This window comes from Anastrepha obliqua, chromosome 2, assembly GCF_027943255.1.
Source record: "Anastrepha obliqua isolate idAnaObli1 chromosome 2, idAnaObli1_1.0, whole genome shotgun sequence".
Lineage (NCBI taxonomy): Eukaryota > Metazoa > Arthropoda > Insecta > Diptera > Tephritidae > Anastrepha > Anastrepha obliqua.
The window spans coordinates 74,380,173-74,452,261 of NC_072893.1; the positions used below are offsets into that span (position 1 = coordinate 74,380,173).

General features: G+C 37.6%; 1 protein-coding gene across 1 annotated transcript; it reads left to right on the forward strand.

Annotated features, from left to right (window-relative positions):
* Positions 1–476: 476 nt before the first annotated feature.
* Positions 477–32,295, forward strand: LOC129237243 (dynein axonemal heavy chain 2). Its single transcript, XM_054871836.1, has 16 exons — positions 477–595; positions 674–1,384; positions 1,450–2,209; positions 4,634–5,723; positions 8,465–8,635; positions 8,754–9,264; positions 12,348–12,732; positions 12,865–13,308; positions 16,300–19,479; positions 24,240–24,438; positions 24,520–27,041; positions 28,455–29,815; positions 29,885–29,989; positions 30,042–30,984; positions 31,045–31,535; positions 31,602–32,295. The coding sequence occupies exons 1-16, from the start codon at positions 499–501 to the stop codon at positions 32,147–32,149; spliced, it is 13,518 nt and encodes a 4,505-aa protein (XP_054727811.1). The 5' UTR covers positions 477–498; the 3' UTR covers positions 32,150–32,295.
* The last annotated feature ends 39,794 nt before the right edge of the window (positions 32,296–72,089 follow it).

The following is a 72,089-nucleotide window of genomic DNA, read 5'->3' on the forward strand; positions in this document are numbered from 1 at the left end:
AGATTTCGGAACATTTAAAAAATAAAAATACACCAAAGAAGAACCAAATACATTTTTAAAAACAGAAAAACTTACGATAAAACATTGATAACAGTTTTTAAACTATGGCAAGCAGTTTATAAAATTTAGTTATGAATTCAAAAATAAAACATATTTTCAAATAAAGTTGAATAGATGAAAATAATTATTTTGGGTTTTGTTTAGAAATTCAAAATCAAAACAAAAACTATATCAGCTGTGTGTGTTGCTCCTGGAAACAGAATTTACAATGTTTATTTACCATATATTGTTTACAAACAAATTACCCCCAAATAGCGCTGCTAAGCAACCTGAATAAACAAACTCTCCTTTCGATTTGACAATAGCAACATAACTTTGCTTTAACAACAAAATCATGGCCTCATGGAAACTGTTGCATATCTGCCAGATAACTTTCAAAAATTTTCACATATCTAAATGAACTTTTGAGGCGAACAGACGTTACTTACAATCAACAAAATGTCCACGAAAGACAAATCTGCGAATAAGGATATGGACAAAGGTGCCGCAGGAGATGCACTTAGCATGTCCAGTAGTTCCTCGATGGATGAACAAGGTATTTTGCAATTTATTTGCGGAACGTTCACCAATTTTATTTTTTTCACACGCCATCCAATTATTTTATTCTATACAGAGGCTGCCGAGAAAAAGAAAAAGGACCTACTGCCAACTGCGCCCGTCATCCCAGTGCCAGAATATAGCGAAGAGGACCTGAATAAGCTCGTCATGTATGTGAAACGCATGACAATGCTGTTCGGTTTGGATCATCGCGACTGGACTGAAGAAACGCTCAATGGCATCAAACGTTGGTTTATGGAGGTGAATAACCCGCTAATGACGATCTTCTACGATCGCAATGTAATTAGTGTGTGTTTGGGATTTCCGCTGGTACCGGTGGCCGATATTAATTACTATGTGCGCAAGCCTAACCAAATCTTCACTGTAGATGGTTTCCACGATGAGATTTATTTTGGTTCCTTGCAAGAGGACGTTGACGGCTGTTTGTTGAAGATTATGCAATATGTATATCAGCCAATATTTCGGAATTATAAAGACTGGAACGACAATATTAAGAGTCGCTTTTGTAGAGCAATGGATAAATTTCTCTGCTACCTCACCAGCTTGCATTACAAAATGGCGGGTTTGACAGTTTTGTATGTGCCTTATGTGGTGAAGCAAGTCTCACGTCCCGGCGTGCAACATGATCGCGAGTTCGTCAAAAATCTGGAATCGATTGTGGTTTATTGGACGACACAGATACGTACATTATTGAATGATAAGACACTTGTGGCTCAGCATGATTTCGTAGTGCCACCGGAGGAGTACGAGTTTTGGCTGTATCGATGTGAGCAAATGAAAACGTTTTACACTCATTTGTATATATAATTTTTTTATATTTTTTATCTGCAGTTGAAGTACTTCAAGGTTTGGACAATCAGCTACAACACGAAGACGTACAACAAATCATTCAAGTGCTACGTATTTCTCATTCTGTTTATATTAAACAAGTGGATGAGCTTATTCAAGAGTGCCACAATGAAATGGAAGAAGCTAAATCAAATATTAAATATCTCTATTTGCTCATAGAGCCTTGCTCACTTATTGACAAAGCCGAATCACCTGCTGCCGTACCGGCACTAATACCACGCATTGTAAATATCATTCGTTATATTTGGTTGAACTCTGAATTTTACCAGCGTCGCGATCTCATTACTGGCCTTTTTCGGAATCTCAGCAATCAGATTGTTAAGTTTTGTCTCGATCAAGTCAATGTTGATCTGGTGTTGCAAGGCAATTCACGTTTTGGCATACGTATGGCAAATATGGCAATCGATTGTTGTCTGTCATATAAAGCCATTTATGAGTTAATGTCCAAGAAGCATGCTGCGCGAGAACCTGCAATTGGTTGGGATTTAGAAAACGCTATGATCTTCAATCATGTCGACGCCTTTATTGAACGTCTCAATGATCTAATTGACATCTGTGAATCGATGATTGTGTTTGGACGTTTGGATGAAACCGAGGCAATACCAAAACCAACGTTTGGCGGAACGAACGGCGAGGAGTTTGAAAGAACTGCGGAAGGTGTTGAGAAGCAGTTTAAGATATTACTGGATGCTTTGGAACACGATTCCAAAGAGCTAATATTGAATGTCAACAAAAATGAGTGGTAAGTGAAAACCGAACTCATATGAGATAAAAATGTATTTACACCACACCATAGACGAAGGTTGAGATAGGTAGGTATATGAAAGTGGTCAAAGCTGGGAAAAGCAGCACATATATATATATATATATATATATATGTATAATTGGCGGGTACACCCTGTTTAGGTGTTTGGCCGTGCTCCTCCTCTTATTTGTGGTGTGCGTCTTGATGTTATTCCACAAATGGAGGGGCCTACAGTTTCAAGCCGATTCCGAACGGCAGATATTTTTATGAGGAGATTTTTCATGGCAGAAACACACTTGGAGGTTTGCCATTGCCTACCGAGGGGCCACCGCTATTAGAAAAATGCTTTACTTAATTTTGGTGTTTCACCGAGATTCGAACCAACGTTCTCTCGATGAATTCCGAATTATAATCACCTAGGACAAAAATAAAGATCTACATATATTCAGATCATAGTGAGAGATAGATTAATTTTTCCTTCGTTCTGTTCTTTCTGAATTAAGCTGAGTGCCTGATGAATCTAATCAAGCATTTTAAAGAGACACGGTGGGCAGAAAAGGTGTCTCCACCATACTATACATCTTACATAGTAAATGAGGAATAGTTTATTTTCAACAATGTTCTATTAGGGTGGCATATATATACATAATTGGCGCGTACCCCCTTTTTGGGTGTTTGGCCGAGCTCCTCCTCCTATTTGTGAGCGTGTGTCTCGATGTTGTTCCACAAATAGAGTTATGCCGTTATTAGGAAAAACCTTTCCATCATTCATGTGTTTCATGCCCATAGTGGGTTTCCAAACCGGGGACCTACCAAATGGTAGTGACGTACAAACCTATTCGGTTACGATGATCGCCGGCTTTTGTACATTACCTTTTAGTTATATTACATAAAAGATGAAAAATAGTTTTCTTTAAACATTCCATATTAGCACCGCAACAACAGAGTATTTAACCTTCTCAGAAAGTACACGCTTCGTGAACAATTTCGGTTTACAAGTCGCACATTGATTCCATCACTCATCAGCTTGTCTATATAGAATTCTCTAAGAAACAGTTTACCAATGAATTATTTTCCAGAAACATAAACTTGGATAACCAAGAACCTTATATGCTTATCTGGCTGACAGTTTTTTAAAATCTACTGCATAAATGGTGTGGAGCATGTTCTGTTTAGCCATCTTGAGTGGTCCCGCGCAAGCTTAGAACTAATCTTAAATATAAATAAGTCTAAAGAGGGGAGCTCCAAATAAAGCTAAGGAATAAAACATTTGCTTCTATTGGCCCTGTTCAGAGATGCTCTACAACCTCGTTTACATTATACTAGAATATAGTGCAGTAATCAAGCAATAGGAATGAGAGACTTCGGGATGGAATTTACGAGAAGATACCATATCCTATACAATTATCAAGTTTCGATCTGTTTGTATGAAGAGCTACGCTATCAGATGAAGTGTTTAAATTCCCCTCTACATTTCGCTGATTGGCATTCTTATGTAGCTTTCTGGAAACGAGATAAGAGTACGATGAGCTATGCTGCTCTGAAGAAAGCCAAACTTTTTGAATAGGCAAGAGTGCTCGGAAGTTTCAGGTTTCCAAGGCAAAGTCTCTCTCAAAGAGAGGTACACGGGCTGTGTCGGGCCTATCGTCAAAAAAAATTTACAAAATAACATTAAAAGCCTCCCTTCACTTATCATATAATCTCCAATCACACAAACCTTTGCACTTTGGTGAATAAATAACGTACACTGTCTTACTACTTGAGACATAAAGTTATTCCATACACGAGAATACACCTTACCACTGATGTATAGATCTAGTGGCAGATATCAGGATTGGGACCCCTTTTAGATACATATAACAAAAGAGGAATTTTTGTATGTTAAAGTGCAATGGACAACAACCCAGATCATTGTGTCGTCCTCAGAAGTTTCAGAGCAATGTATCTGATAGACAAAAATATTACTTCGAAACCTAGTCTGAGCAGAAGATTTCATAACGAACGGTTCACAAAATTCCTTAAAAACATTTAATGCGATACTAAGGCATAAATAACTGACGCGTATACTTCTGTTATGTGTTTGACCGAGCTCCTCCTTCTGCGGCTTAGGGTTGTTTCACAAATAGAGGGGCCTACGGTTTTAAGCCTACTCCGAACGGCAAATGGTTTTTTTATGAGAAGCTTTTTCATGGCAGAAATACACTTGGAGGTTGGTTTGCCATTGCCTACCGAGGGGCGACCGCTATTAGAAAAAACTTTTTCTTTGTGATATTCATGCACGGAGATTCGAACCTACGCACTTCCGAATGGTAGTCATACAACAACCCATTCGGCTACGGCGACCGCCTTGCATTTCCTTATTCTTTTATTTTTATTAAATACAATTCTCAACACATTAATGTTTTTCTCACTTCCTGACAGGTATGAAGAGGTCTTAAAATATCGCCGCACTGTATTAAGCTTTGAAGAGACCATACAACGCCTCATGTCGAATGTTTTTCAACGCATCTGCAATATCGAGGAGGGTCTCGAGGTACTGAATGTAACACTCTTTTACTCCTATCGCGCCAGTATACGCAAAACTTACCTTCGTCAAGTGAGTGATGTCTGGCTAATGTTCGACAAAGAAATGTCAGACACAACGAAAATGTTAATAGAACGTATAAAGGTGCACGAATCTTGGATCCCATATTATGTTTCCCGTGCCATTGGCTATCGCGTTAATCTCGAGCGTCTTCAATGGCTACGCGATCGACTCAACACTTCTGACTGGCTGCCGGTGGTGCCCGAGGCAAAAATTGTGCTCGAAAAATTTGAAAATCTCAAAAAGGACTTTACGAAAGAAATCCGAAAAGCATTCGATGAATGGGTAACAAATTGCAGTAGTAGCACCCTAGAAAATCGTTTGGAACGTACGCTGCTCGTGCGCAGCAAGGTAAAACGTGGCCTACTCGAATGTAATATGGATCGTACGGTGTTGAGCATATGTGAACAAGCGCGACATTTCGAGAAGCTTGGCTTTCAAATACCAGCGCTAATTCGTAAGGTTTACGATCGCTACAACACATTACAATTTGTCTATAATAGTGTCGTTACGGTGTGTTTGGACTACAATCGCATACTGGCCGCTCTTTCGGAAGAGGAGAGAAATCTATTTCGTGCACTGATATATGCATGCGATCGGAAAATATCACCCGGCCTATTTAAGCTCACGTGGAGTGGTGAATTGAGTGATGCTTATATAGCAGACTGTGCAAAGCATACGAAGAAACTACAGGACTCATTGGACATTTACAAACGTGCCAATCGCCAAATTGCGAAGACATGTGAGAAAATCTGCGACACACCCTTGATGAAGATAGCTTTAAGCGGAGCTCTGGAATTGCCAGTATTCGAGTTAACACTGCAGTCTGCTATTCGTAGAGCGACGAACGCTATTATGGACCACTACGATACAATTGTGGATCTACTCTTTGCCGTATTCACTGAGTTTCAACCGGTTTTAGATGAGGTGAGTACATGTTTTTTTTTTTTTCAAATAAATCCTCGAGTTTTCTAAATATTTATATACTAGCTTTAACCCGCGGCCCCGCTCGCGTAGAAGTAGTTTTGAGGGATTTAGGATATGTATAGTATATAAAAGAATTACAAACAATAATTTCATAGAAAATAATTTTTTGTTAATAACCATAATATTACAATACCCGGCGTCCGTTGCTATGCCTCGTTGAATAAAATCAAAACAACCAATCAGAAAAATATCAAGCAAAATTATTTTTATTAATTTTCTATCTCAAACCGTTTTTGAACTTTGCACTTGGGTCATAGTTGAACAGCTTATGCGGATTATGAAGTCTAGAGTGTGCTATAAATAGTGGGAAATAGGAAAAACTAAGATTTTTTAGATTAAATTTAAGCAAATATTCGATTATTAGTGACGAATGAGAGTGGTGGCGCGGCCTGGGGGCTGTGACAAGGTAGTTCCATCATAAAAACATGCCTATAACCTTCATTGGGTGAAAATATGAATGTATAAAAATTTTTACGTCATTTGGTGTTGTCGTTTCGTAGTGATGCGCGGACAACGTACAGACATTCACCTTTATAGTATAGATTGGGTTGGAGAATAAGTTCATAGCGTTTTTATATTTTCTTTCATTTTACGATGATTTGTTTGCTGTTTGACAAAGGGTAAGTATTAATTCGAAAGAACTCTTTCTGCCTTACAAAACTATATTAATTATATGTTTGAGATATTAAATTTTTTGTTAGCTTTAAGGGTTAGAAATGAAATGCCCAAGAGGCAAACATCAACACTTTTGACTTCTTTGCTTTTCATCGAGGTCAAAATTTGCGACCGTTACATTTGCGACGTCTATGGAGAAGGGGTCATAAACGAGTCTAGAGCATGGAAATAGTTTCCAAAATTCAAAACTGGTGACTTTGACATCTATGACACGTCCCACAGCGGAAGGCCTTCTGAATTCGATGAAGAACGTCTGAAATCACTTTTGAGGAGGAACGGTCGTGAATAAGCGGAAAATGAGCTGCGATAATAAAACGATTCTCAATCACCTTCATTCAATGCGATTAACCGAAAAATTTAGAGTCTGAGGGCCTCACAAATTCAACGAACAAAACAAAGAAAGTCACCTTCAAAATGCTTCTCAGCATCTCACACGCCATCGAGCAACACGCAGTCATAAACAGCGCTTTTTGTACCAAATCGTCACGAGAGATGAGAAATGGTGCCTACACATCAATATGAAGCAAAGAAAGGAGTGGGAGTGGGAAAAAAGATACGCCAAAGCCGATAGTCAAGTTGGATCGTCATGTAAAGAAGACCACGATAAATTATTGATATTATATAATTGTTGTTTTTTGTTTAAACAAAAATCTTCGGTAAAAACGCTACGAACTTATTCCCCAACTTAATATGTTAATTATGTATGAAATTTGCTTGTTTAATTTTATTTATTTTTTATTATATTTTGAAATTATAATTTTCAGAGAGTTAAATAATTAGATATTATGCGTAAAACGTATGATTTAGCTTAGAATCATATTTTTGTGTAAATGATGTGTTTTGTTTGAAATGTCGATAAAATCACATCGAAGTCGTAGTATCGCCCAGGAGCTAAAGATCCTCCATAAAACAGTTTTAAACCATTTGCGCAAAAATTGTACGCAAAAATAATGGATTTCTTTTTCCCCAGTCTAATATCTTCTAAAATTTACCTGCTCATTCTTCACGGCTGTTTTTAGGACCGATATGACTCTATATCTCTTGCTTTTGAGGAGTATCTACATTTGTAATGCTATCTACTTATCTACACCTACAGCGCGTTTTTATTGATTCCATGACTAGTCATCTGTGCAGCGAAATAGTTGGACTGCAAACAAAAACCTAACGTTAAGAAAAAGGCAATGATTACCTGCTTAATACTATGGCAGTATTTTATTCACAATAAATTTAAAGTAAACAAAAAGCTCGCTAAAAAGTATCTGAAATACTTACATTTATACTGCGTTAAATAACTATTGCAATAATGGCAGGTATTGGCAATTCATTCGTTTTCTACAATACGTAAATATTTTTTGAACAATCAAAGCATCGTCATCAAAAAAATTGTCAAATATCAATGCGATTCAGTGGTCTCTAAAACTGCGGCGATCGCCGTAACCGAATGGGTTGGTACCATTCGGGAGTATAAGTAGAAAAAAAGTTTTTGATAGAAAAAGTTTTTTTTCTGATAGCGGTCGCCCCTCGATGGGCAAGGGCAAACCTCCGAGTGCGTTTCTGCCATGAAAAAGACCATTTGCCATCGGAGTCGGCTTAAAACTGTAGGTGTCTCCATTTGTAGAACAGCATCAAGACGCACCCCACAAATAGGAGGAGGAGCTCGGCAAAACACATAATAGACGTGTACGTAGAAGTATTATTTTTTTTTTATTTAGTAAACTGCATACTCTTTCTATAAATATTCTGCTTAAAAGTTTCAAATATTTTAATTTCTTTTCAGTTTTACAAAGTTTGAAACTTAGATTTACATAGTTTTTTTATGGGAATGGCCTATATTTTCTTAAAAAAATGAATTTTTGAGTCTTATCAATAAGTCCCTATGCTATAGTAATTTTACCCAGTGGAAAATTTCATTTTAGTTTATTCGACCATTTTATTAGTGTATGCTTTTAAAATTTTGTTATTCCATTTTATCACATCCTGAACTTTCTTTTCGTTATTCTTCTAAGATGGAAACTGAGTGGTATGGATATGTCACCCAATTCGATAATATGCTGAATGCGGCACTATTGTCCAGTGCTCGCAACTCTTTGCTGAACGTATACAATTTAGTACGCTCTCAAGGTGATATACTTCCATCGCCCATACTCATTGTAAAGGTCGATATTGTGGACGGCAAGGTAATAGTTAACAAATGCTGTGCATACGTGAATACATATGTGCATAGTACATTTGTGCTTAAACTTAATATATTTTTAATACCGCACTTATGTTCACTCATGCTTTCTTTTTGCTTAGATACAACTGTATCCACCCATGAAAGATATCATTAAACTTTTTTCGGAAATGTCCGAGCGCGTTAGCACAAGTTTGGCGGTTTTCCCTAGGCTAACGGCGAAACTTAAATTGCCAAAAGAGTATCAACAACCATTGTTTTCCATAACTTTTGCAAATGATAAGGAATCTAAACAAATACAATCTTCACTGGAATATGAATCGAAATACAATGAAGAAGAGATTGAAACGTTTTTGAAAGGCTGGCGTTATTATCACGATGTCTGGGAGAAAACGGATGTTGAATTTACAAAGTCCATACTGTCAACGAATCAGAGCGCTCGTGTTTTTGAACAGAGTATTGAATATTATAGCGTTTTGGCTGATGAAATTGGTATTAAGGACTCCATAGTAAATGTGTACTTTATCTTGGTGAATCAGAACTTTCTTAAGAACACTGTAATGGACTATATAGAGAAATGGCAAATGTTGAATGTTAAATTGTTGCTACGACGTGCAACCACCAAAATAAATGGTAAGTGGTGTTCACTCATGAGATATGCACACATACATGTACATAATGACGGTCAGTACTATAGGTATAACAGCAGCCCGAATTTGGAACATTTTTTATACGCATGAAAATGCATAACACCGTGAATAAAAAAAAAACTATCAAAAATCAACACGTGATTTGAGCCACTTAAAAATTACATAGTTTTTAATTTGAGTTTGAATATCAATTTATTTGGTCAATTTGTTTTTCACAGTTATTATAACGGGTAATTTTTTAGCTATTATCTTTTTAAACAGTTGGTTTAAACTGCTGACGCACGTTTCGTGTTTTGTTTCACTGTCAAACATCTTCAGTTTGGTCTATAATTTAACCATGAATCGTCTTATAAACGAACAACGCTTGCAAATCATTGAATTTTATTATAAAAATGCGTGTTCTGTTATTAAAGTTTAAGATCCACTTTTTTATCGAAAAATTGTGTTCAGCGACGCAGCTCATTTTTGGATCAATGGGTACGTAAATAAGCCGAATTATCGTTTTTGGAGTGAAGATCAGTCAGAAGAATTGCAAGAGCTACCAATGTATTCAGAAAAGGTCACAGTTTGGTGCGGTTTATGGGCTGGAGGTATCATTGGACCGTACTTCTTCAAAGATGCTGCGAATCGTAACGTAGCTGTGAATGGTGAGCGCTATCGTGAAATGATATCCAACTTTTTTTTGCCCAAAACGCAAGAGCTTGACTTGCATGACATGTGGTTTTAGCAAGACGGTGCCACATGCCACACAGCACGCGTAACAATGGACTTGTTGAGAGGCGAGTTCGGTGAACATTTTATTTCACGTTCGGGACCTGTCAATTGGCCACCCAGCTTGTGCGATATAACGTCTTTGGACCAATTTTTGTGGGGCTATGTTAAAGCCCATGTCTATTCAGACAAGCCTGATTCAATGAACGCATTGGAAGACAACATTAAAGCATTTATATATGAGATACCGGCCGAAAAATTGGAAGGAGTATGCCAAAATTGGACTAAGCGGATTGACCATTTAAAGCGCAGTCGCGGTCAACATTTGCATGAAATAATCTTCAAACATTAAATTATATGAACTGTACTATCGATTTAAATAAAAATTGTATGCATTTTTCTGAATTTTACATGTGTTTTACTTTCCTATAGCTCTTAAAAAATCACCCTTATTTATTACATTCAATGAGAGTCCATTTGATAGACCCATTCAGGATATAATTGGTTTCGTAGGTGTCAATGAAAAATATATTATGTCACCGCAGATTTTTTATCGGGCACTTTAATTTTTATTAATTCCAATACTAAATGACAATGAATGAGATAAATGAGATAATTACTTTGTTTTGAAGAGTTTGCCTCTTGAAATCAAATTTAATTTACGATAAGCAATATTGGAAAAATTCTTTTTGCACCGTCTCTACTCTTCAAAAGGGTATTTCAAAGGAGGCGCCTAGATATTGTTTTAAAGCCCGTCCTTTTTATATCCGCGATAGAACCAGTTTCTTTACACTTTTTCAACATTCATTCAATTTCATCAAGTCGACTCATTCGGTCGATTATTCCCACCAAAAAAGTTACGAATTTTGCGATACGTTGTTCTTAAAACTCCACCATTTTCACAATAAATTTCAATAATTTTAACGCGTTGTTCTATCGCATAAATTGGAAATCTGTCTACTCTGTCTACAAATATCAAAGATTATATAAAAAGAGGTACTGTCTAGAAATTATTCACTACTGGCATACGCGTCACTTTTGTTAGACCCTTTATTGTGAATTTCATAAGTCGGATTCCATACTCCAGCTTAAACCTTACGAAAGCATACATACATACAAGTATAAAAGCTTTCTTGTGTACAGATCCTTAAACTCAGAAAGGCAAAAGCCGCAAACGCTTTTCTGCTACTAAATTACATGCCGAAAGTTTTTATAAAAACTCTGAATAGAGAGTTTAAAATTTTGAAGAAAATTTGGTGAATTTTTCGAAATTGTGTGCTGTAATTGCAACGTCTAGTTTCATGATCTTTGTTGTTGTCATGGTTTCCGGGGCCACTTCAGGTTTCTTTAGATGAGACCTACATAAAACAAAAAACATAAAATTTAGACAACACAATAATAAAAAGATTTTTCTTGTGAAGGACATATTTTAAAGATAAAATTTTAATTTAATCACCAAAAAATATTTTTTTTTAATTTAAGAAATTAAAAAATTTGTAATTTTTTTAAATAGGAGCACTTTTAAGGCAAATCGGCAATAAGATTAATTGTCAAAAAAATGTCAAGTTAATGCAGACTGGAACTATCTGCTTTCTTCTAAACAAAACATTATAAAAAAATTACGAAAAGTTAAATAAAGGATTATAAAATAGTTCAAAAGTTGCAATATGTGATGCTGCTGTTATTTTGACCACCGCTGTATGTATGTACATACATGTGACCCGCACAGGTACAGTGTTTAAACTTCAACATATTGCAATACGGTTTTAAATTAGCAAAACCCCTGTCACTAAGACAATTCATTTAATACTGTTCGAAATTTCATAATAATATAAGAATATCTTTAAAACGGCGTATCGTTTAAAAATTTTCGAAATATATGTCCAAAATAAGTGCTTAACGAAAATTTGTTCAAATTTTGCTGAATTATAAGACTCACCTCTGGTTCAGCGCCTTTGTGAATAATACCGAAAAGCGCCACATAGGGGCGGCATTAATCCACAGGTGACTTACTTATTCAAGGCGACCGACCGGTCTGGCAAGAGACTGGAAAGTCTTTCTTTTCAGCTGGACGATATTAAATGCCAAATGACGTTGCCGGCGAAATCATCTATAACTTTAGCCGCCTTGGAAACCATACCGAAAAACTAGTCGAAAATCAATTTTCTTATAACTTAGGTTGTTTAAAGGCATCGATTAGGTGAAAATTGAAAACGTATTCGGTGTATACTCACTTCTGTTACCAACTGTACTTGACTTTTGCCTTTAGGCTTTAAGCCACAATTAAACATTTGCAAAAACTATTCAATACCAATTTTGACAGTATTTTTGTTTCATTTATTTTTCTATTTCAAGGTGTATACCGTTACATGCGGAAAAATGGCGAGCGCATTCAAATAGTACCACGTAATCTAAAAGAGGCCCGTGAAGCCACGGAACTTTATGAATTCCTCTTCAATGATGCCCCACGCAAACAAGCGGAATTTCCTGCAATGTTCGATCTTTTCAAATTGCTCGATCGTTTCTTGGTTGAAATACCCGATACAACACGCAAGCTGGTTACTAAATTTGAAGCTGAGTGGGATGCATATTTGAAAACTTTGTTAGATTCCGGCGATATGCTAGATACGACACGAGAAGAATTTAAGAAAGTATTACTGCGACAAGCTGACAAATTCAAGACAGTCATGAAGGAGTTTCTAGCCGATTTTTTGGTCAAACTACCGACCTCTTCGCAAACGTAAAATTTTTCATTTACTTAATTTTTAATTTCTATGGTTTTTCTCCAATTTGCCAATCTTATGTAGCTTTTAGACATTATTTATTCCCTTTCATTCCATTTCCTTTTCTCCCTTCTCCCATTACTCCACAGCAAACCAAAAACTGCACTCAAATATTTGAAAATTATTGATAATAAAGTACAAGATTGCTTCAAATTCCAGAAGGGTTTAATTGACGATTTAAGTACCTTTCATATCAATCAACCCGAAAATATGGATTTGAAAAAATTACAGAATGAATTAGAAGTTATTAGAGGTATTTGGGAGCTTATAATGGAGTGGCAAACGGCATGGGATGAATGGCGTGCCTCCAACTTTTGGCAAACCAACATTGACGAAATGGAAGATACGGCTATCAATTTGTATAAGGAATTCAATATATTAAATAAACGTTATATGGATCGCAATTGGGATATGTTGCAGGTGACCACGAAAAATGTGGATAGTTTTCGGCGTACGTTACCCTTAATAACGGCACTCAAGAATCCATGCATGAGAAAACGGCACTGGGATGCCGTGCGAGGAACTGTTGGCGTGTAAATAATCGACAAGGGCATTATGTTTAAGAGTGGAATCATATTGAAGGAGAAAATTCTTCTACGGTTATCCAATTATGACTTGTTTAACACATTGAGTGCCATGTAGCGCGTTATTGTACGATATGTAAAACTTTGCGGGATGCCGCGTCGTACAAAAGCGTATGAAAAGTATAGTTCCACAGTACCTCACATCTCCATTTGCGCTGAGCTAACGCATATGAACTGTCAATTTCATGGCATGCGGAAATATTATTGCAAATATTTTTTTTACGTGGGTATTTCATCTCATAAATTAGGTTTGGTTATCGTGGTTGCGGCTCTCATTTAGGCCTGGGATCCCATGGCGATACCACTAGTTTGGATTCAAGTTTCCCTTCTAATTCAGAAACCATTTCATTCCTCGAATAAAGGATAAATTATTGTCGATAGCTGCCGATTCCAAGTCATCTTGACAGAATAAGCGTTTAAACAGCAATATCGTATTGTGGCAAGAATGGGGCAGTGACAAAGGATGTGTTCAATGCTCTCCACCTCGTTCTTGCAACTGCAACAGAAGTCATTTGCGTTTCTCACGTGTACCAATTAAGCAGTGCCCAGTGATTATACCAATTACTGCACTAATTGTAGGCCAGTCTAGATTGATGAGGGACGAATTCCTTGGTCAAACCTGTCTAGTTACCTCACAAGCGGACTCCGTCGCCCATCTACTATTGAATTTCGTTATGTAGACCGACCTGATCCAGATCTAGTTTAAAGCATAAAAGGATGCCCTGCGTATTGGGCAGAATTGACTGATTTGAGATCAGTTCCCCTCCTAGCGATGCAATTTCCAGGAACGTCTCTGTGTCCAAACATCCAAACAGCGTTCGTGGTACACCGCTTAACCAGCTCATTAAGAAAATCTCTAAATTCAACTATTGCTTTGGAAGAAGTATTATTGAATTGTAGAGATTATATGGCAGCTTGACTCTCAGACTAAATAGTGATCGGTTGTACTGCAAGTTCTTGACCCTCAACGCAGCCTCCTTTATAGCTATTAACTCAACTTGAAACACTCTGCAGTAGTCAGGTAGTCGTAGACTTAAGTTCAGTTGTAGCACTTCTGAGCGAAAGTCACTCCCGATCTTATTATTTAGTCTTGAGTCAGTGAATATAGGTACTTACCGTGGGTCAAGATCCTTAACTTTATCCCATTCACATCATCCTGGGGTTCATGTGGAAAAATCATTTTCAAAATAGAATTATGCAGCAGTGTAGTGTAGCTCCCTATAAGTACCCAGAAGAGTTCCAAGAACTTTTGAATGCCCAAATCCGAAATATTTCTTAGGTAGGCAGGCATTCACTATGATTGTGTTGCAATTAGCTTAAAATTTTAGGTAGATAACTATGGGGAGCAGGTCTAATAGAATTTCGAGAGTCTTTGTTGGGGTAGAAGGCAGTGCTCCTGTGATATTTTCTAATGTGGGTCACCACAGGTACCGTAGAAGAGGATGGGCCTCATAACCGCAATATACAGCCAGTGTACAATACATGAATTTACGACCCATCTTTTACCTATAGATTTCATCGCATAAATTTTTATCAAAAAAACGTTTCTGATTGGAAAGACTCTTGCACTCCGCACTCTGGTCTCACCAGATGCACAACATTACCTTTAAAGCACGATGGACCTGGTTCACCTGGCAGGCTCCAACATTTTCGACGCTTAGGGTTATCATAATAGATCTATTTTTCATCGCCTCATCGCCAGTGACGATGCGATGCAGCAAACCTTTTCTTTTCTGCCGTTCAGGAAGCATCTCACACGTCAACAAACGTCTCTCGAAATCCCTCTCCATCAATTGATGTGGCAGCCACCTGCTCTCTGGATCGTTCCCATCACGTGCAAACATTTACCGACGGTTGGTCTGTCAACATTCACCTTTTTGGACATATCAACAAGGGACATCGACATGCGTCTTCATCCAATAATTGTTGTTGTTTTTTTCGGTGCCCCTTCGCGATCTATATCACTCACGTCGAAATTGCCACTTGCCACTTTTGGAAGCGTCGAAACAACTCTTAACGAGATGTATTTGATGGAGCGTGATTACCGTAAATATTTATCAATATACGACACGTTTCAACTGTACTTTTCTTTAAAAGGTAATGCTAAAGTATCACTTCCCGCAAATGCTGTTTTTTCGGAACGAACATAGACATTTTTGACGTCAGATAAAAAAGGATCTTAACGCTTCAAACGAGTGTCAACTATCATACTACCATCGAGATCTCACATATACACCTTCAAATCGCCAGTATATTACTAGAGCTAGCACAAAAATAGTATCAGCAGCGACACCTCTTTTGCGAGGATGGAAACTTATTCCTATACCCAATGTATTCTAGGTATGCAGCTCTGTAGCCTATTTAATTCTGTCATAATAAAGTGCAAATTAGAAGTGGCTCACAATTCTTTGTGATTTTTGACAAATTTTTTCTTTTCATTTTCTCCGACATTTTGTTATACGGGCCAAATGTGAAACATCGGCAGGGAAAAAGTTTATCAAAACTCATCGATAATTATGAGTGCTTTCAAACTTGACTAAAATTCAATGGGCTATAAAACTGCATACCCAAATTTATTTAAAAAATTTTGATTACAAACTTTGAAATTTTGATAAAAATTTATCGAACTTTCATGAATCTTGCACAAAGTTTGAAACTTGTTAATCTTGTCAATATATGGTGCCAAAAGTGAGAACTTTGTTCCAAGATTTTTTCATTTTCATCTGCTCCAATCTGCACCCATTTCGGAAGTTACTACCTGGATTTTGAAACTATACCACCAACTCACTTTGTGTAGCGTAATTGTTAGAAATTACCTTCGACGACTAGAAAAAAGAGAACATATTCCGTAGGCATGCGATTTCTTCGAAATCTTCAATATGATTTACACTCTAATTCCATTCTGGAAAACTCTACTGTAAACCATTTCTTCCAATTTAGAGACTTTGATGAGAACTCTAAAAAGTTTACTTTGGAACTGATTATTAATTTGGACTTTCAAGCTTATTCCGAAGAGATTCAGGATACTTCAAATGCCGCCACAATGGAATTGCAAATCGAAAACGGTATCAAGAATATTGCAAGTATTTGGCGTAAACAATCATTCGAAATGGCATTCTATAGAGATGGTATATATCGAATAAAGAACGTGGAAGATTGCATGCAGTTGCTCGAAGAACATATGGTTCAAATATCGGCCATGAAGTCCACTCGTTTTGTGGAGCCTTTCAGCGAAATTGTCGACTACTGGGAGAAGACCCTCTCGTATATTGCAGAGACTCTAGAAATGGCGTTGAACGTCCAACGTCAGTGGTTATATTTGGAGAATATCTTTACCGGCGAAGATATACGTAAGCAATTGCCGAATGAGGCGAATCGCTTTGTCGAACTCACCGACGAGTTTCGTATGATTAGTTCAAAAATGTTTAATGCTAAGTCCGCTGTGCGCGCCACACATCTACGTAAGCCACCGTTTCTGCTCGAGCGTTTCAATAAAATGGACGAACGTTTGGAGCTTATACAACGTGCACTAGAAATCTATTTGGAGTCCAAGCGACAATTGTTTCCACGCTTTTATTTCATTTCGAACGATGATTTGCTGGAGATTTTGGGCAATGCCAAACGCCCTGACTTAGTACAGCCTCATCTAAAGAAACTATTTGATAACTTGTACAAGTTGGAATTAAAACGTGTTGGAAAAACGATGAGTCGTTTTCAGGCAATGGGCATGTACTCGGACGATGGCGAATATGTGGAATTTCTCAATGTGCTTTATATTGAAGGTCCTTCTGAAAAGTGGTTAAATGTAGTCGAGAATTTTATGTTAGCCGTTATGAAGGAAAAACTTAAGCTAACGCGTGCCTCACTCAAGAAGCTTATTGGCAATCGCGAACAATGGCTCTCGCTATGGCCAGGCCAAATGTTACTTACTACATGCCAAATCCAATGGACAACCGAATGCACACGCAGTCTCATCCATTGCAAGATGATCGATCAGAAGAAACCACTGCGCAAACTAAAGCGCAAACAGAACAAGGTGTTGGCCAAATTATCAGAACTGAGTCGCAAAGATCTTGCGAAAATCATGCGCCTCAAAGTAAATACTCTGATCACCATTGAGATACATGGACGTGATGTTATCGAACGAATGTACAAGGTTAACTGCAAAGATGTCAATCACTTTGAGTGGTTCTCGCAGCTACGCTTCTATTGGCATCGCGAGTCCGAGCTCTGCGTCATACGACAAACCAACACGGAGCATTGGTATGCGTATGAGTACACAGGCAACTCTGGACGACTTGTGATCACTCCGCTCACCGATCGTTGTTATATAACTTTAACAACGGCACTAAATTTGCATCGTGGTGGCAGTCCCAAAGGACCAGCTGGTACTGGCAAAACTGAGACTGTTAAAGACTTAGGTAAAGCATTGGGTATGTGGGTGATTGTAACGAATTGCTCTGAGGGCTTGGACTACAAGAGCATTGGCAAAAATTTTTCTGGCTTGGCGCAAACTGGCGCTTGGGGCTGTTTCGATGAGTTCAACCGCATTAATATCGAAGTGTTATCCGTAGTTGCGCAGCAAATTATGTCCATCATGGCGGCGCTCTCCGCCAAACTCACCGAGTTCAACTTCGAAGGTTGTGTAATCAAGCTTAAGCATACTGTGGGGCTCTTTATTACCATGAATCCTGGCTATGCTGGCCGCACAGAACTGCCCGACAACTTGAAATCAATGTTTCGACCGATAGCAATGATGGTGCCGGACAACGCAATCATAGCCGAGAACCTGCTCTTCTCCGATGGCTTCACAAACACACGCAGTCTGGCGCGCAAAGTCTTTACGCTCTACGAATTGGCCAAACAGCAATTGTCGAAGCAATATCACTATGATTTTGGACTGCGCTCCATGGTGGCCTTGTTGCGTTATGCCGGACGCAAACGACGCCAGCTGCCAAATACCAACGAAGAGGAAATTGTATACTTGGCTATGCGCGATATGAATGTGGCCCGTTTAACCGCCAACGATTTGCCACTATTCAATGGCATCATGTCCGATATCTTTCCAGGCGTTACACTCCCAGTTATTGACTATAGCGATTTCAAGACCGCAATTGAGGATGAGCTACGTAGTAACGGCTTGCAGCTCATACCGATCGCCATTAAAAAGATAATAGAATTGTATGAGACGAAAAACTCTCGACATTCCTCAATGATCATCGGCAATACGGGCACCGCAAAATCGGTAACATGGAAATGCCTACAAGGTGCCTTTGGACGTATGAACGCGAATAAACATCCCGGCTGGGAGGCGGTCATTGTGCATCCAGTCAATCCAAAAGCTCTTAATTTAGCCGAATTGTACGGTGAATATAATTTGGCGACCGGCGAGTGGTTAGATGGTGTACTTAGCTCGATTATGCGTGTGATATGCGCCGATGAAGATCCTACGCAGAAGTGGCTGCTCTTCGATGGACCCGTTGACGCAGTTTGGATTGAGAACATGAATTCAGTTATGGATGATAACAAAATTTTAACATTGGTGAATAGCGAACGCATAACTATGCCAGCGCAAGTTTCGTTGTTATTCGAAGTTGCCGACCTGGCAGTAGCCTCACCGGCGACAGTCTCGCGCTGCGGTATGGTCTACAATGATTACAACGACTGGGGTTGGCGCCCATATGTGAACTCGTGGGTGGCTCGCCAAAAATTACCGGAACATGTGAAACTATTACGCGAATATTTCGACTACTATTTGGATAAGGTATTGGAATTCAAACGACAGCGTTGTAAGGAAATCGTTAAGACAAATCAATTGAATGTGGTTATGTCAATGTGCAAACTGCTCGAGGCCTTTTCCACAAAACTGAATGGTATCGTTTCTGGAAATCTTGAACAATTGGAGACAATGAGTAAATTGTGGTTTCTTTTCTCGCTCATTTGGTCTGTGTGCGCATCGGTTGATGAAGATAGTCGCTTGCGCATTGATTCCTACATAAGAGAGATTGACAGTTCCTTCCCCATCAAAGATACTGTTTACGACTATTACGTTGATCCGGCACAAGGAACTCTAATGCCATGGGAGAGCTTGCTTTCGGACTCTTGGAAGTATGACGAGAAGTAAGTGCCAATATATAATATCTTAATAAGAATTAGAACACAGTTTAGGTATTAGAGTTATAAATTAGAACAAACTTCTCTGCCATTTTGTTTCTCAGCAAACAGAGAGCACTACCATTTAAAGTTGTCTCTAAACGGTAGCTCTTTCTACTACAGAGGCTAATTATCGTTCAGACAGGCATCAAAATAATTATCTTTTCGTTTTCAACGCAAATAAAATTCACTGGTTTCATTAAAATGATAAGGGCTTCGCCCTACTGAGCGATCAGCTTGATTGTGAATACATAAGTATGCATGTACAGGGTGTCCGGTAGCATAATTAGGTTTTAAATTTAAAATTTCTCCCTAATCGCTGAGCTATGAGTGGGGAGGAGACCACATTAGCTGCGTTATTCGAATTATTTAGGTTAAGATGTTGCAGTGCGCGGGTTCGCAATTGAAGCATATGGTACTTGTGTAACTTCTCGTCGTAAATTTTGTTCAAGTTACAATATTCGTTATTCATGTGATGCCTCAAGCGAAGATTTGAGTCTTTCAGCCCACGGCCGGGGCCCAGCCGGACACCGAGAACAAATGAAAATATTGAGCTAGTCGCCACATGTTTGTACGATAATCCCCACCAATCCGTGCCCAAAAAAGCGTCTGCCTTGGGACTTTCAAAAGCTATTGTGTATGAAATATTGAGAAAAATTCAAATCGTGCTAGGGCTTAAGACAAACGACGGAGCGACTTCGGTACGGGAAACACTACCTTTTATAGTGGTGAGGTCAAATTACATTTAAATAGAAGTTCAAAAGAGAAAAACTGCAGTTATTGGTCGTCCACTAGACAGAACTTACTATTAAAATATCCATAACTATTTTACAGTCTCAAATTGACGATTTGGTGTGTATTGTTAAGCAGTGGAATAAGTTTCGTAATTTCTGTGGTCGGCGCATGCTGAACATTATTTTCTGCCAATAATGAGAGGACATCCTTCTATACACACACATGGTGCGTCACAAGATTCCGCCACGGAGCACACGACCAGAGAGCCTATGACGATACTATAGGGTGATCAATCATGAGGTGCTTTTTTCAATAGTTAAAAAAAAAAACAAAAATGTAAATTAATATATGTTCAAAACCTTTATTTATCATTTGAAAGGACATTCTTTGACATTACTTTTTGAATATGACTTCATTCAAATGTTGGCCGCAACTACGCTTAAGGTGGTCCATTCTGAAGGTCCAATTTTCAATCACTCGTTCGAGCATTTCGACTGGTATGTCGTGAATAACACTATAACCGCTATATTCTCAATGCTTCTTGCTGGACGTGGTCTATTCGGTCGAGAATTATCCACCAATGAATATTCGGATTCAAATTTGTTGATGGTAGTTATGTCGAATAGTGTTTAAGGCAGGCCGATTATGTTGACCATAATGCGGTCTAAGCGCACGAAAAACATTTGTCACAGAACGCTGATTTTCATAATACAGTTGAACAATTTGTAGACGTTGTTGCGGTGTGAGTCTTTCCATGATGAAATGCCAAACGCTGTTCAACAAATCCACGATGACAGTTTGCCACAACTCGCGCGCGATCTGTAAAAAAAACGCAAATGAAAAAAACTCCTCTTAATTGATCACCCTATACATGATTTCTTCCCTAATAAACTGATAAGCCGTTTCGATAACATATCCAGGCTTAACAGGATGCCAAATCGTGCCGCTATGGAGGTAACTTAAAAGTAAAGTCCGCGAAACAAACCCCTACAAGCATCTCAGCACTAAAAGAAAGTATTGTTTGAGAGGTTAATAGTATTCCGACATCATTTCTTCAGCGAGTGGCACGGAGTGCGGAGGCCTGATGCTGGTATCGGATTACCATACATGTAACGATCAACAATTAGAGGAAATAATTAAAAATAAAATAAAATCCGCACTTGCCTTCTCTGTAATAGTCATTGAAACTTTACTGATACGTTTATCATTAGTAATTATTTTTTAATTTAGCTTTTAATTTCTAATTCAGCCACCGGATGCGCTTTACATACAAAGGTCAATGGGCAATGGTGTACAGTGCAATATTTCAACAAACTAGGTGGACAAAATAACATGAAAAAGTATTTCCCGAAATCATTTTTTTCGTATACTTAGTACAAAAATAGGCCACTGTTATGAAAATACCTAATATAATATTTAAAATACAATATTTTATATGAGAATTGTAAGGGTATTTCGATTAGCTTTTTGTAAATTTCAAATTCATATCCACACAATTTTTTGAGGCAGCCACGTGATCATTATTGGTCAAATATTGAAAAAATTACTTGATAATTTTCTTTCAAAAGCGATGTAGTTTATTCTTGATAACATCTGATAAGTGAGTATTTCGTCATCCCATAAGCGGTCTCTTTCTTCAGTACCGCAAAACTCCTTAGGGATTTCTAAAATGTTTGCTCTTTTGAACGGGCAACCCTCCATAAAAGAACGCAGACACTTTTTCCCCTAACCAAGATATTATATTTTAGATCTCTCATAAGCGGACAGCTTCCAAACTCTGCCTTGAAGTTCTCCAAGTCAAAAAATTTTGTTATTTCATTCACAAGGTGTGGGAGCAACTGAGCCTACAGACAGTGAAAAATAGTTTAGGGAAAGCTGATTTTGAGAAGCAAATTTCCCAAATCACTGTCTTAATTTATGTTATCAAGTCTTCATAAATGATGAAGAGGCAAAAAATATGAATATTGAAGTGGCAACTCTCGGTGGTCAACTCTTCGGAAGATGAACTAGAAAATGAGATTGACGGCCAGTTAACTTGTTATAAAGAAACTTATTTAGGAACGAGCAAACTAAATGTTATTTCCTTATATTGCGTATATCACAGTGACCACTTCTCACGTTTCTGTATAGTAATGAAATTTCTGTTTATTTTGACAAATATTTATCTTTATATCTGTTCTGATGTTGGGAAATAAAACTGACTAAGTATTAAATATTATATCAGTCACAAATTATTTTATTTTTACTCCTTTCTCATAAACGGACACTTCCCATTAGAGGACAAATTTTGCAGTCCCTTGGATGTCCGTTTACAAGAGAGTACAATGTGCATTAGGACGGGTCGATTTAAAAATCGCTCATTGCTCTGTAAATATCGTATTCTAGGGATCAAAATAAGAAACTTTGCCGAAGGAACCATACCTCTAAAACGAATTCTGATGTCCCCCAATTTGGGTCGAACGAAAAATCCCACTTTGACCCATTTAGAGTGCTTCAATCTAGTCCAAATGTATGACCGACCCCCACTTACTTTGGACGGCCGATCCACCCATGCCAGTGGCACACCCCCTGGAACTCCCTTGGAGGGTTCCCCATACAATCATTTCAAAATATCATCATTTTTGGCCTTTACATGAGAGAAGAAACTAAAAAGTTCTACCCAAATTGGGGGACATCAGAATTCGTTTTAGAGGTATGGTCCCTTCGGCAAAGTGTCTTATTTTGATCCCTAGAATATGATTTTCACAGAGCAATGGGCGATTTTTTTGCCTCCCCACAAATCGACCCGGCCTACTGTACATATAACGACGGACCTTTTTCATGGCAGAAATATAATCGGAGGTTAACATTTGCTTGCCGAGGGGTGACCGATATTAGAAAAAACTTTTTCTAATTAAATATTTTCTTTTATATAGGAATATCTTTTTTCTGGGCACCACCCAATGGTAGTCACGCACCAACCCATTCGGTACGACAGCCTAACAAATATCATAAAGATTCGGCAAAAATCTGGATTCGTCCATTATAGAACTCGACAGAAAAGCCTGGCGTTTATTTTCATGCTTTGGAAATATTCGTGCTAAAATGGAAATGGCTCTACAACAGTGTTTATTTGATATATGGGTTAAGATCCCCAAGTTTGTTTTAGATATAGTAAATGACTCTACATTGTCAGACCCAGTCTGACACTCAATGAAAGTAAATATTGGAACCTTTTGCCTTGTATCCAGCCAAGTGGAACATGCCGATTTGTGATCGCTTCATATTCAAGGTCACTGTGGCCCAAGTAGTCAGAACCTTTCTCGTCAAATAGAGGTTGAGGTAGATTGCAAAACCCTGTTGATAAAAGTACCGAGAATTATTTACGCAAAAAACATTAAAAATTCATATCAACGCCGACTTATTCCATAGACTACTTATTTTGCCCCAAGACCAAACGACACAAAATTACTCTAGTACTGAATTTATTAGAAAAATCGCCAATAAACAGGTCAGAAGGACGAAATTACCACGAATTATTCAGTAAAACTAAAAATGCTTCTGAAAGTGATTACATTTTAAATATATATATATATTTTTTTTTTCCATAATACTAAAAAAATTTTTCGTATTTTATTACGCATTTTAAACTTTATTAACTTAGAAAACTTAAAGAAAAATAACTTTTTAGTAAGTTGGTACTAAACTTTCTTCGCATTTAGAATACTTTTACATTAAACTGAAAAGCTTTGAATGTCAATATTTTTCTAAAAAGCATTTAACAAAAGCTTATGTTATTTATTTACTTACATTTAATGACCAAAAACCTAAGAGAATAATTTTTTCCTGCTACTTTGTCGAAACATCACACTGTACATCATCTGCAAACGACGCACACCTTCGTTTACTTAAATACGCAACCAGCAAAATATACGCTTTTTATTTAATTTTTACAATTTAACGTTAAAGCTAGCAAGACTGCTTCAAATTCTTTCCATTTTTCCCTATTACAGTGTTCCATTTTATAAAATTATTGTCCCCACCGTGGACACTGTGCGCTATGAATATCTTGTATCCAAACTACTGCAAGAAGAGCATCCGGTCATGTTGGTTGGTAATGTGGGCACCGGTAAGACCTCCACTGCAGTCAGCGTAATGGAGTCCTGCGATAAAACAAAGTATACTGTGCTTTCGATCAATATATCCGCGCAGGTAATTCAGTACTATTGACACAGCTAAAGTTAGCTCGCCTCACAAAATTTCTGCTAATCTCTTTCCTTTTACCGATCATAGACAACAGCCGCCGGGTTACAAGAATCCATAGAGAATCGCACCGAGAAACGTACCAAAACCTTTTACGTCCCAATTGGCGGCAAACGTATGATTTGCTTCATGGATGACTTCAATATGCCTGCCAAGGATACTTACGGATCGCAGCCTCCTCTCGAACTTATCCGACAGTGGATAGATTATAAGTACTGGTTTAATCGTCGCAATCAACAGAAAATCTATGTGCAGAATACGTTGCTCATGGCTGCTATGGGACCTCCCGGTGGTGGTCGCCAAGTGATATCGCCACGCACACAAAGCCGCTTCGTCGTCATCAATATGACGTTCCCCACCGAAGCAACCATTATGCGTATTTTCGGCAGCATGCTTCAACAGAAATTGATACCATTTGCCAATGATATACGAGAGATCGCTTTGAAAACCACCTCTAGCACTATTGATTTATATAACGCTGTGGTTGCTCGTATGCTGCCCACACCAGCCAAATCGCATTATTTGTTTAATTTGCGCGACATATCGAAAATATTCCAAGGACTACTGCGCGGGCATCATGAGGCGCAGACGAAACGTGCGAGCTTTTTACGTTTGTGGGTGCATGAAGCCTTCCGTGTGTTTAGCGATCGCTTGATCGACGATTTAGATCAGGGCTGGTTCATGAATGAGGTGAATACCGTATTAGGCAAATATATGGAAATCACCTTTCACAGTTTGTGTCCCAACAAAATCGTACCTATATTTGGTGATTTTATGAGCAATCAAGGTTATTATGAAGATCTGAATTTTGACGACCTTCGAAAGTATATCAATCGCCAGATGGAGGAATATAATGATTTCCCGGGCATGGCACGCATGAATTTAGTATTCTTCAAGGAGGCAATTGAACATGTAACGCGTGCTGTACGTGTCATCTCACAACCTCGTGGCCACTTGCTAAATATAGGTATCGGCGGTTCGGGACGGCAATCACTTGTTCGTTTGGCCGCTTTCATTTGTGAATTCGGTACATTTTCAATTGAAGTAACAAAAAAATACAAAACCAACGAATTCAAAGAGGATCTGAAAAATCTTTACAAAGTCACTGGCATTAAACAACGTGGCACTGTCTTCATTTTCAGTAATGAGCAAGTGGCGGAGAGCACATTCCTTGAAATACTTAACAACATGTTGAGCACTGGAGAGGCGAATCTTTTTAAGGCGGACGAATTCGAAGAGTTGAAAACTGAACTGGAGCGACCAGCCAAAAAGGCAGGCATTCAGTTTACCACAGAATCACTGTATAATTTCTTTATGCAAAATGTGCGCGAAAATATGCACATTGTATTAGCGATGAGTCCGATTGGTGAAGACTTCCGTAGCTATATACGACAGTATCCGGCCTTGATCAACAACACTTCACCGGATTGGTTTCGTCTTTGGCCGCAGGAAGCCCTGTTGGAGGTAGCGCAAAAGTTTCTAATGGGCTTTCAAATAAATGTGCCAGTTCCCGGAAAAGAGGATGACAACAACAGAGAGAGCTTAATTATTACGACAGAAGATAAGTTACAGAAGGCCGTTGCTTATGTTTTCTCGGTTATTCACTCGAGCGTCGCCGAGATATCAATTCAGATGTTAGCTGAAGTGAAGCGACACAATTACGTTACATCACCAAATTATTTAGAGTTGGTTAGCGGATTCAAATTGTTACTCGAAAATAAGCGTTTCGAAGTATCTTCCAGCGCCAATAAATTAAGAAATGGACTCTCAAAAATTCAAGAGACACAAGACAAAGTTTCAGTAATGACCGAAGAACTTAAAATCAGCTCAGAACAAGTGAAAATCTTAGCCAAAGAATGTGAAGAGTTCATTGCAATCATTGAGATCCAAAAGGCAGAGGCCACAGAACAAAAGGAAAAAGTCGACGCAGAGGCAATAATTATCCGACAAGAAGAGGTGGTTTGCTTAGATTTGGCCGCAACGGCACAAGCTGACTTGGATGTTGTTATGCCGATGATCGATGCGGCTATCAAAGCATTGGATGCGTTAAGCAAGAAAGATGTGGCTGAAGTCAAGTCTTACGGGCGGCCACCAATGAAAATCGAGAAAGTCATGGAGGCAGTACTGATACTACTGGGAAAAGAGCCAACTTGGGAAAATGCAAAAAGGGTGCTCGGTGATGTAAATTTTTTGAATGACTTGAAAAACTTCGAGCGCGATCATGTCACCGACAAAACTCTAAAGCGCATTGGATTATATACGAAAAATCCAGAGCTGGAACCCGATAAGGTCGCAATAGTATCGGTGGCCTGCAAGTCACTTATGCAGTGGATTATGGCTATTGAGAATTACGCCAAAGTATATCGCATTGTGGCGCCGAAGCAGGAGAAGTTGGACAATGCTATGCGATCGCTGGCCGAGAAGCAAGCGATGTTGGCGGCTGCTATGAAGAAGTTAGAAGAACTTAATGCCGCGATTGCGGAACTGTATCGACAATTGAATGAAAAGACAGAGCTGCTAAACGAACTGCGGTTGAAAGAAGAGAAATTGAGGTAGTTTTAGAGAAAGTTATATATATACTTCACTCTTCATTTACTACATTCACACCACACTAACACAGATCAAGAGCAGACTTAAGAGTTCAATTGAGGAGATGAACTTAAATTGTTTCCATTTTCACCTCTATTGTGTGACCACGATTAAGGGAAGAAGCTTTTCTTGTATAATTTATTTTACGTCGCTAAAAACAATTTGCTAATTTTTTTTTCATATCCTTATTCACTCCGCTCGGAAGCATAGGGCCTCGGCAAGACTCTTCCATCGTCCACAGTTCTGGAATGTTGTTTTTGCGCCCTCTCATGTGATGTCTCGCCGTCTCGCGCAACATCGACCTTCTCAAAGTAATCTTTGAAGTCCATCTTAAGCGCCAGTGCTTCGCCGATGACATCTGCTTCCTCTCTCCCAAACTCGTAAATATTATTAAGGAAAAACCAATGCGATTTCTAGATTAGTGCGAGGTTACATAACGTTTTTCTGTGCTAGCATATTCGAGCCCTGGAAAGAATTCATGGTACTTCTACGAGAGCACGTTTTTAGAAAGCAGTTCACCATCTGATATACCTTAAAATGAAATACTTTTCGACTCAGAGAAAGGTGATGGCTTAAACATAAATTTTCAGAGATATTTTTCAAGTATAAATAAGGGTATTTATATCTTAGTCTAGTCATAGTCGACCCAAATGTTTACTTAACGAAAGTGTCACGCTCCATTCAAGATTATCAATAATTTTCTACCTTACTAGAACTAGTGTTAGCTTAGTACAATTTTCGCACGGTTTTTTCTATACCAACCCATCGAAAGTCGAAGGAAATCTTCCTTAGGTGTGCTCTACCAAGTCGGTATGATTTCTAGTTACACCAAAGACTTCTTTATGTAACTAGTCAACAATGGCCTTGAAGGTGTTACGTTGCCCTTTTTACCATCAAAGATGTAAGACAGAAATAGGCATGAGGCTACATATTAAGCAGTAAGATTGCTACAGATCTTACCACTTTTGGACAACTTAACCATATGGGTTTATGCGTAACTACAACCGACTTTGTTCCAGTTTCGATATCCATGTCCATTATGGGCATGAAATATTAAATGTCAAAAAAGCTTTTTCAAAGTATGAACGTTACTTGACACTCAAATGAAAAAAAAGTAGGCATCTCCATTTATGGGAGCATCTCAAGACACGTAACTTTGTGAAATAAAATACTTCCAAAAATGATAACAAATATTGCAGTTTTGATTCGAGAGGTCCTACTTTAAAACAGACCAATTCAGAGTGAAAGATATTCTTCATTTTTCAGTGAACTTCAGCTTAGATATCCATCGATACAACCATTTCCGACTAATATTTTACCGACCTATCATTTGCCACCAACGTCTCGCTCAACTTTCTTAATTATTTCTATTTTAGAAAACAACTTGAGCGCGCCATCATTCTAGTGGAATCTCTGTCTGGAGAACGAGAGCGTTGGATTGAGACTGTGGCCTCGTTGGATCTATCATTCGAAAAGTTACCCGGCGATTGTCTACTAGCTACTGCATTCACATCTTACCTCGGTCCATTCGACACCAAGTATCGTGAGATTCTCATTGAGCAATGGGTAGCATTAATTACGTCGAATCAAATTCCTGCCACGGACGATATGAAAATAACACTTTTCCTCAGCGATGCTGTAACTATCCGCGAATGGAATATACAGGGTCTACCCGCCGATGACTTCAGCACTGAAAATGGTGTTATTGTAATGCGCGGACAACGATGGCCACTAATTATAGATCCACAATCACAAGCGAATACTTGGATCAAAAATTACGAGGCAAATAACGATTTAAAAGTGATTGATTTTTCCCAAATTGATTACCTCCGTTCACTGGAACGTGCAATGTCAGCTGGTAACCCGGTACTATTGCAAAATGTTGGCGAAGCCTTGGATCAAGCTATAAATCCCATTTTACGTAAAAGCTACACTATGCAAGGAGGCCAGAAGCTGATTAAGTTCAATGACAAATATATATCCTACAATGATAACTTTAAGCTGTACATAACTACAAAAATAACAAACCCACACTATCCTCCGGAAATTTCATCCAAGACGACAATAGTTAATTTCGCTGTAAAACAAGATGGCTTGCAAGCGCAACTTTTGGGCATAATTGTGCGCAAGGAAAAACCAGCACTCGAGGAGCAAAAAGATGAGTTAGTGTTGACGATCGCGCGCAATAAACGCACACTCATCGACTTGGACAACGAGATCTTGCGATTGTTGAATGAAAGTCGTGGCTCACTGCTCGAGGACGACGAACTTTTCGCTACATTACAAAAGTCGCGCCAGACTTCAGTTTTAGTGAAGGAATCCTTGGCCACTGCCGAAGTCACGGAGATCGAGATCGACTCTGCACGCCAAGAATACCAACCAGCTGCCGAACGAGCAGCCATACTCTTCTTTGTGCTCATGGATATGTCGAAAATCGACCCGATGTACGAATTTTCACTCGCTGCTTACGTTTTACTCTTCATGCAATCTATTGAGCGTAGCCCGAAGCATCAGATCGTCTTTGAGCGTATACAGAACATCAACGATTATCACACATATTCGGTGTACAAGAACACATGCCGAGGTCTGTTCGAAATGCACAAACTGCTCTTCTCCATACACATGACAGCCAAAATTCTAGAAATTGCTGGAAAGCTGGTAGTAGAAGAGTATGATTTCATTCTAAAGGGTGGCATTGTACTGGACAAGCAGAATCAGGCGCCAAATCCAAGTCCAGGTGGGTAGAAATATTGAAAACTTTGCTCGTTGCTATACGCGCAGTGTACGTCATATTTTTCTTGTGTAGTGTGGATTAGCGAACAAGCTTGGGATAACATAACGGAACTAGACAAAGTGCCAGGATTCCATGGCATAGTCGACTCCTTTGAGGAGAACGCAAAAGCGTGGCAAAGTAAGTACTTAGGTGAATTTCCTCTTCGTTTCGATTAATCTACATTTAACAGCGTGGTATGCCACTACAATGCCGGAGACCGAGGACCTTATCGGTGAGTGGAATGACAAATTGACAGATTTCGAGAAAATATGTATAGTTCGGTGTTTACGTCCCGATCGCATCTCGTTCTGTCTCACTCAATTCATTATCAATACACTTGGCCCACGTTTTGTTGAACCACCCGTATTGGATTTGAAGGCCGCCTTTGACGAGTCCTTATCGCAAACACCACTCATCTTCGTGCTTTCGCCCGGTGTGGATCCAACACAATCACTCATCACGTTGGCTGAACAATGTAAAATGTCCTCACGCATGTTCTCACTCAGTTTGGGTCAAGGTCAAGCGCCGGTTGCTACGAAAATGATCATGGATGGTGTACGCGATGGTAATTGGGTATTTCTAGCCAATTGTCATCTTTCGTTGAGTTGGATGCCAAATTTAGACAAAATTATTGCAACAATGCAAACAATGAAGTTGCATAAACGTTTTCGTTTATGGTTGAGTTCGAGTCCGAATCCTGAATTTCCGATTTCCATACTCCAATCGAGCATTAAAATGACCACAGAACCACCACGTGGTATAAAGGCCAATATGCGACGTCTATATAATAATATTAACGAACAGAATTTCGAAACGATTGACGAAACGGGCAAGTACAAGAAACTATTGTTTGCACTATGCTTCTTCCACACGGTCTTGCTGGAACGCAAGAAATTTTTGCAACTCGGTTGGAATGTCATCTACAGCTTCAATGATTCTGATTTTGAGGTCTCAGACATCTTGCTAGCTTTGTATTTAAACGAGTATGAAGAGACGCCTTGGGGTGCACTCAAATATCTTATTGCCGGTATCAATTATGGTGGACACGTGACCGACGATTGGGATCGACGCTTACTAACAACTTATATAAATCAATTTTACAGCGATAATGCTTTGACTACAAATAAATTTCGGCAAGTGTGAAGATTTACTACTACCTTTGAGCAATAGCTTAACGAGTTTAATATTTACAGCTTGTCTTCACTGATTAATTACTTCATACCTAGCGATGGGGATCTCCAATCCTACATAGATCAAATTCAACAATTCCCCAATTTCGACAAACCAGAAGCGTTCGGCCAACATCCCAATGCCGATATTGCCTCACTGATAGGCGAAACTCGTCTGCTCTTCGAGACGCTCATGTCAATGCAGGTGCAAACCACTACTTCGGTGGGTGAGAGTATGGAGACTAAAGTCTTGCGTTTAGCTAAGGACATATACGCAAAAACGCCAGACGAAATCAATTATGAGCAGACCGCCAAACTGATCGGTATCAATCGTTCGCCTCTCGAAGTGGTACTGCTGCAGGAGATTGAACGCTACAATTATTTACTAAGCAGAATGAAAGTACATATGCGTGATTTACAGCGTGGCATAAAAGGACTTGTGGTGATGAGTACCGAGTTGGAGGAAATTTATCAATCAGTTTATGAAGGTCGCGTGCCCGGAGCATGGCTCAAAGGTAAGTATCTACCTTCCCTACTCTCCTTAGAACTCTTCGAATCATCATTTTTACCAATACTTCCAGCCTATCCTTCACTGAAACCACTAGCTGCTTGGTCGCGTGATCTCATTCTACGCATAGAGCATTTCGCTCAATGGGCCAAAACTTTGAAACAACCACAGCTCTTCTGGTTGGCCGCATACACTTTTCCCACCGGTTTTCTCACAGCAGTGCTACAGACATCGGCACGTGCCAGCCGCACACCCATCGACGAATTGTCATGGGAGTTTTTTGTTTTCATCGAAGAGGATGCGGCTGCAGCGCGTATTACCCGTGAAGGTGGCGGCGTTTATGTGCGTAGTTTATTTTTGGAGGGGGCCGGTTGGTTGCGTAAAATGCAATGCTTGCAAGATCCTCAGCCCATGGAATTGATTTGCCCTATGCCTGTGATACATTTCAAGCCGGTGGACAATCTAAAGAAGAAGACTCGTGGCATGTACCAATGCCCAGCGTATTATTATCCACAGCGTGCCGGCTCCTTCATCATAGCGGTAGACTTGAAGTCGGGCATTGAAAACTCGGACTATTGGATTAAGCGTGGCACTGCTTTGTTACTCAGTTTGAGCGTTTAAGCGTTGGATAATACCGCATCATTTTTGCCTTTTTATCCTTTTTTTATCCGTGCTTTGTAATTTATTAATTTTACGGCATGTTATGTAATTATCTATTCGAGCTCTTATTGCGAACAAATGCAGCTTTTTTCGAGCTTTAAACTCTATTTTATGTTGGCTTTAGTTTAAGTACGCTAAGCGACTAACACGCGTCGCTCATGCTTGCACAAAGCGCGGCGGCTCCACTGCGCCAACTGTAGCTATGCAATTACACATAATTGGAAGTAATTATCGAGTACATGAACCACAATACGACAGTAATTAATTGAATTAAACGGTGCTGACTTTTTTGGCGCGCCGCAAAATTCGAACGTGGAGCAAACAGGAGTAATTTCCAGCAGCTGCATCAAAACTGTTGAGAAATCATTGTGAAAAATTGGTTAATGTCGCTTTGAATTTAAAATAGAGCGATGATTAAGATTGCTTAATTCCATTCCATTTTAGCTTTAATCCTAATTAAGCAAAAAAATAAATTACACGCACTCAAATGGTTGAGAAGTTACGATACGAAAAATAACCAAACCGAGTGGCGCATGAAAACTAGTGGCGCATGAAAACTAGTGACGATAAAGTGGTAAAAACTTCAAATTTTTTTTCACTCAACGCAAATAATAATTGTACAGATATAGTCACTCACAACTCATTTGGTACAGATACGATTTTTTTGTAAAGTGCTCTATATTTCATAATATTTTGCGAAAATGGAATAACAGAGTAGGCAAATTTCTTATTTATTTTGTTTTATTTCATTTCGCAACCTATTTCTCTTCTATGGCTATTAACGTCGCTGCTCGAACCAAAGATTGTTTGAGACTCTCCCAATTTCTGTGAGGTCTTCAACAGGTCATGTTTTCCAATTCTGACCACAAACTGTAGTCCAATAGATTCAGATCTGAGCTTCCAAACGGTCAACATTCTGCAGTTATGAAGCCAGGATTATTATTTTTAGCCACGGTTGATTGGTTTTTGCCTTATGGGCTGGAGCGGAATCTTGCTGGAAGAACTAACGCTCTCCATTGAAGAGAGTACTGCTTAACTGCTTCACCACGCTTTCTAAGACATCCTCCTGGTACACTTTTGCCTTGCAGAAACGAAGAGATTTAACGTCTTCACCAGACACTCCCCACCAATCATCACGGGAGCGAATGGTGGTCACGCTGAACCCTTGGAACAACACTTTTTGCGTCTAAAACAGTTTTAGCATAGATTTTGTTGTTTTGCTTATTAAAAATGTGTTCAACAGTGAAAATTTTCTCATCTGTGAAAAGAATATTTTTACGGCCGTTGGCCGCGTGCCATCGAAGAATCTGCCTTCATCTTTCGAGTTTACTTTTCTTCAAGCGCTTTATCAAAATATGACCAGTTGAGCGACGGAAGGCGTTCATTTGGTTATCATCTCTAATTAGTCTTGACATGAATCTGATCAATGCATTCAATTTTCTGCACATGATTTTCTGCTTTCTGAGGGAATTTCTGCGAATTCTTTCTTGAACGGCTTTTATGGCTGCACTGGTTCGAACTACTCGAGGACGACCACTTCCTTTTTTTGTCTGTCACTTCAGACGTTTGGTCGAACGAGAACGATTGATCGTTCGGTAAACCAATATTATCGAAAATATTAAGCTTTTTCAGCAATTCGAAAGTCTGACTTACACTTTTACTGCAATCACTGCAATGCGATTTTCCTTAGTTCGCCACTCCATTGTTAACAAGCGAAATTTCCTATAAAACTGAGTATAATTTCTGAGTAGACAAGGCATACGAACAAAATAAAAACTAACTGAAGTTTTTACTGCGAATTTGTTTTCGCCATATGCATTGTAAAATTTGTCACAGAATTTATGGTAAGACTAAGTATACAATTTTGTTTTTAAAGAACTTTACTATTACTTTCTAGTTTAAAAGTGTCCCATACGACGTCATTTGCCAAAATTATATATCTTCCTATAGGGTGATTAATTTTGTGCTGCCATACATACATATAGGTTTTTATAAGTTAACTTTCAAATGTTGACCTTTACGATGCTTAACATGTCTTTTCAATACTGTATCCAGAGGTATTACTATTTTACCGAAATAGGAAACACGATTATCTTTACTTTGTAAGGATAAAAATTTTGCAGTTTTATATATATACATACTCCCATATGATGGACAGTCTCTTTCAATGCTTTTTGAAATGTATTATAGATCCCCACATGCCACACCCGGTACTTTGCAAATATTTATTTTTGCAAAAGTAGAAACCAGCACCGTAGCAAATTGTCAAACCAGAAATCTCAGTGACATTTTTATTGTCCACATAACTTAACCGATTTCAAATTAACATATCAAATATGTGTTCCAGTGACAAACCCTTCTTTGGTTCGTTGAAAAGAATGGCTGCATATTTTTTATGATTTCCTATCCCCCGCTTTTATTTTCCCCCTTTCATTACTGTTGTCATGTGCGTGGGGCGGGTAAAGTGATGATATTGCATCGCTTTGCTGACAACGCAATAAAACTTGACAACACAACAGCAATCAAAACAAGAAAGGCAAGAACAGCAACAGCCACTGCACCAGCACGAGTACAAGCGACAGCTGAGTTTTGCGTGCAACATCAGCCAACATTGTAGTCATCAACTTGAGCCATATGGCGCGTCCGCCTGATAGTGGCATGGGGCACGCATAGTACAAAATATTAATGTTGTTTTTGTTTGCAATTGTTTACAGTGGTATGGCTTTTGTGTTGTTGTTATTGTACAACCGTTACACGCAGCCAAAACTCGCTTCCTCCAATAGTAAGTCCCAATCCATTCAGTTGGGTGGCATCACCCACATATTGTAAACATTGCGTTAGTGACGACTTGTATCGCACAAAACCGTCATCGTCACCGTTGTCGTTGTTGTCGCCGCCGTGTGCCACGCCTTTTCTGCGTTAATGCGGTGATGAAATTGCTGAGCCATTCTGTTCTTGCTACTCAGCCCATCAACAGTACACACCGGTTGACCATTTGTTAGTTTTGGCTGGGGACGGTTCTTGTGGTTGAATGTATTGTGTTTTTTAAGTGATTTCAGCGTCTTTTGGCTTTACTGTGCTGGTGGGTGGGTGGGTTGGTGAATTGTGTAGTGGCAAAAATCATAAACCTTTGCCGAAATTTTGCTCGAAACGAGTAGTGTTATGGCCTCACTAACTTTTCTGCTATCACTCTATGAAGAAATTTATTTAATAAGTGCGAAAATAACCAGAAAAAAAGCATCTATTTTTGAAGGTATCAATCAATTTATAAGCAAATTAGAATCAATTGGTTGTGCGGGAAAAGTTGTATCCTTATATAGAAAGAGTTGTACAGATTATGGCGCGAGAATATGCGGTAGACTACATAGTGCTAGCTAGATCCACTCATCCCACGAGTCTTGTGAAGTAGGACATATCTTTAAATGATTTTAAATTTAAATCAAAACATAAAAATGTGTAAATACGGAAAATAGACATTTTGCAAATTCCGAATTCCCTTACACAACCACTGAGTGGCAACAGAACACTCGGTTGAGAGCGAGCTAACGTGGGGAAACGACCTACGCAGGGACCACTCAGAATTATTCAGCTCACGAGGCTGTATCAGTGTTGCCAGTCTATTACAATTGTAATAGATCTATTACATTTGTTCTCAGTTTATTACGATATTACACTTCATATGAAATCTATTACAATTTCCAATTCAAAGAGGAAACAGGAAAAAAATTGTTCATGTTTTAAATTACAATTTCAGCCAAATTTTGAAAAAAATGTTTTATAAAAGACGTATTGGGAAACCTTCTTTATCCATCGCTGCTTATGTAAGTCCCATTGTTAACGAGAGAGGGCGAGCAGCAGCCATAAAAGTAAACATGATGTATACTAAAAGGACATATGTCTGGAGATATTTTTGTTTCATTCGCCCTTTTGACAATAATTTCTCCGCTACTGCACATCGTCAATTTTGAATATGTATAACAACACGATACAACACGTTGCAATTCGCAACGTGCGCATTGGCCATAAAGGCTTAAAATATTAAACCCGCTAATGTTGAAAGAATATATGTTAATTAGTGATATCCTGTGTTACTGACTGTGTTATGACGTTTATTTGACTTTGCCTTTCTGAATGAGCTTTACTGCTTTGTTAGAAGTTTATTCAGTTCGAGAATTGTCACTGTGATGATAGTGAGTGTTTTGTTTTCGTTTTAGTGAATTAAATTCTGATACATCAGTATGGAAAGGTGAGTGTTTCTGAACATTTTCTCACGTGAAATAATTGCGGATTATTTTTTCAATGGACCATGAACAAGAATTTAATATAAAAGAATATCTACATGTATGTATAAGAAGGAATCCGTATTTTGTCTTGCAGATTCATTATTAAACGAAAATTAGACTTCTGTTAGGTGTTTGGCCGAGCTCCTTTTCCTATTTGTGGTGTGCGTCTTGATGTTGTTCCACAAATGGAGGGACCTACAGTTTCAAGTCGATTCCGAACGGCAGATATTTTTTATGAGGAGCTTTTTCATGGCCGAAATACACTCGGCGGTTTGCCATTGCCCGCCGAGGGGCAACCGCTATTGGAAAAATGTTTTTTTTTTTTAATTTAGCTTAGACTCCTATTACGGAGTACAGCAATCTATTACTTTTTTGATCATCGCTTTAGTACGCTGCTGCGATTGGTTCTGGCAACACTGGGCTGTATAGCATACGTTGCTGGTGCTAGCTAAATATTTACGTGTAAATATATTCTGAAGCAAAATGCCTGTGGATATGGCAGTGCGTTAGGATCGTAAAAACACTTTGCAGTGATAAACGCATTAAAGCCTGAATTAAGCACTGGTGTGGGACTTCTATTCCAATCAGATGAAAAATTTTCCATTTTAAGATTATATTTAATCTTATGAAATATGAGTTAGGGAGTTAGGTGGAATTGACCTAGTTGTGAGAATTTTTGAATTTCTTAAATACAAAATTGTATTTTCTGCTCTGCTGAGAGATTATTGGTCAATATTTAGTTTTTCACATTAATCCAACTGGGGTGCCAACAAATTTTTGCAGTGGCGAAGTGGCAACTTATTAAAATATAGAAGACACAAAATCCAATGTAATGATATTTTTAACTGTATTTTGAATCGTCTAATTACACTGTATATATTATTATCTCATGTAAGCAATATTTTGACTGAGGGTGCGCAAAATGGGAGCTGCATTCGCTAACAATGAAAAAAAAAACACATTCGAATGCGATTTTCTCAGCAACGTTTAGATGGTTTCCGAAAGAATTTTGTGCGTTGAATCATCGCTATGGATGAGTCCTGGGTCTATCAGTATGATTGTAAATCAAAATAATAGGCTAGAGAGCCAGCAATCGGCCAAGAAGGTGTTACCATCAGTTTTTTTGGGATGCGAAGGAAAGCTTGCTTGGTAAAACTGGTAAAATAATATAAGGTTGTCAAAAAAGTCTTGCGGTATTTCCGCAAGCTTGTCTTTGCAAGCGTGTAGTTCTAGTTGTATTCGTCGCATCGGTTCACGCTAGAGCTTTTTGGAAAGCTCTTTTCACGTGCTAACACGTGTTTGATTAATTGTTGTTTGCTTTTAGTCGTTCGTGAGTTATAGCGTCGCAAACATGGAGCAAAATAAAGAGAAAATACGGCATATTTTACAGTACTACTGCGATAAAGAATGCATCTCATGCTGCCAATAAAATTTGTGCAGTTTATGGACCCGAAACAGTTTCCATTTCCACCGCACAACGATGGTTTCAACGTTTTCATTCTGGTGCAGAGGTGATCGAAGATGCGCCACGGTCCGGAAGGCCTGTCGTCAAAAATTGCGATAAAATCGCTGAATTGATCGAAAGAGACCGGCATAGTAGCAGCCGTAGCATCGGCCAAGAGCTGGGCATGAGTCATCAAACCGTTATAAACCATTTGAAGAAGCTTGGATTCAAAAAGAAGCTCGATGTATGGGTGCCACACGACTTGACGCAAAAAAACATTTTTGCCCGTATGGATGGATGCATGCGAATCGCTTCTGAATCGCAACAAAATCGACCCGTTTTTGAAACGGATGGTGACTGGCGATGAAAAGTGGGTCACTTACGACAACGTGAAGCGCAAACGGTCGTGGTCGAAAAGCGGTGAAGCTGCCCAGATGGTGGCCAAGCCTGGATTGACGGCCAGGAAGGTTCTTCTGTGTGTTTGGTGGGATTGGTAGGGAATCATCCACTATGAGCTGCTCCCCTATGTCCAAACGCTCAATTCGGATCTGTACTGCCAACAACTGGACCGCTTGAATGCAGCACTCATGCAGAAGAGGCCATCTTTGATCAACAGAGGCCGAATTGTCTTCCATCAGGACAACGCCAGGCCACACACATCTTTGGTGACGCGCCAGAAGCTCCGGGAGCTCGGATGGGAGGTTCTTTTGCATCCACCGTATAGTCCGGATCTCGCTCCAAGTGATTACCACCTATTTCTGTCCATGGCGAACGAGCTTGGTAGTCGGAAGTTGTCCTCAAGAGAGTCCTGTGAAAATTGGCTCTCCGAGTTTTTTGACAATAGGGAAGCGAGCTTTTATAAGAGGGGCATTATGAAGTTGGCATCTCGTTGGGAACTCGTCATCGAACAAAACGGCGCATATTTGACTTAAATCGCACTATTATAACCAATTTTATGAACAATTGAAAATTCAATAAAAATACCGCAAGACTTTTTTGACAACCTTATAAATTCTACATATTATTGTAACCTTTCAGATCAGCTGAAGGAAAAATTCCTGAAAACCCCAAACAAAAAGACTCAGGTTGCAATTCGTTTTCACATCTCAAAAGAGCATTTTGAATATGTTTAAAATCCATTAACTAAAGTTCGGATTGTTGGATCATCCACCGTATTCACCATACCTAGATCATTCTAGACCTAAAAAATGCTTGCGTTAAAGAGTTTTTTATATTTGAATAAATTTGAATCTCTTTGGAGCAAGTGCTTTGATGCTCAGGGAGACTATACTGAATAATAAAGTGTGTTTCAAGCCACAAAATTGTGTTTTTCTTACCAAACCGAAAAACTTATTGAAAAACCTTCTATAAGCCGTTTAAAAATATTTTACCGGTGGTGAAAATAAAACTCAATAAAATAGGATAATTACTAACATTTGTTGAGGACGTTTTACTGAATCCGTGAAAGGGGCTAAATAAATTTGTCCGTGCATAGTGCTAATTCCCCTCATAATAATAAGAATGTAGGCCACCAATTAATTTCACTAATTAATTACTGCAATCACTTCTAAAGTCTTATGGAAAAAAAACAAGCGATTATTTCTATTCCCAGCACTTAAAGGAGCTGTGTACACGTTTTTTGTTTTCCTTTTAAAAAAGTGTTTTTGTGCAAGTTAATTTAACTATTCGCAACTCATTCAAATCGACAATATGCTATAATAAACTATCCTTTCCCACCAAATCCACGTCAAGTGACTACAAAATGGCCCAGCAAGACCGCAATTTTGTGCTGACTAATCCAGTCTTATCAGTGACTCATAGCAGTCAGCGACTAAGCGGCTAAGCGGTGGCGAGGCATATTAAAACCCTATAACTTAATCTTCCACCTTGAGGATGGCAGGCATTAATCGTTGTTGTAGACAGCATAGAACAACAACAATAATAATCGTTTGAAATACGCGATCATACCAAAGTGGGCATCCTTCATTGTGGCATCCATGCTAGCAAACGTGCCACTGTGGAACTGGTGCCATTACTCTTTCCTCCAGCAAACGGGTAAATAACTCAAATATAAATAATAATAAGAAGAAGAAGAAAAAGAGGAATACGCGGAGAGATGTTATCGTGAAAAGTTGCAAAGCTGCAACAAATTTATGCGAAATCGTTGTGCTACGAGTATATCCAGGCATACTAAATGCACACATACAACATGCACACGTGCAACATTTCTTTACAACAATTCCTTTTTATGTAGCACTGTGAAAAGGAGAAGATATTTATACATACATGCATACATATGTATGTTATATATATAAATAAATTATATGAACTTCTGCTCAAACGTACAAATACAAGCTGGCCCAAATGCAAGCATATTTTTAAGAAATGAAATAACCTTGATGCAGCAAAATTTGTTTTGTTATATTATCGATTTATTGAAACCAAAACAATATCTTAATTATGCATGGAGGAGGATTTCATGCATGTGGCTGGCTTCCTATTTTCGCATCAACCGAATTTTCGAAGAGCCAGTTGAAGGTTTCTAGCTCTATCGCAAGAAGGGTTTGGCTGATTTTCGTTTGGTTTGCTTCTGGAGTATCGTTGCAGCATAGCTTTCTAACGATATTCCACAAAAGAAAATTTATGTGGGTCTAAGTACAGCTCCGAGGCTTTCAGTTGACATCACCAAAGCAGCTGATAATTGGAGTAATGGACTTAAGGCGCAAAAGTTCGATTCTGTATAGGGTGCAGAAACCAAAGATCGTCCAAAACCATGCAAGGGATGTTATTAAAATTTCTAGCCCCGAGCACTTCTAGTATTATTAGACGTCACCTTATGTTTCCACTGGAAAATCTGACATATTGTATCATAAACGCAATCAGAACGTTTGGATGAATGAACCATATTAATAGTAGCGTTAGAAAAAAATTCATTTGAGCAAAAAATGGAATTCGATCCAGAACATTTTATGCCACTATTTTTCACAAGTTTTGACGTGGATTAACGAGACAAGAATGCATTGATGAACTTAAATTATAATACAGCGAGCAAGCACCATCTTTTATTACCGGAAAAAACTGGTACAGTAAATTTTCCCGTGGTCACTGTTCGCCCACCGTAGAATTGCGAGAAATTTGTCCAAAATCAGTTGTTGTTCCAGAAAATATTTGATTGATTTGATGATTTTCAACCAGCAAAGCAAACATCGGCCGCCGTGGCCGAATGGGTTGGTGCGTGACTACCATTCGGAATTCAGAGAGTGAACGTCGGTTCGAATCTCGGAGAAAGATCAAAAAATTAAGAAAAAGTTTTTTTTAATAGCGGTCGCCCCTCGGCAGGCAATGGCAAACCTCCGAGTGTATTTCTGCGATGAAAAAGCTCCTCATAAAAATATCTGCCGTTCGGAGTCGGCTTGAAACTGTAGGTCCCTTCATTTGTGGACAATATCTAGACGCACACCACAAATAGGAGGAGGAACTCGGCCAAACACCCAAAAAGGGTGTACGCGCCAATTATATATAAATAAAGCAAGCCTCGCACTTGCAGCCAGGAAAAGGCCGATATTTATGACTATTTTACCTAAATTCTGCTTGTCTACGTTTTCGAGAAGAATGAACTAATGTTGCCACAAGCCACAATCTACACAAAACTGTCACTCTCTGCCCATATATTGGACTCTCGACCAACACGTGCTGGCTTTCCGATTCCTACATGTGGCATTCTTACTTTTTAACTTAACCTTGGAGGCGAAAATGTGCGCAAAAGTATATTCTGAGAAACATGTGGTACGGGCGCCATATGTAACACTCACTTCGGCAATAAGTTTGCCATATTTTCCAACAGATTACAAGTGTAAAGCGTGCCAGGTTCGTGACTGCAAGTTAACATTTAAAGCGAAATTGCAGTCAGTATCAAAGTAACAAATAATTCAAAAATATTTCTAAAATTGTATCACCCTGTATGGGAGACCTCGTAAAAACGTGGCGCACATTCAAGAAAGCGGGCATGGTAAGTGAAAACATTAAAACACTTCCATGCACACACACACACACACCCTCCCATTAACTACATAGTCGCATATAAGAAAGAATCGTTCGTGGTAACAGTGGCAATGCAATATATTGTGTAAGAAATTTATTAATTCGCAATAATAAATTGTGTGTCTCTCGATTTGGTATCGAAGGATAATTATGGGTTTTGTGCACGAATACTCGCAGCGCAGACATTTCGTTCATTTGGCTCAATCGTTCGCCACATTCAGCAGCATAATTATTAATTGAGCCTGCCGTTTGTCGTTTTGTGCTCGCTACAACCAATCGTTCAACTATTTCGGCTAAACATTGCAACAACTGCATCGCATTTAAGAAAAAAAAAATGTTATAAATTATGACACGTCAAACAAAAAAATAAAGAAAAAAATAAAAAAAACTAAAATAAAATAAATGGTAGACATAAAAATTAAGCCAAATGAAATGCAAGGAAAACCTGCTGAATTCCTGAAGCCAATTTTATCTATTGAATGTGCATATAAGTAAATATGTATATCGATGTATGCGTACATAAAAGCATATGTATTGCAACAAATAATTAGCAGATGTTTGGAAGTCTTATTTACAAATTCAATATAGGTATCTATAGATATAGTTGCATACCTACTTATTAGCCTTACAGCGCAAGCTGACGGTTATAACCTTAGCCGATGTTCAGATCGATTTGAAAATCGTTTGTATAAAATTATATATTATTATATATAAATAAGAAAAACACAGTTTTTTTTATAAAAAAAAATTAAGTTCAAGTCTCAAAGAAACAAATAAAGACATTTAGACGCAAGGAAGTAAAAAAACAAATCATAATTTAATTTCGACTTGTCCCTTGTTTTCAACGAATTTTTCTGAAACTCTTTTCATTGTGAGAGTTAACTCTTTGCACCCAAGGCTATTTCCGTGACCAGCAACTCGAAGCGCTTGCATGTAGGTATAATGTAACACATGGGCTGAAATGTCCCGGGCCTAACAAAGAAAACACGTTTTTGAGCGCGCGGACTCCTCTTTACCTAGTTAATGGTCTGTAGAAGTTATAATATTGGGAAAATTTCACAGTATATTCTTAAGATACTATACTTTCTAAATATCGAAAACACAAAGAATCGATTTTTTTAAATTTATAGACCACCGGGTCCCCTTAAGAGAAAAAATATAGTGGAAATGCTAATATTTTCGCCCGAAATTTGTATTGTGGATAAGGAAATTTATATTCGAAAGTGAAAAATTTCCGGGTAAATGTGAAAATCATGACAAGACTGATAGTGACTATTTGTACTTTAAATAGATTTTGCGAAGCCTTTCACTGCTTTTACTTTTCAATACATTATTTGTTGTTGAAAACTACGTGCCTAAAACATAGAATGAAAAATCTTAACTCACAAACCGACTCTAACATGTCCAGTAGGCCGGGTCGATTTGTGGGGAGGCAAAAAAATCGCCCATTGCTCTGTGAAAATCATATTCTAGGGATCAAAATAAGAAACTTTGCCGAAGGAACCATACCTCTAAAACGAATTCTGATGTCCCCCAATTTGGGTCGAACTTTTTAGTTTCTTTTCTATAATTCACTTACATTAATTTTTTCATTTACATAATATATGTTCTGACTAAATAAATTTCTTAAGAGAAAAAATAGATATTATTATAAATAAATAATAAATATTATTATAAATAAATAAAAATAAAGAAAAAACATAGCCATTTAGCTGATTTTTTCATGTAAAGGCCAAAAATGGTGATATTTTTAAATTGGGAGACATCAGAATTCGTTTTAGAGGTATGGTTCCTTCGGCAAAATTTCTTATTTTGATCCCTAGAATACGATTTTCACAGAGCAATGAGCGATTTTTAAATCGACCCGCCCTAATATATATTATATATATTTTAAAATATTTTTGAAATTTAATACAAATCGTAGTTCAAACCCATTTTTAAAGTTATTAAAAATCGAAAGCACATGCAGATGTAGATTTACTCAAGGCGGCGTAACTTTTAGAAATGACAAGCAATGGCGCTGAAATTTTGCTGTTAATCACAGATGTGGCAACTTACGAAGAAAAAACCTGAACTCAAATTAGTTAACTTAGAGTGTTACCTGGGAACTTTTTGATCAAGGTGGTATATAATTTGTACTTACATAGGGTTTTCCAAACAGAGGTGTTATTTTGATATTCAAAAAAAAATGCTATTTTTAATATAAATGTTCGGATGTTTATTTCTTTATAAAGAGGAAGGTATGCCGTTAATAGTGGAAAATAACATCAGGTAAATGAACACCACGACCATGCTTACAGGGCAATATCCTTTTCATGAAATTTTCTATAACCGAATTGCAAAGTGGCTGCGCTACGTCCTCGATAGCCTCACGAATTCAATCTTTGAGGTCTTGAATCGACCATGGGCTATTGGCGTAGACTTTCTCTGCCACATGGCCCCAAAGAAAAAAGTCACAACGTGTTAAATCACAAGATCTCGGTGGCCAATTGTGATCACCTCTTCGAGAGATAGCACGGTCCGGAAACTTTTCCCGTTAAATATCAATTTTTCGTTGCTTGTGTGGCACGTAGCGCCATCTTATTGAAAATAAACCCGTTGTCCAGATCTATACCATCCAATTCCGACCATAAAAAATCGTTAATCATCTCTCGATAGCGCAATCCATTCACCAATAACACCTGTTATTGGAAAACCCTTTACTTATGGTACACCCTTCCCAGGGTGCTTGACCGACCTCCTCATCCTATTTGTGGGACGCATCATCATTTGTGGGAAAGCGCCAAGATATTTCACATATTAGAGGTCCTACAATTTTAGGCGGTAGATGGATTTTCCATGAGGAGCTTTTACTTTATTGTTTTTTACTTTATATTCCTAGTAAATAAATAAAATAAATTCTGAAACCCATAGAAATAGAAGAGTAGATCAATTTAAAACTTTCACAACAATTCAAAATTATCTCTTATTTGTTTATCTCGTATTATTATTATTATTACTATTGGTTGGTTGGTTTACATGGGGATTCTTCCAGAATCCAACTAGCGCTTCCGCACCATTTTGTTGTCACATCCTCGTTACCAACTTGTTTACCAATTATTTACAGCATGACTATATCCAGTCTATGGAAGATTGTTTCCTTTTTCTCCGGTTGTTTACAACTGTGACAGTATGTGTTGTGAGGGATGCCCATTTTGGCTGCTTGTTCTCCCACAGACCAAAAGCCAGTTATGGCTGCCGTTAGTCTCCAGGCGTTCCGTCGTTTCATGTTTATCAATGTTGACGATTGCTTAAGGTTGTAGGTGGGCCATAACGTTCTGCTAATTTTGCATTTCGTCTGGTCTCCAGTACTTCCACCTGAAAGGCTCTATAAGCATTAGGGAGACGATCAGATCTTTCAATTTTAAGTCTATGAGAATATATACCAACTCCAACACCACAATCCATTTTACTGCCATCTGTATAGACTGTAATTATTACTATTATTATCAAAGGAAAAGTAAAAGTAGCTAGAAATCAGTTCTTTACCAAAAAAAAAAAAACAATTAGAAAATAAAATTAACAAAACTTAGGCGCGGAGGTTTTCCTCGTTGTTAAAATTAAATGGATTATAATTTACATGCAATAATTTTTACAAAAATTATTGTTTGTCTCTTCAGAATATATGTGATTTTTAAGCGTGACTCTTTTATATGTAATGTGCGAAATGCTTGTCATGATCATGACTTTAATAATATTTTAGCGTAAATAAACAAGCGCACTGTCAATACAAAAGATTTTTGAAAGAGATGAATAAATTGGATTATAAATACGATACTTATATGTTTTTAATTATAACTATGAGATTTCTCTAAAACTATACGCTTTTTAAAGTTCACTTCAACAGCTTCATGTCAAAGTGATTTCAACTGTCAATGTGATGACTGCTAATAATACTTGTGGTATACAAAAAAAACCAAAACATTTTAATACAACATCAATTGGAAATTTAGATATGCATGTATACACGCATACACATTTACATACATATACTTAGACGTACCCTGTACTTATATACATGCGTTTTTTGATATATGACTTCACAGTTGGACACTCGACCACGCCATGCCACACCGCGGTGTTTTAAATCAACGCCTCCTGACGTGTTGAAAGATTGACAATATTAATTGTTGGTTGCTAATTTAATTAGGCAAATTTATATTTGTATTCCTTCATCGGTTTTTTCTACTTAACATCTATTTACGGTTTTAAAACCAGTTCGCATTTTAATGGACTAATAGGCCACATAAAAAAAACTCGAACAGTTTAAAACTAATTATATAAATAAAACGAATACTACCTGCGTGTACATATGTGACGAGAAATGTAATACAATTTCAATATATTTAAACAAATTTTAGACAAAAATGGCAAAAATATTTTCGTTTTTCTCGGAAGATTTACCGCCACGAGCGCGTTTAACTCTAAGCAGTCGCTTTCCGCTTGTAAGAGAGGCGAAGTCTGCGGGCTTGCCAGAGACGCCTACAACAAATTTGAGTATAAATTCGACCTAAAACGCCTTTTATACTTTTATGAAAACGCAGAAATCTATTCACTTTGCTGAGTTTATTAGTCAGATTATTTACTTCTATTGTGTCGTTTTTGGCGGCCGCCGTAGCCGAATGGGTCGGGGCGGGACTACAATTCGCAATTCACAGAGAGAACGTCGGTTCGAATCTCGGTGAAGCACCAAAATTAAGAAAAACATTTTTCTAATAGCGGTCGCCCCTCGGCAGGCAATGGCAAAGCTCCGAGTGTATTTCTGCCATGAAAAAGCCCCTCATAAAAATATCTGCCGTTCGGAGTCGGCTTAAAACTGTAGGTCCCTCAATTTGTGGAACAACATCAAGACGCGCACACCACAAATAGGAGGAGGAGCTCGGCCAAACACCCAAAACTGGTGTACGCGCCAATTATATATATATTATATATATATTGTGTCGTTTTTGTTATATCTAAGCAGTTCAAACACAAGAGAAACATAAAACTGACGTCAATGATTATCCGGCTGCCGCTCCTACTTTTAGCGGTTTTGTAATGCCACCGCTTTGCCACCCTTGCAATATGAATTTCTACTCCAATTACCAACTTTAAATGGAATACTGTAATTGTTGCCAATTATCATTAAAAAAATATTTCTAAATTGAACTGGTAAAGTCAATTCTCGCCCGCGTACATCGTTCGCATTGGCATAACTATCATATATCTGCCGCTTTTAATCGGCAACTTAACTAACAATTTAATTAGTTATGCATTAATATTCATTAAAAATATACACATAAACGCTAAAAAAAATGCAGAACGGCTTACCGCGCGACTTAGCAAATCAAATGTACGAGTACAATTTCGCTTTTTTCCATACATTTTCTCCCTCTTTTTCCATTATAACCTTCTATCCACGCTTCAATTTCTTACTTATTAAATTCTTGGTAGTGGAGCAGTTCGAATGGTAAATTAAAAATTCCGCCATGTTGTGGCAAGTTTCAATTCGTGGTAATGGCGCACTGAAGCCATTGGTAACAAATATGCATTGGAACGCAATGTGCGAGGTTGGGTAAAGTGGAGTGTCTGGATTTGCAAGTCGAGTGTGTGCCATGTTGTTTGTTATGCCATGAAGGAAATGTACGCGTGTATATGCAACAACAAAACTAAACTTAACCCTAATGTCGTTTGGTAAAAGCTCGCGATTAAAATGAGATTGCGATTAAAAATATTAATGCCAGGTGAAAACGGCAGACTATTAAGACACAAAGCTACATAAAAGCATAGCTAAAGGCGTGACCTCAAACATGGAAGGCATGCAAGTACAGGGTGGGCCAAATAAGACCTACTAATGTTAAACACAAATAACTTTTGCAATAATCATTTATTTTGGTTAATTGTTTTTATACATTGAATATATTTTATGGAAATTATGTATGAAATATTACATCAGATCAATGTCCACCATTTTTCTCGATACAAAGATTGGTTCTTTTTAACGCGTTTTCCATTACACCACATAATGTTTCTGGTTGAAGGCTCAGTATTTCATCTCGAATATTTTGCTTCAGCTGTCTAATAGTCTCTGGTTTATTAAGATACACTTTGTCTTTTGAATATCCCCATAAAAAGAAGTCGGGCGTAGTGAAATCTAGCGAACGAGGTGGCCAAGGCAAATCTGAATTTTTGGAAATCAGACGTTCGCCAAAAATTTGACGCAGCAGGTCCATAGTTTGCCTAGCAGTATGCGCAGTTGCTCCATCTTGCTGAAACCACAAATTAGGATACTGATCCGCCATTGACCGCAAAAAGTTTTCAATCAATGTTCTGTAAGAGGCTCCTGAAATCGATAACTCTAGTGACCATAACACCGCACCAAGCAGTACATTTAGATGGGTGCAACTGATGTTGGCGTGTTGTCCTTGGATTTTCAGAGTCCCACAATCTACAGTTTTGTTTGTTGACATAACCATTTAAATGGAAATGCGCTTCATCCTACATCAAAACATTTAAAAAATCAATTTGTGTGGCTAATTGTGTAAAACGAATAGCCTATTGTACTCGTTGTTGGTGGTCTTGCGGTAGCAGTGCTTGCACAATATGAATTGCGTATGGGTCCATCTTAAGATCCAACTTAAAAATTCTGCGCAATGTCGTTCTGGAAATGCTCAATTGGCTGGAACGACGGCGAGTTGAGACAGATGGATCATCTGCAACACTCTGCCGCACAGTTTCCACGTTGTCTTCAGTGCGAATATTTTGATGGGCACCTCCTCGAGGACGGTCGGCCACTGAACCCAGTTCCTCAAAACGAACGACCAAATTCCTAATCATGAAGGCTGTGGGAGCTGATCTGGAAATAAAATGTTGCCGATATTTACGCTGCGTTAAAACAATTGATCATTAATAAGAATAGAAAAACTCGAATAGCGTTGTGTTGTACTGTAGGGTTCCATAATAAATTTCCAACAATTCAATTATAACCTACAAAAAGAGAAAAATAAATATGTCAAAAAATAAAAAAAATTATTTGTGCTTAACATTAGTAGGTCTTATTTGGCCCACCCTGTGCATGCCTGTGCTTGAGTATGTTTAGCTATATGCAGACAGAATATAAATGAAAGTTGTTCAATTCTTCTTATTAGTGAATAATAAACATGATAATGGAGAGATTAAATCTAAGATGAATTCAAATTTTCAAAAAAAAATATGCATAGCATAGGAGAAGTTTGGCAGAAAAAATTTCTTAAAGGCAACTTGGTAGTAATGAGGACTTTGGCGCATTTAGCGTATTTAAAAAAGCTTAACGCTTCCGTAATTTTGTAACAAAATGTCAAGCAAATCAGAGGAAAACTGAGGGAGTTATGGAACTTTGACTAAAGGAATTTATTTAGCAGAGGCAACTTGGTAGTATTGAGGACTTAGGCTCATTTGACTGATTTTTGTTTTTAAACCGATGTTTGTGTTTTCTGCATATTTAAAAAAGTTTAACGGTTCCTTACTTTTGCGTCAAAATTTTAAGAAAATCGAAGGGAAACTGTGCGAATATAAAATTTTTACTGAAAGAATTTAGCAAGGGCCATTTGGTACTATTGAGGATTTAGGCTCATTTCGCTGATTTTCTTAAATCCGATTTTTATGTTTCTGCATATTTAAAAAAGCTTCACGCTTCCGGCACAAATTTCAAGCAAATCATACAAATAGATCACAAATAAAATTAAAATTAAATAATTTTTTTAGCTACTTGAAAATTTTGAACAGACATTTGAGCAATAAGCGAGTTTCGAGCGTGTTATATGTATGTAATAAGTACACTTACGCGCACATAGTTAAGTTTCTTTAGCTGTTACAATATTTTTCCTGTCAAATTTTCTTTCTAGGTATGCAGTTTTATAGCTCATTCAATTTCAGTTAAATAAAGTGTAAAGTTGAAGTCGCTCAAAAATCACGCTGATTTTTGACAATTTGATGTTTTTTTTTTTAGATACGATGTTCAGCACTTTCTTCAACATACTATAAAGCACATGTTAGGAAGTTATTTTTTTTTTTGCGGAACAAAATGCTCAACACCTTGGCGAGAAAAATTATTAAAAACCAACGAGCATTTGAGCCACTCGAAACTTTCATTTTATTATAGTTTAATGAAATGGGCTATAAAGCTGCATACCCAGATATTTTCTAAAGATTCTGATTAAAAATTTCAAAATTTTAATGACAACTTTTTGAAATTTGTAAAATGGTTGTTAATTTCCTACAAAGTTTGTAAGTCTAATTTGAAAAGTGTTTGTTTTACAATGAATTGTATTTAAAACAAAAAATTTACGACAAAGTTTACCTTGAAAAATATTGGTAATAGTATTGGGAATGGGAGTAAGTGTCCGTCCTTTCTTAGCCAAAGTTACGAATTATTTAAACAATTAAATGAGACATGATATTATATGAAGTATGTGCCATTGGAAACTACAACTGTACTCCATTCTCTGACGAAAAATTCGAGATCTTTTGACTTGATCCATTCATTGAGCCAGTTTGCGATGCCCTCCAATAAGGCTGACTGCAGTGATCTGAACAGATGGTAATTCGAATATTCAGTACCTATAAATATTTCTGGACCGATTTAGCAATGTGTGGTCTGACGTCTGGCGTTGTCATGCAGCAAAGTCAGTTTGTCATGCCTATCGCCCCAGATTTTCTTTTCTGCCGTTCAAGAGGTATCTCACGCGTCACCAAACGTCTCTCGATATCCCTCTCCTTCAATTGATGTTGCTCCCAGTTACCAGTTCCTGCTTTCTGGACCATTCCCATGGCGTGCAAACATTTAATGATTACCACTTTGGAAGCGTCGAGACCACTATTTACAAGTTGTATTTGATGGAGCGTGATTACCGTAAATATTGATCAATATACGACACGTTTCAGCTGCACTTTTCTTTAAAAGGTAATAATGAAGCATGACTTCCTTCAAATGCAGTTTGATCGGGACGAACATAGACATTTTTGACGCCAGATAAAAAAGGATATTTGCGCTTCAATCGAATGTCAAGTACTGCGATCGTGACCTCACATATACACCTGCAAATCACCAGTATATTATTAGAGCGAGCACTAAAATATTATCAGCAGCGGCACCTTTACGACACTTAGTCCCTTACCCAATATAAAAAATATATATAATATGTATATAGTGTATGGTATATATAATATGTTGGACCTCGCAGAGAACAATTTCTATAGAATTTTTTGCTTGCTTCAATGATGCAAAAGTAGCCCAGAAAAGATATCCAATAGAAATTATTAATAAGAAATATATTTAAAAAATAGTTTTATCTTAAAAAATTTCAAATGAAATGAAATGTCAATCACATTTGACACTTTTGAACTATACCTTTTCAACTTCAAATTGGGACTAAACAACTTCAAATTGGGAATAAACACATTCAAATTGGGACTAAACAATTTCAAATTGGGAATAAACACATTCAAATTGGGACTAAACAATTTCAACTTTAGTAATAAGAATTTTAAGTTGGAATTTAGCATTTTAAGTAGAAATTAAGCATTTTTAAATTGATGCAAATTTGAAGTTATTTATTGTAACATACTAAACATTATAAATCATCATAACAAATAACACAACTAATAATTGAAAAGGTATATATATATAATAACACAACAAATTAAATTTATTAATACAAATAATTATTACATATGATTAAAAAGACATGTCATTCATATTTAACGCATCTGGTATAAATCTTTGGACATGGGCGAGATATTTGGCACAAGTAGTTACATTTAATTTGGCGATGTTCGGTTGTATTACATTTTCTAGCCGTTGCAGGCGATACTCAGTTTGAGTCATATCTACTCTATTTTCGCCAGCCAAAATTTGTGGCAGTTCAATTGCCAGCTCACGTTTTACACCACCTTTCAGGGTTGACCAGGCAAGCTCAATTGGGTTAAGCATTGGGCTGTATGGACTTAATCTCAGCAGGCGGTGATCAACAAATTCGTTTTCTGCAAAGACATCCTCAATGGAAGTATGGCAAGCTGCATTATTTATTACCAATATTACTGGTGATTCGTAAATATTTCGAGCATTACGAAGACAACGACGAACAAACTCATTAGCTTCTGCTTTTTTAAATGCACCTCATCTTACTTCATGATGAATTAAACCCAGATTTCCTATACATCCAATTAGGTGAATATTAGCTCCACGACTTCCAGCTGAAATAAACGTACAACGGCTTCCTTTTTTGGACCGGCCTCGTTTTCTGGATATAAATAAGTTAAAATTGGTTTCATCCATATAAATAATAGGTTTATTCTCCGATTGATATTCTAAAAGTTTCTGAACATACACACATCTTTTTCTTTTATTTTCTTCATTATTTGCACTTTCAGGTTCGTTTCGAATCTCTTTCAATGTATAGATTAAATTATCTAAATGTTTGCGGAAACATTCTGTAGAGGCATTAACGTGATGATGGTGCTGGAATTTTTCTTTAAGTTGTTTTAGTGTTATTTTTGGATTTTCTTCAATATATTGTTCCATTAAAAAATGATGTTCATTTGTTATTTTATTTTTCCTTTTTCCTCCACGTTGTTTTTCACTTTGTGGGTTTTCCTTAACCCACCTATATGCAGTAGACTTTTTTACTCCTAATGTGTTTGATAGTGCTCTCCAATCTTCATTCTTGTTGTACATTGCTTGAATTTGTTTTTTAATATTATCAGCTTCAATTTTTTTAATGTAAGCCATTTCACGGTGTCATATTAATTAATAAAATATGAATAAAATAAGAAAAACAAAATTCAATAAAAATATCGGTTTTATGCACAGCATTCTTTATTTATTTAATTACAATCCTTATGACTAAAGTTTAAAAGACATTCAAATTGTTTATTCCCAATTTGAATGTGTTTATTCCCAATTTGAAATTGTTTAGTCCCAATTTGAATGTGTTTATTCCCAATTTGAAGTTGTTTAGTCCCAATTTGAATGTGTTTAGTCTCAATTTGAAGTTGAAAAGGTATAGACCTCTCTAGTATACATACAGACAGGCAATAGAGCGTGCAAGATTCAAAATAAAGATTTTCACCACACGCGATAATTTTTTGTTTTTGGTTTTTGTAAAACAGTTATTCAAAAACAAAATTAATTAATTAAAATTGATACATTTTGCGCCATCACTTATATATTTATTGCAAAGTACACTACTTGCTTCATTTCAATTCAAATTTTCAGTAAACTTACTCACAGATACAAACTTATTTGTAGACACAGTGCCATTTTGCAACGATTCAACTGCCTTTTTCCCAACATTCTATGAATTAATGTTTTTGCATAAAAGCAATAAAAAACCTTCAACTCGATTGCATTGTTCTTCACTGTCTTTTCAATGGCGGCAACTCTTCTTTGATGTCTGCATTTTCCATTCAACGAATGCAAATTAAATTGCTGTAACCAAATTTGATGCGCCAACACAAAACTGTGAAATAGCATTAAAATGCTAAATGCTAAATAGAAAGCGCAGTTGGTTAACGTACGTGAATGAATGTAGTGGAGCGAGTTTGTCATTTTGGAAAGTTGGGAGAAATAGGAAAAGGAATTAGAGTTGCAAAAATCACTAAAAAAAAGATGGCAAATTCAACATTACTAACTATCGAGCCTAAAAGGATCGAAAAAAGATACGAGAACTCATTGCCAAGTTTTCTATATGACTATATTACTTTAGTATTATACTTTTTTACTTTTATTAAAATAAATGCCAGCAAGTAAAGGGGTGCTTAAGTTCCAGCGAAAACAAACTTTATACACCTTGAGTATTTTTTGAATATTATTTGGTTATACCATTCATATATAAGTACAATATTATTTATAATAATAATGCAATATTAATTACAATATTAATACTATTAAATAATTTACAGCCCGTTACAAAATCATAAGCCCGCCACTATTTTAAATAAAAATATAGTTGATACTATGACAAACCCCATATAGCGCAAGTTCAGTTGAGAGAATTCTACGACGCTTTATTCTTTATTAAAAAATTATTTTTTTTGCCGCCAAGTACTCCGAATTATATGATTTACATCGAAACAGGTTTGCTCTCGCAATAACTACATACGCTCAGAACATTCTGTCAAAAAAGTACCGCGAATTGTTCAATAAAACACAATTCAATTATTTAGTCATCAAAATCTATCTTCTCGCCTTCAAAATAGGCTCCATTCGAAGCAATAGACATATGCCAACGATTAGTCCAGTCATCAAAGCACCTTCTACATCCATTTAAAGCGATCTTCTTCAGCTCTTTCAGCGAATTCTCCTTAATGGCCTCTATCGACTCACAGCGGCGTCCGCGGACTGGCAATTTAAGTGTTGGGAAAAGGAAAAAGTTACAGGCGGCTAAATCCGGTGAATACGGTGGTTGTTCGATGATATGTATCGACCTTTTGGGCAAAAAAGTGTTCACAATAAGAGCCTTGTAAGATGGTGAGTAATCATAGTGCAAAATCCATAAGTTTTCTTTCCACAATTTGGGCCGCACATTCTCTCTCAAACGTCGCATAACTTCCAATTCTAACTTGCATTTTGTTATACTAATAAAAACTATACTAATTCTAACAAAAATGTCTTGACAGAAAATCAATATCATACCTCCGCGGAACAAAATGAATTGCCTTACTCTTGAACAACATTGGAAAATTTGCAATTGAAAAACGATTTAGTTCGAAAAATCATAATTTCTGACGGAGTGCATTTTCATCTTCACAAGCAAAACTGCCGCATTTGGGGATCAGAAAATATGCACGTGATCGTCGAGAAGCCAATACATCTGCAAAGAGTGACAGTTTGGTTCGGATTTTGGAGTGGTGGCTCCATTGGCGCATTTTTCTTCGAAAATCCTACTGGAAACGATATTTAGGTCAATGGAGGACGCTACAGAGGCATGATAAATGACTTTTTGTGACCAAAAATAGAAGACATGGACTTGGACGATCCTTGATTTCAGCAGGGTGATGCACACATCAAATGTCACAATCGATCTTTTTTGTGCCAAATTTTGTAATCGTTTTTTGTCAATATCATTGGCCACCTCGGAGCCGCGATTTGATACCTTCAGACTTTTTGGATTGGATACCGTGAAGGGTCGATGCTATGCGAGCAATCCATTAACGATTCAGATTCTTAAAGCGAATATCGAACTGGCAATTCGTGAGATAGAGCCTGAAACCGTCACCAAGATTTTTTGGAAAACGGGGTTAATAGAATGCGGTATTGCGAAGACAGCCACATGAATGAAATCGTGCTCTAGAAATTATGGAAATGTTTGCACTTTCGGACAAACCAATAATGTAACGATTTTCTAATTTTTTTTTTTTTAATAAAAAACTATTATATAGAGCGCTACATCTTTTATAAGATATATATAAGTTAAGTTGACTAATGATTGAAATTTTAACATTAAAAACCAGTCTGTCTGTTCTTAAAGAATCAGCAGGAGCCCCTCATTAAATCCAGCTAAAAACAGAAGTCGCCTTCCTCCTGTCATTAACATTTTCCTGTTTGCTTTGAAGTTTCAAAATTAGCATTTACATTTCCGAAGAAATTATATCCTTCTTCTTTGGGTTTCTTATCATTTGCAATTCGAAATTCCATCAATTACTCTGTTTATTCATCGCTGCAGTTAGGTGCACCATCAGTGTTTTACAATGTCTCACATCCTATGCACTTGCTGGCAAGGCCTATAAACAATCATTTATCACTTTTGCCATACTTTTTTGCATCCTTTGGTAATTTGCCGAAATTTTTGTGCCTTGTACATAAATACATACTCGCACATTTCGTGTATGGTTGTACTCTTAAAAGTGTACAATTTGACAAATTGTACATTTTGTCGAACAGTAATTTGCTTGTCGCAACTGGTGCGCACGCATAAGATGCAACAATGCAGCTTACACTACTGGAATTCACAATTATTCGTAACAAAATCAGCCACTTTCAGTTTACCTGCTGGCGATATCATCAGTCAATTCCTGCTTCCTTTTCTAATGAAATTAATTGCAGTAGCAAACAAAAGGCGTCACTAACTCGGAACTTCGCAAAGATCGACACACGCATGTGTTCAGATATGTAGATGATAATGTGTTTATGTGTGTGTATGTTTCAGTGCTCTAGTTTGCTACACGTGTAGTTGCCTCCTATTCCTCGCTCCATTCTCAGTGAATTCTATGGGCATCTAAAAATCTTTTATATCCAATTAAATGGTCAGAGTATGAGCTGCTCGCAAATGGGCGAACGAGCGAGCACACACAAGCGAAATAGAATTGTGTATTGAAAGAAAAATGAAATTCTAAACAAAAAGCAAGGAAATAATCCTACATATTTTCTTGTCTATGCTCACACATATCTATGTGTATGTATAATAGTTTGTGCACACATATTGCATGTTGCATTCATTGCATGCTGTGGGCAGGATCTGACCCAAGGCACCCGTAAGTGTTGCCTTTTTTGACACCTGTTTGCTTTGATCCGTTGCATTTTTACGCCCGCCTCATGTCTGAAATGCCTCTGTCTACAATTCATCCATCATTCATCCTCCATCAAGATGGCAGTGGCGGCAGCAGCAGCAACAGCAGCAGCAACAATTGCTACACATACCTACTCGTAACGTCAAATTGCAAGAATGAGAACTGCGAGCACAAAATATTGAACGAAAACTTTGCTTTAAATTTTTTGTTTTACTTTTTTTTGGTTCATTATTAGATGTCGGCATTTTTGCTTTGCACTGCTCTACTTTACCCAATCTTTACTTCAGTTCACTGTTCTCTGACCATTGCTTCACTTTCTAATATTTTTTTATTTTTGTTTACATCGCAAACCTATAATTACGGATCTTTAAGTTTTGACCTACAAAAAAATATAAAACATTTTTAAAAGATCCCTATTCATTTATTTATGTCAGTCCACTTTAATTCATATAAATGAATATCGCTTATTCATACCTTCAGGTGTGGTTAGTACGAGTACGTTGCGCATGAACTCTACACTGCATTCAAAAGGGACTATACTTCGCACAACTAACAACCAACTAAGACGGAAACTGCCCAAAATTCAATAGGTGAAGTAACTATGCCAACTGCTTCTTATTTTAAAAAGGTTTTCAATATTATTTACCGTTGTATTTCTCGAATCAAATCAGATGGAAGTATGTAGACTTTTGTCATACCATTTTTTTGTTATCTCTCGTCATTCTGAGCATTTTGCTCGTCCAGTGATCGGTAAACACAGCTACGAGCTTGGAAATTGAATAGCGAGGAGTCCAAAGGACTTTCTGAGTCTTTCGTATATTGTACTGGGGCCAAAGGGTTTTCGAGATAGCACATGAAGAAATGGAGCTACATCTTTTCTGCGCTTTCCTGAGAAATAATTTGTACAGTTCCCCTTTTAACAACTGTCAGGGGGATGCCGATGACCGGGTAGGAGGTCTGTGAGGCCAATTCAGTCCCCTTCCTGGCAAGCTCATCAGCAATTTCATTACCCTCTATGTTCCCATGTCCTGGAGCCCAGATCAGAGAAATGTTACCCGCACACCCAAGAGATTTGATATCCTCTTTAGAGGAGTTTACTAATTTCGTGCTGCACCATGGCGTCGTCAAAGTCTTGATCGCGGCTTGAGTATCGGAGAAAATGTTAATATCTCCTTCGCTCCCGCGTTTTCTAAGCATTTTGCATGCCTGCAGGATCGCAAAGACTTCTGCTTGAAAAACACTAGCAGTATTCGGCAGATTAAAGGAGATAGATAAACCCCTGCTCCGACTCCGGATTCCATCTTGGAACCGTCAGTGAAGACAGAGGTGCAAGCTTCGGTGCAGATTTTCCCTTCGATCCAATCCTGCCTATTTGGAAAGATTGCCCTAGCACGACCCTCAAACTCTAGTTTGCGGATAGAGAGATCTGTTCGAGATTCGGAGAAATACGATGTTAACTGCCCGAAAATGCTACCATGTCCGTTGAGAGATTGCCTCCAGAGGCCAACCTCCTTTAACCTGATTGCACTTTGAGCTGCAATGGAAATAACGTAAAAGTCGATGGGAAGTAAGTGCAAAGGGACATTCAGAGCAGCACTGGGGCAAGTTTTACATGCTCTGGAGATACCAATGCATGCAGTCTTTTGTACCCTCCCCAGTTTTGTGATATTATAGCCCTTTCGAAGAGCTTCTCATCAAACCAGGCATCAATACGTTAAAATTGGTAAAACCACTGCGTTGCACATCCACAGCACGACCTGTGGCTTGAATCCTCATCTTTTACCGAACATATGTGGATTTGCAGGAGTAGATAGTACTGGCCTTCTTTACCCGCTTTTAAATGAGTACCTTCCAATGGAGCTAGGAGTCAAGTATCCCTCCATGATGCCTAACTTCCGATGAAAGCGGGCGAATGTGGTTGTTTAATTTGGGAAGTCGAAAGTATGGAGGTTTATATTTTCTGGTAAATAGCACCAGCTCCGATTTGTCAGAGTTGACTCGGAGGCCACAAATGGTAGCCCAGCGACTGAGTACAACCAGTGAGCTTTCCAAAATCTCAGACATGACTGAGGGAAATGGTCCCGATATCATTATAACCAAGTCATCGGCGTTTGCTAATACCTTAACCTCACCTTTATTTAACATTGTCGGAACTTCGTCAATGGCAACTAGCCAAAGGAGAGGCGAAAGGACACCACCCTGCGGCGTCCCCCTGTGAACGAATCTAGTGACTTTAGCCCCTGTCTATCTAACGCAGTGACAATTGACTTCGCTCTGATGTTATTAAAAGCACCCTCTATTTCTATGAAGGCCGCCAAGTGATTTGTTTGTCTTCTAGAGATTTTTCCACAGTCCGAATGACCTCGTGTAAGGCCGATTCCATGGATTGTGTGTTGCGCTGGAGGTAATTTGGATTCGATGTGCTCTCGGATATGATAATCAATTAATCTTTCAAAGACCTTTAGGATAAATGAGGTAAGACTCATAGGCCTAAAGTCCTTGGCCGAGTCATGGCCCCTCCTCCCTACCTTGGGTATGAAAACAACCCCAAAAAAATACAACTACCCGGAATCATACCTACATAGCAAGAAAATAAAAAACAAATTTAGCATTTCTAACTTTTAAAAGTAATTCCACATGAGAAATAAATTGTTTAATAAAAAAAAAATATTTTGACAATTAATTTGTTCCGATATAAAGCACCAGTGACTTCCCATGCAGGCGCTGCCTCGTATACATACTATTGTGCATGATTATATATGTACATATATCCATACATACATATATAATATACATAAATATGTACATATGTATTTTATGCTTAATGCTATCGCATAAATAACGCCCACTCAAAAACACTTCTACAATATTGTACGCACACTCGGTCAAATCACTCCCACTTTTAAGCGACCAGTTAAATTTGAATTTGAAGGAGAAAAATTTACAAATTCCCACACTATGTTGAAGCCTAAAATCATTTTTCTTTTTCGAAACTAACCAAAAAGGTGAAACGGCCGACTTGAACCAACAACCTAAAATCTAAAAAGTAAAACCGAAAAATAGAAATTAATTCACTGCCACATTTTTAACATCTTCACGTGCATACACACACATACTCGTATATCTGCATATATACATATGTACGTATGCACGTACATGTAGCATATAACTTTTTATCCTTTCTCTCGCCTTTTTAATCATCCTTAACGATGCGCATTTGCTACATGACGACGCAACAATAACAACTACTCGTACATATGTACCTATGTAGGTGCTTTTGTTGTGTGAATGTTGGCGTTTTTATTTTCAAGATCAAAATTTGCTCTTTTTACGCCCTCGCCTTCCACCAGCAACCAAAAACCAACAACCATCAAACCATCAACCATCACCTTCATCTTTTACCCGACAGCAGCATACGAGTACAAGCCAACAGCAAGGAACCCATCGCATCAGCATAACCTTCCGCACTTGAGCCCGCACCTCCGGCTCAACTAGGGAAATACTTGTATAAGAGTACCTCGGCTAAAATTCTCATACGTGTACGAGTATGTAGGTGGAACCGTTGTTATGATGTCCGTCGCCTCGCTTTCGTTACAGTTTCCCTACAAGCGTACGAATTGGACTTGTGCTCTACTCTTGGCTGTCTAGTGGCGTCGTCGTGGTCGCCACGGTTGTCCGCTTTCGGCTTTGTTCTTTGCCGCATTTTTGATTTGAAATGATGTTGTTGCTACATTTCTCCTTTTTTGTTGTAGCTGTTGTTGCATCACTATTGAGTTTAAATTCGTCGATGATTGGCTTTTATTTTCTCCGCATTGGTTAATTATGCGAAATGCTCGAGTGGCGCCACTGCATTGGACTTTGGTTCTCTTTACTAATTTGTAATCGATTTCGTTTGGGTAATTTTTATTGACCTAAAAATCAATTATTTTCCTATGATACAAAACAGTTAAGAGAAAAATTAATTTCGCCTAAACAAAACATTAGTTCAATACGTAGCAGGTTACACTTTATTGGTATCGGTGCCGTTGCCTTTGCCGTTTGTTGGTTGGTGTAGTCTAAGCGCAAGCATGTTCATACAGCATTTTTTTCTGGGCATCTCTTTCGTACATATTTTCGTATATTTTTCTCCACTTTAAACATTTTCCCATTTTATTGCTTAATGAAGTATTTTTCTGTAGAAACTTTTTAAAAAATATTTCGCTGTTGTGGCAACCTGTAATTAGTTGCCTTTACAAACAGCTTTAAAAGCGTTTTGCTTTTGCCATTGCTAGGTATTTGCTTTTGTTATTGTTATTGTTATTGTTTGCAGATGCTTAACCTAGTTGCAGTCTGACGGTTATTTCTTTTCTTGCTGTTCACTGATCACTTTCCATCCATGTGGCTGATCCTGCGCAGCTTTGCGTCGTATTGCCTCAGACTGCTAAACTTTGTGGTCAGTGGCCGTTGGCCAGCATCAAGACATTAGCAAATATGTACTTATATTTTGCAAGGTAAATTTCTTCTTTTCATATTTCTCAGATATCTGTTATTTTTGCATTGTTTTGTAATCTGGGTTGCAAGTTGCTAAGCACGCCATGTTGCTTTTTGCTTTCTGTTGCTTTGCATTTTTTGGTGGGCGCAACCTGCTAAAGTCTAGACGTGATTGTATCACGATTTCTATCGCCATTTTTACGGCGGTCGCATGTACAAGTACTTGGAAATATTTTTAAATCTTTTTACTGCACTCTGTACAAAAATATGTTAAGTAAGAAAATACATATTTTTGTGAATTCTGAAAACATTTCGTATGTATGTACATTATGGCAGGTCAATTGGTGGAGAACTATTTTTTCGACATCGTTGCCAGCAGATTCGAATTATATTTAAAGTTATAAAAAAAAGATAACTCTAAAGTAAATTTCGAGCACCCCAAATTTTAAAAGAAGATATAGGTATTTAATTAATACGAAAATAGAGAGTAAAGTTATGGCCGAGCGTTTCCTCTTATTTTTGATGTGTGTCTTGATGTAATTCGACAAATGGAGGAAGCTCCAGTTTTAGGCTGATTCCGAATGGCAGATAAATTTTTTTTATGAGGTGCTTTTTCATGGCAGAAAGACACTCCGATATTTGCCATTGCCCGCCAAGGATCATCCGAAAAAAACTGTTTCTATCATTTGGTGTTTGAGATTCGAACCTGCATTTGGCTAAGACTTCATACGGCTATGAAGATAAAAAGTGGAAAAAGTCACTCATGTTGAAAGTAAAAATTATCTAAAGGGTTTTCCAATAAGAGGTGTTATTTTGATATTCAAAGAAAAATGCTATTTTTTAATATAAATGATCGGTTGTTTATTTCATTATAAAGAGGAAGGTATGCCGTTATTAGTGGACAATAACATCAGACAAATAACCACCACGACCACGCTTACAGGACAATATCCTTTTCATGAAATTTTCCATAACCGATTTGCAAAGTGGCTGCCCTTAGTCCTTGATAACCTCACGAATTCTTTCTTTGAGGTCTTGAATCGACCCTGAGCTGTTGGCGTAGTAGACCTTCTCTTTCACGTGGCCCCAAAGAAAAAAGTCACAAGGTGTTAAATCACAAGATCTCGGTGGCCAATTGTGAGCACCTCTTCGAGACATAAAACGGTCGGGAAACTTTTCCTGTAAAAGATCAATGGTTTCGTTGCTTATGTGGCACGTAGCACCGTCTTGTTGAAAATAAACGTTGTCCAAATCAATACCATCCATTTCCGGCCATCGTTAATCATCTCTCGATAGCCTTTTATATATTTAAATAACACCCCTTACTGGAAAACCCTTTATAATTGAAAAAAAAAAAATTAAATTGGTTGCAATTTAAAAAAAAAATGGAATCTTTGAATAATAAGTTCGTGCGATCGGGATTGTGAATAAAAATCAATCTATATATATTCAAATTATATGATGTTAATGTAAATGTATTAAATGAGAAATTTGTATGTTTGCGCCATTCTATAACTAATATATGTTATGATAATTAAAATTATAATCTTAACGTTGTGATGTGCAGTTTCTGTTTTGAATGTGTTGATGATTGAGAGGTAGTACAGTCTTAGTGTTAAGTCGAATGCGGCCGGTCTGGATGGTATTCATCCAAAGTTTCTAAAATGTTTGCTACTAAAGATCTTAAAATATCTTACCTATGCTCTGAATATCATCTGGATCACGTCAATCTTTCCCAACTCTTGGAAGAGAGCCAAAATTATACCAATAAAGCAACCGAATGGATACTACCGCCCGATTGTAATATTGCCGTTCTTATCTAAACTTCTTGAGCGTACTATGCATCGCCAGATAAACACATTTCTCAATAACAACGCCTTGGTAAACACATTGCGGATGATACAGGGTTGCCCATATTCGACGGACCCATCTGGCAACCCTGTATCTTTTGACAGAGAGGTCAGATCGCTTAATGACATACCGCGTTGGAAGCGTCAGTCCAAGCAATTTTTTACCATAGAACAGTACACGCCACGCGAGCGCTCCCAAATAGTTGAAATTTATATTCAAAAAAAGAAGTCAAAAGAAGAAGAACAAAATCATCATCTCTGTAAACAAGCAAAATCGCCGTATTTACGCCACTGAAAATCCTCACGAAATTCAAGAGGTACCTCTTTACGACGAAAAAGTCAAAATGAAGACAAAATAGAATAACTTTTTCTATATTAATCGTAAAAATATTTTTAAAAAAGGACCTTTAAGCTAAAGAGTAGTACTTTGCGATGCCGTTATGGAAAATTAAAAAAAAACTTTACCTTGCTCAAAAAAAAATTTAAAAAATGGCCAAAATCTGCATTTTTTGACTATTTAACCTCAAATTGTCAAAAATCCTGACGTGCTGGAGCATTTTCAAGGTCATATTCGTTTTCAGCATTAAAAAACCTTCAAGAAACACCCATAGCAGTTGTAGAAACTGTAAAAAAGCGAGATTTCGCAGGCCTGTGTAATCCAAGAGTGAAAAACGAATGCACCCACAAAGATTGTGCGTCTTATGGGCCGGCGGCATCATTGGGCCATATTTTTTCCAAAATGAGACCGGTCAGGCAGTTACTGTGAATAGTGTTCGCTATCGTGAGATGATAACGAACTTTTTATGGCCCGAATTGGAAGATATGGATGTTGTCACAGAACTATGGCAATGACAACAATGGCTGTTTTGCGCGAAAAATTTGATGGCCGAATAATCTCACGTCGCGGCGATGTCAATTGGCCGCCAAGATCATGTGATTTGACACCGATGGACTTCTTTCTTTGGGGGTATTTGAAAGAAAAGGTGTATGTCGATAAGCCAGCAACAATTCAAGAGCTAAAGGATGCGATAATTCGGCACATTAACGGCATAGAACCTCAATTATGCCTCAGCGCCATCGAAAATTTGTACCATCGGATGGAGGTGTGCCGACGAGGCCGCGACGGCCATTTGGCCGATATTTTATTCCATACGTAATTGAGTCATACCCATATTATCATAGTAAAGAGAATTTACAATAATTTAAAAAAAAAATTGTACTTTATTCAAAAGCAACACCGGCCCTTGAACCTTAACCACCCTAAATAATAAAATGCAAGTTTCAAGTGTTTGTTCAAATCTAGGTAAGATTTTTGACAATTTTTTTCGCTGAGGTAGTAACAACATCGTACACAAAGAGATAAAAAAACAGAGCGATTCTTGAGCGACTTCAAATTAACTGTTTACACTTTACTCAAATTGAAACTGCATACCCAGAAATTTTGAATAAAAAATTGACAATTTTGATGAGAATTTTCTGAGCTTTGTTAAATTTTTGTGAATTTTGTATAAATTTTTGTACTTGCACTTATTGAGGTTGAGTTATACAGTGAAAAACTATATTTTTTAAGAAATTAATGAAAAAAATTAAGCATGAATATTTATGTGAATTTTGTAAAAGGAAAAGTGGCTTATTTATGTAAGCTCATGCCTAAATCCACATCGTACTGTCAGGAAAACCTCTCTGTCTTCACCGAATCGTACCGCTGTGAGAGCTTGCACGTACATTTGAACGATGTCGTTTTTCATATATTCGTATTATACTACGAGTATTTAAATCAGATCATGTCCTAGAGAGGCTCTCAATGCACTGAAACACGTTATTCCAATAGACCTACATATAAAAAAGACGGCAACCATGAGTGCATTTAGTTAAATGAAGCGGGTCGCTGGAAAGGAAAAACTTATGGTCACGCTAGTCTATTATTGCGACAAACTCAGTTAACCTCGGTGAGGACTGACTACATCGTCCCGATGGTAACGTTCAATAGGAATTTTGCCACACTCTTTCCATCTAAAAAAGAATGGAATAAGGGATTCTCTCTAAACAACTTCGATACCACAGTCTATACAGATGGCAGTAAAATGGACTGTGGTGTTGGAGCTGGACTTGGAATTGAAAAATCGGTGCGTCTCCCTAATACCAGCAGCGTCTTCCAAGCGGAAGTACTAGCAATTGGGGAAGCCTGTAGGTTACTAATCGCAGATTTCTCTTTTAAGGGCAATATCGCTATTCTTTCGGATAGCCAAGCCGCAATCCAGGCGCTGGACGCGACTATAACAACCTCTAAAGTGGTGGAGCAAAGTAGGAATAGCCTGACCAACTTGAGTGAAAACCATAGAGTAACCTTAATTTGGGTCCCGGGACACCGGAACATAGAAGGTAACGAAAAAGCGGATGAACTGGCAAGAGGGGGATCTGCCATGAATAGCGCTCTTGCAGTACCAGTATTCACTCCACTAGGTGCGGTCAAGAATGCAATCTCCCTAAAATACCTTCGAATTACGGATTGTAGATGGAGAGGCCAGACGAAATGCAAAATCAGCAGAACGTTATGGCCCACCTACAACCTCAAGCAATCGTTGACATTAATAAACATGAAACGACGGGACACCTGTAGACTTACGGCAGTCATAACTGGCTTCTGGTCTATCGGAGAACAAGCCGCCAAAATGGGCATCCCTCACAACACATACTGTCATAGTTGTAAACAACCGGAGGAAAAAGAAACAATCTTCCATTTCCTCTGTGAATGCCCTGCCCTATGGAAGGACAGAATGTTAACCTGGGCAAACCGCTGTTCGAGAGTCTCGAGCAACTGTCTGGCTTAGACGTCAACAACCTAATAAGGTTCCTAAACCGCATAGACTGGATATAGTCCTGCTGCAAATAACTGTTAAACAATTTGGTAACGAGGGTGTGGCAACAAAATGGTGCGGAAGCGCTAGTTGGATTCTGGATGAATCACCACTCTAACCAACCAACCAACGAGTATTTATGAAATAAAAGTAGAAATTTCGTTAATACCTCCACACAAGCTTTATTCTAGGAGTATTTCGACCTACCTTTACCAACAAACCCTATAATATACGTTTACCCACTTTAGAATGGTATTTGTATGAGCCATACTCGTATATGTGTACATACGACTATAGTATCTTTAACCGACCATCAGCTGAATCTTTCCAAGGAAGAGGTCGAAAAGTACGCTGAGTGCGAAATTAAAGGTAGAAATATATTTCCTGTTCCGTATACATTTTTTTTTTTTTGAAGCACTCCTCAGTTCTTTCATAAACTTTATTTATACTATCAAAAAAAACGTTGTCTGCATTAGGCCTTCAGATGCCTTTTTAGTAGTTGGCTGAATAATATGAAGTTTGCGTCATCAAATCTCTTAAATGCGCTTGGCATTTCAAAGCGGGTATCTGTATCGGTTGGCGAATATTATAACGGCTTTTCATTCAATTTTTCGGAATATGAAAAATTACTATGAAGTATTAGTTATGCTTATCAGAAAGCTCCTTGAGTCGAAAGGCGAATCATACATCCTGGTTTGTATTACAAAAATAACATTTTTAGTACTTAAAATTAGTACTCAGATTAACTTCGAATTAATTGAAGATAGCTCCTTTTAAAATTTGTGGACACGAAATTAATTTTTGAGCTATGCTATGGAGTTTTGCTAATGGACTTCGTTTCTTATCATTTTAATAAGAATCCGAATTTTCAGGAATGATGTCGAAAAAAATTGGCTCGCCCTAACGTTCATACACGTTATAATTTTTAATATTTTAAAAACTATATGTTACTAAATTTTATTAGACACATCTTGCTGATCTATTAAAGAAGTTTGATGTGAAAAAAACTAAATTGGGCATCTACGGGCAAATACGTTTTTGGTTTTAGAAATATTGTTCATCACCTATGTTAATAATAATTTCCTTAATTCCTTCTTTTCATAGATGTTGTTATAGTTCTTTCATAAACTTTATTTACACTATCAAAAACAAAAAACAAAGTTGTCTGCATTAGGCCTTCAGATGCCTTTTTAGTAGTTGACTGAATAATATGAAGATTTGCGTCATCAAATCTCTTAAATGCGCTTGGTATTTCAAAGCGGGTATCTGTATCGGTTGGCGAATATTATAACGGCTTTTCATTCAATTTTTCGGAATATGAAAAATTACTATGAAGTATTAGTTATCCTTATCAGAAAGCTCCTTAAGTCGAAAGGCGAATCATACATCCTGGTTAAGTTATAGAAATCCTTTTAAATATCGGCAAGCAACATTTCATTAACTCCAGGCATAGAACACTTTTGCTCTCTAATTCCCATCATGCTCATGAAACTTATTAACGATTAAACGTATGCGTTTAATTTGCGAGGGATTTGATTAAGATAGAGCTTAATCACGTTTATTAAACTGTTTGAGAGCGAACTCTGTACTTTTCACAGATAGACGCAATTTCATTATTTCTGAGGATTATCTAAGAGCCTCTGAAATCTGCATTAAAGTAAAGCCAATTTTTTTTTAAACTATTGCTCATTTCCTTATATCAAATATCTAATATAAACAAACTTATTTTCTTCAATCAATAAATCAAAATTGACAACTCAACTCCCGAAAACGTATTCTCAAGCCACCTATACATTTTGGTCGTAGTAACTACTATTTTGAGGCGAAAGTAGTCATGATGATTACGATTGCCTTAATAATTTATGCACATACTTATACAAACATACATGCATACATACATACAGCAAATAGATCTATATGTCTAGCACACCAATTAGCACTTAACTAACTAAAGGGAGATAGCACATCATAAATCAATCACAAAAGGGCTACTACCACAAAATAAATGACAAAATATTTAAAATACAATAAGACGGGTGCCAACTAATAAATTTGAGCGGCAACAAATATGTAGAATAACACATTACTAGATACAAATATAAGGAAGTGTAAAGAAGTGCAGGTAGTTAAAGGCAATAAAAGCAATAAAGACAACTGTCCAAAATGTCACTTATGATTTTTTATGCAAATAACATAAATAAAAAAACCAGGCAAAACAAATACAAGGCGAAAGATTAAATGTAGCAGTGAGATGTTAATAAATACCCTGTAGGAAAAAGGTTCTAACTATAATGTTGATCGAAACTAGTCATCTTCCTACTTAGTGTGGATTCCATTTATTATACAAGCAATGATATTAATATAATTTCCTGGGAAGTGTCGAATATCCTTATACTTATTCAAAATATAAACAACAATGAACTGTCAGTGCATTAGTAAAATGAACGAAACTTTTGAACCCGCAGCCAATGGTTTAATTGAGTAGCTTTTTCATGTCATAAATACACTCGAAAGTTTGCCTATGCCTTCCGAGCGGTGACAGCTATTAGAAAAACCATTTTGTTCGAGGTTTCGAAGCTGTGCACTACCGTACGGGAGTCTCGCACCAACCAAACGGCACCTTCTTTTGTCAAAGATAACAGACATTTATCAAGTAAACAGATTCCCAATTTACATGATAGGATAAAGCGTTAAAATTCTTGAAACTTATTATGAAAATGGTCGATCTGAAAGAAGAACATATCACAAAATTAGTAATTTTTTTGGTGGGACGAATCGTCAGAATGAGTCAACAATTCCAAGGTAGGTAAAACATTTTTAGGAAACTGGTTCTGTCGAGTATAGAAAAAGGACTGGCAGATCAAAAACTGGACGTTCTGTTGATAGTACTGCTGCTGTAGCGAAAAGTGTCGACGTTCTCAATAATTAGGCATTCATAAATCAACTATTTGGCAGGTTTTACCTGAAGACGTGCTCATGGTGGACATTTAAATAAAGTCATTTTTCATATATAATTGCAAATAATTCTTAAGAGCCGCATTTTGAATCAAAATAGTGAAACCTGAAAGAATTTAAATTTTCACATATTTTACTTAAAGGGGTTACATACGTTTAGAATTTTCATATTCGATATTTCGAAGGCATAGTATCTTAAGAATATATTGTCAAATTTTCAAGTGGAAATTCCCAATATTATAGCTTCTATAGCGGTCCGCGCGCTCTTGTACCTCAAATTTTAAACTCGTTTTTCTCGAAACTACAGAATACTAAAATAATTTTTTTTACAAAGTTAAAGCACTAAATTAAAATGTATAACATTTTTTATATTTTTATATTTCATATATTTTATTTTATATATTTCTATTGTTATTGTTTCTATTGTTCTCCCTTCTAAAAACAGTTTTTCTTCCAGCGCTTTTTTGGCGCTGCTGAACGTATGTAACCCCTTAAAACCATATCTAGGCGCCTCTTTTGAAAGACCTTTTACTCGTACTATGTACGAGAACGATTTGCATTTGAATAAAAAATTCAGCTTCTGAACTACAAATATATTTCATTGCTCCATTCATGCTTTTCCTGCTGGGTAGGGCATATTATGTAGACATATTAGCATGAATGTATGTATGTATACACATAATTGTATGAGTATACATATATGAAACAACAGTTTACAGGCTGATGGTCGCCGCGAATGTCTCGCGTTCAACGACAATAACAATTCCTATTATTGACAAATTAATTGTCACCTTTTAACAAAATGTTTCTTTCGCTTTTTTTCATTTCAATTCTGTTGTTTTTCATTTCTTGTTGTTGTTGCATAGGGACAAAGACATTGGCGATGTCATCGAGGTGATTGCCGCGTGCTCAAAAATGGAAAGGGTAGCTCTGAGCTCATTTTAATAAAATTAAGTAAAGCGAACGACAGGTGAGTCGGCATGAAAGCAATACGAAAAGTAGAGGAATAAGGTGCACCAACCACTTGGATGTAACACATATGCACATACATACATACTGGCAAAGTATGCCACACAAATTTCCAAGTACTCACAATTCCACTTCTTGATTAAAGTGTTTGTCAGTTAATAACAAAATAATTCGAGAGCGCGTGTCCCATAACAAGGAGTTTTACTAAAAGCACGGCGCTGTAGTTTAAGCAATTGCAACAACTACAATAAAATCAGTTAATTATGATTACATTTTGTGCGTAAACGTGTACGTGCCCACCAAAATTCAGACGGAAAAAATTTGAAAGAGTCTACATACATACATTCATACATACATATATACGTGAATAAAGGATATACGAGTATCCTTTGTTCACCTCTTATACTTTATGGCTGAATGCTTTTGGACAAGCGTGAAAACGCGCTGAGAATGGTAGTAACACGTAAACTGTAGATTAGCAACTCCATCCTTCCAATTTGTAATTTGTATACCCAAAGCCACAGGAACATGGGCGTCAGAACGAATTTGTAATCAAAAAGGAAGGGGACCGAACAAATTTTATACTATTATGAGAAATTGTAAGCTTTATAATAATAAAATATACAATAATAGTTTTTAAATACATTTAAAAGATGGCGCAAAATTAATCATCCAATTGTGTTTTTGAAAACCTTTTTACCAAGTGAAAAACGTTTTTACCAAAAAATGATTTTAAGCATCGAATATATTTATTTGGTCTTTACATGCTCCATTACTTGTCTTTTTGTTTACTGCACATGTCTAGTTCGGTAGATAGGTAGGTGAAATAGTTGAAGTACCAGTCTGGCCTTTCCCAAGTAGCACTAAAGTGCCGTTTTAATACCATTATGAGACCTCCAACCAGAGCTGTTGATGTAATGGAGCAGACTGATGACTAGGTTGGCGCTGCCCCAGGCTGTCGAAGCAAGAAGCACCCGTTGACCTTAATCGTCTAACTGCCAAACCCGGTCATTTACAGAGAAAATATTCAACAGTCTCCTTCTCTGAAAAGTCCGCAATGCTTCTGCTTCAGGTCTATGCCAATACATGAAGTCCTTTGCAGCCTCCCTCATTTAGTGATGTTATAGCCCTTCCGAAGAGCTTCCCACCAAAGCAGGCATCCATACCTTAAAATTGGCAGAACCACTACGTTGTACATCACAGCACAGCACAGCACGACCTGTGGCTTGCGGCATAATTTTTTGCCAAACATAGATTTGCTGGAGTAGAAAGCTATACCTGCCCTCTTTACCCGATTTCGATGTGTAGCTTCCAATGGTCAAGTATCACTCCAAAATACCTTACTTGCGACGAAAGCGGGAGAACGTGGTTATTTAATTTGGGAAGCATAAAGTGTGGTTGGTAAAAAGCACCAGCTCCGTTTTGTTAGAGTTGACTCTGACGCCGTACATGACAGCCTTTCCAAAATCTCAGCCATGACTGAGAGAAACGGTTACGATATTATAAAGACCAAGTCATCGGCGTATGCTACTACCTCAACCCTACCCTTATTAAACATTGTCAGAACTTCGTCAAAATTTTGCCAAGGGACGACCACTATTAGAAAAAACCTTATCTATAATTTTCGTGTTTCATGCATGGAGATTCAAACCTACGCTCTCCCGAAAGATAGTTACACACCAACTTATTTTAATATAAAATAATATTATATATTTATTATAATATTTTGATATAAAAGAAAATCGCCACTGAAGAGAACGAATCAGTGGCGTAGGCGATCACTGAATATATTCACTCAGAAACAAACAAAAAACAGATTAGAACCAAGGCATTGAAGATTACGCTACCTGCTTAAGAAGTCGTTCGTCGCCGCCACAGCAGAAATAAATGACAATAGTGGAGAAATTAAAATTAAACCAGTCGTCATGCCAGAAAACAAAGCCTGTGCTGGACGTCACATATGCCTGAAAGACACTCATCTGCGGGAAAAGTGAACTTCATATTAGCAAAAGTATTATTTAGCGCGTAATGTTTTAGAAATATGTATATAAATATAATAATTGTGACCATGACGCGAATTGCTTAAATGCAGTCGATTAGCCTTCTAAGAAAATGTACGTAAACATATTTAATACTATTACTCGCATAATACACAGGCAGTATATAAATTAGCAAGCCCTAACATCTTGCACACACACATACACTAAAAAAACATAGACGTTAAAGGCCCGCCAGAATGAGTCCGTTGCGTCGGTTGCGGGAACGAGTTCATGTTATGCAAAAGGCAGAGAGATGCCTCAATGAAAGTACATAACAAATCAGCTGTTCTGAATTGTATTGTACGCGACGCATTGTTGTTTTGCCACAGCAAAAGTAGAGAGTTGTTGACTTTTGTCCTATCCGGCAGCATGATTGTGGTACTCTCTATATAAATATTCGTACAGGCAGTCAATCGGGCTATTACTC

What these genes read in the sequence shown, in the direction of transcription:
- LOC129237243 (XM_054871836.1), top strand. Translation starts at nt 499, where the DNA reads ATGTCCACGAAAGACAAATCTGCGAATAAGGATATGGACAAAGGTGCC. An exon ending in TTCCTCGATGGATGAACAAG is followed by an intron (nt 596 to 673) that starts GTATTTTGCAAT and finishes TATTCTATACAG; the next exon opens with AGGCTGCCGAGAAAAAGAAA. An exon ending in GTGCGAGGAACTGTTGGCGT is followed by an intron (nt 13,309 to 16,299) that starts GTAAATAATCGA and finishes CTTCCAATTTAG; the next exon opens with AGACTTTGATGAGAACTCTA.